Raw genomic sequence first — 72,089 nt, forward strand, 5'->3', positions numbered from 1 at the left:
TAGGAAATGTTTCTACCTTATTAAAGACTAAGGCATCCAACCACAAAACACAGATCCATAAAGAAGTAGAATTCATTAGCTCAGTCACTCACAGAACTGCCTGTATTTACCACCTTTTCTATTTTAATATTTTACTGTTGTTGGTTTAATGATTTCATTAAACTATATAAAGAAGCAGGCATAATTGTACCACTCTTAGAAAGGAACTGTGTCTTCAGTTCTCCAGTCCCTCACCAGGATGCTACATGATAGAAACGTCTTGTATTTGTGACTCATCTTCCAATGGCAAGTTTGATGACCCCTGGAGCAAGTGACTCCACATACATACACATACAAACACCCATACACACACATAGCACATATGTAATCTGGCACTGTCTTAGCACAGTAGTCTGCAAACCAAAACCCTGCAATACCTCACAAATGTGCTACGAATAGCTGCAATCTAAAGAGTTCTCAGTTCAGCAAGGCACAGCAGAAAGGAGGATCTCACAGCTCTCACACCTCTAATTCATAGTTGAACCAAAAGAAGTTGTATACCAGGACGTCATTTTCCATGCACACAGAAAAATGGAAGTGTTCTCACCTGCACATCACTACGATTGCTATGAGGCTTATATACCTGGTGTAATTTCAAGCATATGTAGACTACAATAATTTCATTCTGGCATGAAATGCTACATCTCCAAAACAAGAAGTTTCTTACGGCAGCAACAGTAGATCTACGGCTTTAATTATTCCCCACTCTTGCTTGCCTGACCTCCCTTCTCATCAGGACCATATAAGCAAGCCCTGTTTAATCCCTTCAAGCAAGTTCCACAAGTATATTTACCTTAGTAAGGACTGGAGAAAAGCTCTAACTGTTGTATGAAATATTTCAAAACTAAATCAAAAGTCACCTGCATTTCTTGTGGAGGACTAAATAAGATTCCCAGTAATCAAAAGAAATAAAGAGCTTAGTACATAAAAAAAAATCAATTTTATAGTGTTAAATAGTAACAGAGTTGCTACTGTTTTTCATGTCTGAGCCCTCATTCTCACTCACGAAAATGAATAAAGAAAAAACAAATTTAAAGAGGCACCACTGCATAAATATGCAGCTACCTCTGCTTTCTGTGAGAAGAGTTTCACTTCAGTATTTCCCCACAGTTAACAATGAAAGTGATTTTTGGATAATCAGCATGTCTTGTTCTCCTTGGAATTTCTAATCATGACTTCTGCAGAACTAAATCACAGGGACTGTCAGCAATGTGTCCAGAGCTCTGAATGAATAAAATTGTAATTCCAGGAGTGTATTAATGTTGCAAATTAACTTGACAGTCATTGTGGTATGTCTGATCAGGCAAACTACTTTGTTATCGTGCATATGTTCAGAGGTATTGCCTGTCACAATAGCTATTTAAAACAGAGTGTTAGAAATCTAATGAAGTCTACCAACCTCCCACTTTTAAATTTTAAACAACAGCAAATTATTCCCCTTTCATTTGGAAGCTTGGGTTGATAGCAGCACTAGATTCAGTTTTACCTGCTCAACTGAATCTCAAATTTTCTGTTTTTCTGGTATTAACTACAACTCATCTCTATCACTTTTACAGATGTACAGGTAAGTATACATCTTTTTAATATTGTCACAATATTTAAAGTTGTAGCAAGTCTGCTCTCCTTCTCCCAGTCTTCTAAACACATACAATGTTCAGCTAATCAGTAGAGCCAGAGAATCACATTTCCAAGACCTTATTTTCACACTGGGAACAGTTTCAAAGCTGTTTGTTCCTAGTGCCTGGCACACTAAGCAAAATAAATAAACACATAAATAAATTATTACTTCTAAACAAGCAATGTTTCCAAGAGGTCTCTAACAATCATTTCATGGAAATATAGTTACATAAACTAAAATTGTATGTCTTGGGGATAATTCCACAGGAAATGGTGCCAAATGTCAGTCGTTACTCAGTATACCAGAGATACCAGTATCTGGCCAGTAACTCAGGGACTCATTCTGCGTATCTTTATCAGGCAATCTTCATTTACATAAAATGTAATCCATAAAGATCATTTAAATTCATTAAAGCATGTAAACACCACAGATTTGTTTAATTGATTTAAATGCCTTGATCTTAGCCAAAGAGAATTCCATGTAACTTCATCAGGAGTTTGTCATATGGGCTATAAGACCACGTCCCCAATTAAAACAAGTGACATCTATTAAAGTCAAAATGTGAGAAGTATTTGCTTCTGGCAGCAAGACAGATGATGGTCCGTGCTATACACCATGCCAAATTACCATTTTTCTTGCTAAGGGGAGTCTCACACACTGTGGTAAAACATTGGTTTGACACTCAGTGATGTGAACGTGCCAATGGAGATGGCTGGTGACAACGCAGTCAGCTACACTGTCTTTCACTCTGTTTGAGTCTCTAATATAGCTCTTCAGCTGTGGCAGAATAAAATGCCTAACAATTCCTTTTCTGTGTGTGAATTAATCTCGGCAAAGGGGAGGAGATGCTGCAGAGTTCGTTATATTGAATACTATAATACGTTTGTCTCTTAAAACTACATTACATAAACTGAGAGTAGTGCAACTTTTATTCTTTCATACATATATTATCTTAATGATCCTTTAAAATGTCTAGTATTTAAAGCATACAATGAGATCTATAGTTTAAGCTTCAAAAATCATCCAAATATCTTAGAAGTGCTAACAGCACTCTCAATGATTTTTAAATTCCTCTTTCATTCTATCCATAACATGCATTTATTTACAAAGAAAGCAGGAGAAATCTGTAATACTGAATCAAGTAATCTAAGTTAGGAAAGGCAAAACGAGAACATATATATTGGATAATACCCTGCTCCTGATCAGGTGCCAGAAAATTCCACTAATTTTCTCTTATACTTTCTCTAGTTTATTAATCAGAAACTTTTTCCTTTTCCACTGCTCAGAGTTCCACAAGGAATCTGTCCCCTCAGAAGCAACAGTATCCACCCACAAAAGGGCCATATGCTTTTGTAGTGACCTCCAGACCTTCCAAACAGGCTCTCATACAGAAACGCTGGGTTTAGACCTCTCCATGGGAACTCCCTAGCACTCACATGGCCTGTGACTGTAGACAAGGGAGTCATTGGTTCAGCCTTGCCACTTCTGCGTGCAAAGCCCAAACCATTTGAAACCACAGCAGATGCATGCCCAGAGGATCAAGGGAAGACAGAACACAGTTGCAGAGCTGTAACTGTTTTCTGTTGCAGGCCAACCTCACCCATTGTGTTTTCTCCTCTCAGAAATTTACTGCATCTAATTGCTTCTGTATGATTGCTCAGGAAGAATATCCACAAATCTGTGAAGCGTCTATATGGTATTATCCTTGCATAATCTTGGCATACTCATAATTAAAATCCTTCACCAAATGAAAAGATACTGTGAGTAATTTCCAGATAGATGTGATTTTCCAAGATCTGTTATTTTTCGACAGTATTCTACCAGAAGTCTGGTCTGATCCTTTATTTCTATATATGATGAATAACCAGTAATATTCTTCTAACAGAACTTTCAAGGCTCTGTTACTTTGATTTTTTCCATCATTCTATATTGCATAACTATTACCATTGAACTAATTTAATAAGGTATATTACAGTAGAGCAGCATTTTAGCAGATTAAGTGTGAATCAAGAGTATTAAACCATCTCTTTCACTTTTGTTCCAAAGTATCTGCATGTAATACTATATAACCACTATTATAACTAAATGTGTGTTTCATGATTGTGAGGATTTTAATATATCTCATTCTAAAGTCTACTGGTTCAATCGATTTCACGGCTCAGCACTGCTAGTAAGATAAAAAAAAGAACCTATGCTATAACACTCAGGAGAAATTAGTGTTTGTGATTCAAGAAGCAGCTTTGTCATACAACACGCCTGAAAAGCTCAGCAGCTCTGAAAGTGTGTCTTTTAGGCAGAAAAAACAGCTAAAGGGATAAACTGGACTAACATCATAAAAACTTCTATAAGTGGAAGTGACCCTGGAGTTTTTACTGCACGACTTCTTTTTCCACCTCACTAGCTTCTCTGATAAATATTTTTTAATAGGATTCTTGATTCTGGTTGAGGTAAGATGAAAATATGTAAGACCAATTCATGCAGAGATCTAAATGGAAGGCCTTCAGAACACAGAAACCACCACATTTTTGCACTATTTGTGGAAAAAACAATGGAGAATGTTTTTCGGGGGAGGACTCTCAAACTGCTGAAGTGCTAGCATGTATTCCAAAACACTGCTTTTGGAGTAACAGTGCAAAACACTGATTAGTGAGGCAAATCATAGGAGGAAATGCCACTGGATATCAGTGCATTTTCCAAGGGGAAAAAAAACCCTACTTAATCTAACACTGTTGCAGTTTATAAACTTTCACCAATCTGTCACGTCAGCTCAAGAACCTCTGCATTCCAGCAGGGAATTCTGTCAGGCCCATTTAAAATAAAGTTCAAGTTCAGGCTACCCATGTCCTATATCCATATCCTTCCTTTCCCCATTTTTGTTTCCTTATAAAATCCAGAAAATAATTGTAGAAAATGCATTTATGTGACGTCAATGCTCCGTTTAAAAACATGCAAAGGATGTATTCCCAGTAGGCACACGCACACAGAGCACATGTATACGACATCTATACATACTTATATACACAGCCGGCCACACAGATCTCAGACACTCAGAGAACTCATACAAACACTGACAGCACCAATGGCCTCATCCTGCTTCCCTCTCTGGCTGAGCAGGACGGAGGCCCGTTGGGCTCACACACACAGACACACACACGAGAGCCCTCACCAAGGCAAGCGTTAGAAACTAATTTAATAAGCAGTTAGGACAGACTGCACTGATCCAGCACAGATGAGCATAGTGATCAGCCAACTATTTTCATGCAAACTTTTTACCCCTTGCCCCTCTATTTTCCCACACTTGTCCCTCCTCTGTATCACCTAAATCCCTCCGTTTTCCTGCCTTTGGTTCCTCCCATAGTAAGCCCTGTGCAACCCCAAAATGCTCTTCCCCTGCATCCCATCATGTGTCCCACCCCTCAGCATCACCCAAAAGGTGATACAAAAAGCTTCTGCCAATGACTGATGGTGATGGGTTTCACACCTGGACATGAGGTCGGCGGCCTAAGGCTCTCCTGGGTCAGCCCTGGGAAGGGCACAGATACTGTGTTCAATCCTGGGAGTCTGCAGTTTGGGTTCCTGCCTGCTGTGGCATCCTGTGTTCCTCTGGGTTTGTGGAGATGGGACTGTGGTGGGCCTGGGAGTATCCAGGGCATGGGATTATTTGGGCTCTCCCTCCCCTATCACTGTCTCTCGGGTCTCCTTTGTGGGCATGCAGACAAGCTGTTACACATAATTTAACACAGGGTACCTTAAAACAACAGAAGGGCACAGGTTGCAGGAAGGAGTTTGAAAATGAAATTAAACTTGTACTTTCCTAGCTGAAAAGTTAATTGCATTAGAAGCATCTTCACATATTATTTTCAGATTGATGCTGCTCACAACGCAGGCAGAAGTGTTGGCAGTACTGTTGTAAGGTACACAGTTATCTTGGACTTTCCAGGTCTTAGGGGTGGAGATAATTTAAATACAAATTTACCCATAAAGAAAGACAATAACTAAAGGAAAGTCAGACAGCACTCAAGTGTTTGTCACAGAATGTAGTGTAGAGACACTGCACTGGTTTTGGGGTATTTGCTGAGGCTTAACAGGTCAAAATGACTACTGTGGCTTCCCGAAGTACATTTTCAAGAAACTATCTTCTCTCCATTCGAACTGCTGCAGTCAGAATCCTCTGGAGGCAAAGAGGACCCAAACAGGATTAATGCCAAAAAAAATCAACAGTTTGCAGGTTTGTTGCTGCTGCTGTTTGATCACGGTTATTTTGAGCTTTGATATACCTTCCTGCCACAGTTTCTACTACAAAACCCCCAAAACACACGCTCAATTAAACATTAATGCATAATGATCTCATTTTTCATGTCTAACCGGTTCATGTAATCACTTACACTAACTCTAACACTTCCAGAATTTTGATTCCTGAGATTATCAGCAGCCTGATAAAGCTTGTCAGAGTTTCGTGCTTGCCGTTATCCTGAAGCACTATCAAGCAATACAGCAATGAACAGTAAATTCATCCACTCTGAAGAATTCATGTCCTTGAAGTTGTTATTGTAGATACAGGTGCAAACACACATCTGTAAGCTTACCACAACATAAGCTTACAACTATTGCCAAACATGATGTCTCTTTCAAAGTGCAAATTTAAATCTTATATTCTATTAATAAAGATGTCCAAATAGATGATTTAAGTTAAATTATGTATTTTCTTGACCTCAATTTATTTATGCCACAGCAAGACTGCTGCAGGTGCATTTAATGTGACCACAGGAGTCAAAGGCAGCAAAGGCCTACCAGTTCATTCATTCTGCTCTCTGATATCATACTATTCATCCCAGGAGTAAAGTAAAGCTCAAATTAAAGCCTTTCACCAGATCCACCAAAAGGCTATTACACCCTCTGTCAAGTCTCAGACAGGAAAACTGTTTTGCCTGTCAGCATTTGCCTTAAATTAATCTCATTGTAGACTACCGTCTTTCTCCTTAGGTTTAACGTTGGAAAACATACAAAGGATTGCCTTCTCAGATACATGCACTCCACACTCCAATTAATGCAGTCCCTTTTCACATTCCATCCTGGGCTTTGTTGCCAAGTCAACTTCCACTTGTCAGTTTCCAGGCTCTGACACACTGACGTCTTCTCCCTCCTTCCTCCAGCAGCATTCTCTCTCCAGAATCCATGTGAAAACGTGCTTCTTGTGGGAAGCCCTTCACCACACACATGCACAAACACCTGTGTTTTGCCCTTTTAGTCTCCCTGAAACTGCGGGACGTGGCAGCTCTCAGGGCCACCAGCTCCACGCAGGACACTCCTTTTACTTTTCAGCTTCTGACACCAAAAAACATCTGTATTCACATCGCTGCACCAAAGTCTCTCAGGACGCAGCAACAGCAGGGGAAAGCCCTCAAACCACCACCGGCAGCCGGAGCGCGGCCCAGACCCTCCAGAACATGTCAGGGGACAGGGCGCTGGCAGGCGCGTGCACCCGCGCGGGCCGCGTCACGCCGCTTACTCAGCCCGGGGTAAAGGGGACGCCCTGCCGCGGGGCGGGGGCTCCCACAGGCCGACGACGCGGTGCTGGACACGGCCCGGTGCAGGGCCCGCTGCCCCGGGGCCCGCACGCACGGAGGGGCCGCCACCGGCCCCGCCGCGCATGACGTCACGCCACGCCCATCTCGGGCTCCGCCTCTCCCCCGCCTCAGAGGGCCGACGGGCGCGGCCCCGCCCACCGGTGGACGTGACGGCGGGCGGGGCCGGGAGGAGGTGGCCGCGCTGAATGGCTGCCGCGCGGGAGGGGGCGGGGCCGGGGGACCGCGAGCAGGACCGTTGGCGGGGGCGGGGCCGGCGGCCGTTGGCGCGCGGGTTGAAGATGGCCGGGGCGGCCGGGAGCTTGCTGGCGGAGGCAGGCGGGGGAGGCCGGGGCTGCGGTTGCGGCTGCGCCTGTTCGCCCCCGCCGGCCGAGGTGGAAGCCGTGGCCGCGGACTGGATGCTGGAGTTCGCCTGCTACTGCGTGTGCCGGCACTTCGGGGAGCGGTGCGCGGCGGAGTTCCGGCGGTGGAGCGCCGTGGCGCAGGGTGAGGGGCCCTGAGGGTGCGGGCGCTTGTGGCTCCCGAGCAGCTGCGGCTGCACTGAAGGCAGCGAGTCCTGCAGGGTGAGGGGGCAGCTTTCTTAGCGCACTAAAGAGTGTGCTAACGCACTAAAAGTGCTTCTGCACTCACTTGGTCCGTGTAAGCACGCTTTGTGGACGTGCGTTTAGCAGGCTCGTGATCGTGGTCACTAGCGTTGAGGTTTTCAGGGCTTTTGGGGACTTCAGAAGATTCCTAGAATGATACAGGGTAGTCTCTTGAGGCGATTTAACAGTATGAGCAACATTTGCACATAGTACAAATAAAACAGTGCAGGCTGAATATTTTTTTAGTTTTTTGTTTGGTTTTTTTTTAATCCACTCGTGTTTGAGTTTAGCATGCTGTGGCAGCTCTGATGGAGTATTGTAAGATAGTTGCAGTTTTGGGGAATTTTGCTGTTTTAGTTAAATGAGACCATGGAGGGAAGCAAACTGAACTGTTAAAATAAAACAGTGGTTATTGAGGGGTTGGGGTGAGGTCTTTCAGATGATTGGTGTTCATCTATCGTCTTGATTCTGTGAAGCTTGAATGTATAATAGGGTTGCCTGTGTACCACCAGCAGTTACTGAAGCTGAGGCCTCAGATACTGAAAGTTCAAGGCTACTGACAACTTGAAGAGGATTTAGTGAAGAGATGCAAATGTGGGGAAAAAATTGTAGAATAACTTAAATACACTGAGTTTCTTCGGTTTATATTCAGGATTATGGTTGAATATGAGAAGTATTTCAAGGAGCTATAGAGTAGCAGACAAAGGTGGAATGAAGTCTAGTGGCTGGATTTTGAATGGAAAAACATGTATTTAAAATGAAAAATATTTAAGAGTGAGAGTGGTTAACAGCTGGAAGCAAATGCCTGTCTCAGGTAAATTTGATGGATTTCTGATGGTTTTTCTGCTAGAAATAACTTTCCTCAAGATACCAGGTTAGACCTTTGGGGGATATTTTTTTTTTTGTGTCTGTGTTCTTGACTCAAGTAAACGTGATAGTATGACTTGTTTAAACTTTTGCAAAGAAGCAAATACAGTGGCGTGCAGAATGATTAGTAAGGAGATTGATATGAGAAGTTGGAAGAGGTAAGAAATCTGAAGATAACATAATGAAGTACATTAAATGAGGGGCTGCTAGATTAAATTATTAATGGTGCTTCTCTGTGTTTGGCCTTGGGACTGTAGCTCAGTGGTAGAATCTTACTGAACTTTCATGAAGATGTAGATTGGAAGTAGAGACGCTGTCAACACAGAAGCAGATTGGAATATTTCCTGAGAAGAACAGGAAGACTTTTGAGGACCATATTAGTAGAAACAATTAAATTGTACAGAATGCAAGGTCATGTGGAACTGGGAACTAATAGCAAATTTGGGATTTGTTCCTGCTCTGTTCAGCCACAGAGAAAAGAGTTGGGCATATTGGTGCTATAAGATTACAAAGTCGGAAGTGTAAAAGTCTGTGGAAAAAGCTGAGCACAGGCATAAGATTGCATTAGAAAAGTGGGTGTGGGTTTTTTTCATAGAAATACAGAACTATTACTCTTGCATACATCAAAGTGAGACCCTACTGAAATAATGATTGCCTGTCAACAAGAAGATTAATTCAAACTGAAGCAAGTGCAGAAATGTAGAAAGGCTAAGGGAACAAGACGAGCTAGTTTATTAGGAGATAAATAATATTTTTGTACAGCTCAGTACAGCGCCAAGTAGAAATAGCTAGGTTACCTGGGATTAAGGATTTGAAGACAGCATGTCAAGGTTACATGACTTTCCTACCTTATATGGTCTATATACCCGAGATAGCTTGTGTAGGTATCTACATGGCAAGGAACTGGATTTCTAGAATTTCCAATGAAAGGCTAAGATGAGAAGTACATTTGACTGGCCACAGGGAGGAAGACAATTTATGATTGAGGGCACTATTAACAAAAGAATTAATAGAGAAACTGCTGTGGGGGTGAGGAAGGAGAACAGTGTAGCAAAGATTAGTAAGGCTCTGTCTCTTTCTGTTTGTCTGCATTACTTGTGAATAATTGCTGCTAAGGACCTGGTGTTCACACAGTAAACATTTCAAGGTTTCTTTTTCTTTGGAATAACTCTAAAGGAATTCAATAGGTGTACTCAAGACTGCTCGTTTTTATAAACCAAGCACAGAAGTTTGCTTTAAAAATGCACCCCTGCTCTGAATTAAAGCACTAATGTAGGTGCATCTTAAAAGAACAGAGAAAGCTGAAAGATCTAAAGTGACTTGCCAAGATGACCCCTTTTGTTCTGTGGAATCCTTCAGCTACTGTATTCTAACTACTTTCAAAATTTCCAAGCTCTGGCTCCATCTTCAGGGCATGATGATGGTGCTTATCTCTCTCACTGAACTCATCCAAACTCTTTCTGAAATTGAACTCTGTTGTCTCCTATGGAAGATGCATGAATTCGTTATTATAACGAGTGCACTTAACTACTGTTCTAAGCAATGTTCTTTTTTTACTTCCTATTTTGGCTATAGGAATTAAAAGCTCTTGTATCACCTGTCCTCACTGAAGCAGTTGTAAATGTGTTCTTCCAAGCCCAAGTGACAATATCCTGCTTGATGTTAGCTTAAGTAATAATTCGGGGCTGTTTAATTACTTTGTAATTTCATGCTTATCCATTGTTCGTAGGAGACAATCATACACTAATAAGCAAGTAGGCTGGGCACTTACAAGTAAAACTATGGTTATGTGCTCTAATTGTGTCATTGCAAAACTTGGGGGTCCCATGCTCCAGAATCCTGGCTTTTGCTAGGCTGACACTGGAATGGGTACATAAACACTTCCTGAACTGGGGTGTTCAGTCTGCAGCTTAGACAGGTCACTTGACACATTCTTCACTTTTCATTTGGAATGTTTTGGTATTATGCTGTGAAGACAAATTACTATATCCAGCACATTAAAATACAAAGTTCACAGTAACCAGCATGATGGACATAATCTCATGATAGCTCCCATTCCAAAATATATAATAATGCTTATGACCTTCCAGCCTTTCGAGGAGGATTTCCCTTGTAGATTTAAATTTCTGACCAAGCTTGTACCTTTTACTGCTTTTGGTCTGTCGGTTGCTATAGCAACATGTAAGTGTTGCTGGTCTGCATGTGGCTCATGTTTTGTGGGTGTTCCACAGAAATGTTCTCTGGAGCAGTCAGTTGTCTTTCTGTAGTAAGCTACTGAGCAAAACAAAACGTCATGTATCTATGTAAGATACTGTGGTCTTCTAATTTGATGAATATAAGCCTGTGATGCATCTTACCACTTTTAGGTTACTGTTGTGAACTGCAAAAGGGATAGGTTTTTCTGGTCAAATTCTTAAATATGATTTAAGTTCTTTTAACATGGAAGAATATTAACTAAATGTGCTTCATCAGTTTTTTTAATGAATTAGAAATTTAGTAGATTACTGAAGTCTGATAACGCAGTGTCTAGTATACTTCTAGCCACACTGTGGCAGTGCTGGAGCAAGACTGACTTAATTTTTCTCTTCTTTTCTAGCTCTTATTAATGGCCTCTCCAAAATACCTGCACATCAGAAAAAAACTGTGTATCTCTGTCAGCTTTTGATAAGAATTGCAAAAGGAAAAAATCTTGGTAAATACTTAGATTCTTTTTTTTCACTTGTTTGAATAGATTTGCGTGAAATTGGAGAGAGGTGTATTAGATATGCTTTCACATAGCCTTTACTGTACATATATATATATATATATAAAAAAAATAAAATGACTGAACTCTACGTTTTGAACTGTCTATATTCCACATGTGACTGAGCTGTATGCAGGACAGTGTTAATCTGTGCTGACCGATTTAGCTGCTTTGAGTTGGAATGACTATATGCTTCTTAAGTTATAGGTTTTTGTTTTTGTTTTTTTTTTTTGTCAGAGTAGCAGCAACAAAAGAAATACACTGGAAAAGATTGTCTAGCTCTTAGTGAGCAATATTTGCAATTTTAAAGCACAGAATGTGCATTTCTTTTTGCACATGTAATTCTAGATGTTGAAGTAGGACAGACAATAGGAATAAGAATATGGGTGAAAAGGATGACTGCCCTTGTTTCTTACAGAAGGCTGTAAGATTTTCAGCTGGCAGCAGGTCCATGGGGCTCTTATTCACTGCCATGTCTCCTGTTTGGCTGTATTCACAGCTTACTGGTTGTCCTGGTTTGGCCTAAACCAGGCCGATTTTCCTTTCAGTGATTTTTACTTTCAGCTAAGTCTCCTCTAAGTAACTGCACTTTCTGAAACTAACTACATGTTTTGCAGACAGTGTCTGCCTCCAGGACTGATAACGCTCGAAGTTTGTAGTTATCGCTGAGGCACCGGTAGGGATGTTGTGCAGTAAGGCTCTTGCTGTACTTAGTCTTAGAGGAAACCAAGGTCACTGCTGAATTCCTCATTGCTTACGAGTGAAGAGCTGAAGGGGGGTCGCAGCTGCAGGGGGGAGCAGACAGGGCAGGTGACCCAAAATTGACCAACGAGGTATTCCATCCCATACACGTCATTCTCGGTATAAAGCGGGGGGATCACGAGGGTCTCGCTCCCTTTCTGCTATGGCCGGTGTCCAGGGAGGACTCCGTCTGTTTTCCTGCTGCCCCCGATCCCGATCCGTGCATTCCTGAATCCAGCTCTCGACCGTCGCTAGGCCCAGGCTGGGCCTTCCCGGAGCCTGCCCTGCAGTGCCGGTGGTGACGTGGCTGACTTCAGGGGAGCTCAATCTTGGTTTTGTATATATATTTGTATATATTTGATTATTTCTATTATTGTTATTATACTCTTTTCCATTATTATAGTTTATTAAAACTGTTTTAATCTTCCAACGCAGAAGTCTCTCTCCCTTTTCCCTTTCCCTCTGGGGGGAGGGGGGGGGGGATAACAGAGAGCATCTGCCACAGGTTTAATAGCCGGCCCAGCTTTAAACCATGACACTGGTTTAGCCAAGCTGCTTTTGCTTCCACGCTCAAGTTTCTGCAAAACTTTTTTGCAGTCAGTTTTCACTTCTTGATAAAACTCATTGGAATTTAAGGACTTCAAAAGCAGTCTTGACAGCATGAGCATGGAAGAAAAAAGTGTTTTCTAGCCTAGCAGTGCCAGAAAGGCTTGTTTTTATAAAACGAAATTTCTTATGTTGCTTGTCAGGTAATAACACCTGATTTAGCTCAAATTGAGAATCAAATTCTGATATTTAAAATAGTTCATCATATACAAATTATGAAACTTTTCTGATAATGTTTAAAATGATATTATTGTATATAACACTTGGGAATATGACTTCAATGTGTGTTTTTATCTATCAGTGTAGAGAATGACCTGTGGTGAGGAGGATTGCATGCGCTTAGTAGGTATTACATCAGATGTAGTTGCGCAATGTATGTGGAAAGCTAATATATTGTATGGTAACTTTCCTAATTCTTTTTCAATTATTAAAATATTGAATCTGTACTGAGCCTTAAAGCACAGCAGGCTCTTTCAGATGCCAGCTCTTTAAGAGTTAAACACTTTGTTTTTACAGTATTAAAATAAACTTAATATGAAGTGTCATATTACATGATTGAAACAATAACTGGAGAAACACAGAAGTGTTATTTTTCTAATGTGTATGTATACATATAATACTTACATTTTCAGTGTTTGTCTTTTACTGTAGTGGGTATCAAATATTTTTTATTTTTTCAGTATTGCTTAAATTGTTTACCTTCTTTCCGAAAAATACTTACAGTAAGGAATAAGAAGATATTGAGAAAGATTCTCCTATGATGTCATATAACGTAATGAAGTGAGGCTGTAGTTCAGTGAACATCTTGAGCTAAGCTGGCAGTGCCATGGGGAAAAAAACAGTCTTGTACACCTTCCAGCTGCTGCTGCATCTGTTATGTTGGCACCTCACTTGTGCAGATGTGCAACTGTTTCTAGAGTGTTGATGGGATGGTTATTTGGCTGGGCTAGATTTCTGCCAGAACTGGTCCCTAATCCTGCTTGCTGGGAGTTTGCACAAACCTTGGTGTTGGCACAGCAGTACAGTGATGTGGGAGGCTGCTTCTGCTTTTTTAGTGTCACTCCTGTGTTAAGCTGTTTGAATTTCCCTCCATTTAATCCCTTCAAATGTAACAAAAAGATAAGACATGGAAATATAAAGACTCGGGACGGGGCGGGGGAAGGGACCAAAAACTTAGGATAGTGGTTATATTACAAAATTAACAGTATCAATACCAAATTTTTTGATATGATGCCAGGCTTAATGTAAGAACATTAATGCTAGCTCCAATATCTGATGCTAAACTTAGCACTATTGCAAGTGGCATTTTAAGTGAACAATAATTAGCAGACACATAATCTCCCTTAAAAATGCAACAGTAATGTTATTAGCAAGGGTAGGAAGAACCAGTCTCTCTGAAAAGAAGGCAGTTACTTGAGGTCTCTTAAACAAACCTGAAGAGAGAGACTAAAAAGCCTTTGAGGAAAAAGGAATTGAAATTATGTATAGTACATATTACTTTATTGTGTATAAATAAAAATTTAGCTTTAAGTTTTTCAAATACTTTTTTCCCTATTCCCCCTAAGAATGCCATTTTGAAAATGATCAAAGAATTTCACCTTTGGAATCTGCTCTGTCTTTCTGGACTTTACTTGAAAGGGAAGGAATTAAACTGGAAAAGCTTCAAGAAGATATTCGTCGCTTGATTCAGATTCAGGTCTGTGTGACTTATTCAAAATGCTTCAGGATGCTACTATTCACTCTGCTAAAACAGGGCTCCTTTTACAAAAAGCTTGGACTATTAGCAGCTGAGCTGAATTTTCAGTTTGTTGTATTTTCAAGTACAGAGTAAATAGATCTGTACAGGGGACTTTCTCCTATCTAAATTGGTTCCTGTTTGTCCCAGTTCAAAATCTTTTCAAAAGCTGCCAATCTGAAAAAAAAAAAAGTAGATATAAATTGAGAGATCAATTTCAAAACACTAGTAGCTTGAGCTTTAAAATGTGTTATGAACAGCTTTTTTTTCTGAAGAATAATTCTTTGTATTAGAAAACGTTGTATTTCAAGGAGAAACATGTAAAAACTTGTTGACAGCTACTGTGACCGAAAGTCTTTCGGAGAAAGATGAAAGCAATGTTTACTAGGTAAGTATGGGTCATTTTGCATCAATGAGAGTCCTTTTAAATGCCTGATGGAGAGGTTTTAGGCCTTTATACATGATGTTTAATCTTATTTCAGAACTGTTATAACTAGATAACTGCTGGTAACCCTTAAATATATAATCCCCTGGATTTTGTAAGTCTTACAAAACTGTAAAAGTGTGACTTCCATTGTTTTTTCTGAATCTCAGGTGAAATGTATTTCAGTGTGTCTTGTAATTATATTGGTTGTAGATTGTAGCAGTCCATATGGAAAATGGATATTTCAAGGAGGCTGCTGAAGTTCTTGAAAGGCTATTTACAGACTCGGAATCAGATAAGGTAGTAACTTGCTTAACTTGCATTAAGCTCTCTCATTTTCAGAGGAGAAGAGGGGAACGTGTTTCCAAAGCTAGGGAATGCTACCTGCGTAGCTTCATCCTAACTACTGCCTATGCAGTCACTTAAACACCTGTTGCACTTGTAAATACAAAGGGAAATTTGTGGCTAGGGGATTGATAGAAATAATGGGTGATTTGGGTGAGTAAAATGCTTCTAGCAGCAGTTATTCTTCACTGTGGGCAGCATTGGTCTGAACTTCATTCCCTTTCCCACTTCATATGAGGAGTGAGGTGTCACTACAGATTCTGGGAATTTGATATTGCTGTTTTTGAAGAGTAAAGACAGTATAAACGTGCTGGTGGAGACATAGTAACTCCCTAACAATCAGTCTGCTGACTTTTTCTGAAACCATTGAAGTGCAGTCTATTTGTCATCTCTGTTAACAGATTAGTGTTCTACAGACTGAAGCATCACAACAAAGGAAAGCTTGTCAGCATCTGTAGTATAGAGTGGATATTATTATACCTCTATCTGGAAAAGATAACATATGCGGGTCAGGTCACCTCCTGGTTTCATGTTGACTGCATCATTCAGAAAGATGCATGTTCAAGTGCCTATCTCTTTAAAATAATAGCTAGTACACGCAACAGAATTTGCTGGGATGGAGAAAAGAGCAAAAGGAGGACTGCAGGCAAAAAGGGGGAAAAAAAACCACCCCACAAAAATGCTGTCTATATCTTCCTCTAGTATACTAGGACATGTGTTCTATGTAATTAGTAGCATGTGTGTAACTTATTGTTCAGATACACTCTTCATTCAGAGGATTCAGATGTTCAGAAAGTATAGGCTGTGGTAATAGTATTCAGATTCATAAATAAGAATGCAACCTGTACACAGAAGTTAATTCTTGGCTATATTGGTCTCTACAAAATTCAGAGTGGTTGGTAGACAAAATGTGAAGTTGTGATTATCAGTATTGATGTGTCCTTAATGCTACTGTACTAAACAGTCCTTTTCCTGAACACTGTAATCCCTTTTCAATGTCAATCTTTTTGAGGCAGCAAATGAGAAAAGAGAACCCAGTAATGAGTGGCCTTTTCTGGGTGTTTTTGCTCCATTGACAACTGTGCTTTTGGTGTTATTCTTCAAGGGCATGAAAATGAGGATCTGTGAAAAGTTACACTTACCATTTACTGAACACGTAAAGGAAGCTCCTGGTATTATGCCTGGTTAACTTTAGAACCAGTTCAAACTGTAGCATGAAGTTGTATGGGCACATTCAGAAAGCTATAGAATCATTTTGTTTTAGCTTTGTGTATGTCCTTTTTAGCATAGGTGCCAAGTTTTACTGCAGCATATATTTTTGTTGTATAAAGCTGTGCTTTTCTTAGCCTTTAAGGGTGAAGCTGGCAACTGTAATTAAAAGCAAGGATCCATATGTTCCCCTTCTCCAAAGCTTCAGTTACAAGCTTTTGATAAGTAAAATGAAGTCTTACATTGAACTTTTCATGAAAGAAAATGAAACTAACTTCTTAATACAGGTATGTCAAAACTATTTTCAAAACTTATTTCAAAAGAGGTACCTGATAAGATTAAATAGATTTATACTTTCAAGGGAGTTGTTTAGACAACGTTCAGTTATTGTATTAGATTAAAAGGAGGCTTTATCTTCATTTGGATTGTCTTATTAATTAAAAAAAAAAAAAAAAAGAAATTGATTCTGTTTAGGAGAAAGTTAGTAGGAGTAAGACTCATTTAAAATATCTTTTGTGAATGTTTTTTCCACAACTGTTTTGATTAGAAAAATAGTTAGGAAAAAAGCATGATCAAAATGAATTCTGTCATTAGTGTATGTTTAAGAAAAGCAGTTCTGATCTGAGACTCCTTAAAAGATAACGTAACTATATATTTAATGTTTATTTTGTTTAAGTCTGTATGACTTCTCATACTAAAACATCAAGACCTGTTAATTTGGCTAAAAGCTTTAGGAATGTCAGAGGAGTTAGGAGGTAGAAGATTATTATTATTGCTGTTTTCCTGTAAATAAAAAAAATCTCCTTACAATCCATCTTGCTCAAAAGTGATTCAAAATTGGTAAGAACAACATTCCTCCTGCAGTTCTATCTTCAGGAGGATCGTAAAGAATTTCTCTTATGTTTACTTCCTGTAAAAGAATATTGAATTACTCGATTACAAAAGCACAAACATCTAAAGGTAATAAGAAGCAAATTTTAAATAAACAAACCTGAAGTTCCTCTGGGATTTTCATTTTCTTACCAGAAAGACAGACTAGAGAGCTTATTAAATGTATTCAAAGTATAATACAAGGAATACCTTTTAACAGTTTCACTCGGCTGTCAGTTTTCAAGTTTATTTTTCAAGGCTGTTTCTTTGAGTCTAAGAGGAGATGGAGGTTTGGAGGTGTTGAAGAAGGCCTGGAACTCCATACTAGCATACCTAGGCCCTCTGTGTTGCACTCCCACTGCCTGCATATCCATCCTACTGTCCGCAGCATTGTTTCAAATAATAATTCTGAAATCTTTTTACTTTTGACCAAGTTAGTTACTTTGGGATGTGGAGGAGACCGCTTTGTGAAGAGTTTCCATTTCTTATGTGCAGCACATGTAACTCTTTCCCAGCAGGGTACCCTGCATTCTCCACAGAAAAACACCCTATCTTTAACTGTTAATCTCTCTACTATTTCTTCTGGTGACATATGTAGAAGTACAAGGCAGTCTACATTGCTAGACTGTTTTATAGGCTGCTTTTTCTAGGTTATTGTCAAGCCTGGAATCTACAAGATTGCAGCTCCTACTGTTGATGAAGCTCTTGCACTTCAAGAAACTCTTATAGGTTAGCTGCCCTAAGAATCAGGGACAAGTACAATTTGAAAGCTACTGTTAACTTTTAAAATACAGTATAGTGGATTTAATTTTTTTTTAACTTAAACCTTTCTACCCATTGATCTGTATGGAAACATGTCCTCACTTTCACACATTTTGCTACCATCAATCCCTGTAAAAGAGACAGTATTTTGAAAACTGAAAGATGTGGTAGGTTGGGTAGCTATGAAATTTCTGACAGTGAAACATTTTCTTCTGTGATTGGAAGTATTCTGTGACCAAAACACCTCTCAGTGTTTTCATGGATGAATGAGTGAAATAGAGAATGTTTTTATATTATCTGACTCTTATAAATATTGAGAGATTCTGCAAGCTACTGTGAAGGACAGGTTAAGATTTCAAGACGACTGAAAATTGGATGGATGAGAGAAAATTAACAGGAGGCAAAAGCAAGCTCTGAAAGAAGAAATAGATGAAAACACTTACAAATACCTTAGGGGTATTATCAACACTTACAAATACCTTAGGGATGGGTGTCAAGAGGAGGGGGCCAGACTCTTCTCAGTGGTGCCCAGTGACAGGACAAGGGGCAATGGGCACAAACTGAAACATGGGAAGCTCTATCTGAATATGAGGAAAAACTTCCTTACTTTGAGGGTGACAGAGCACTGGAACAGGCTGCCCGGGGAGGTTGTGGAGTCTCCTTCTCTGGAGATATTTAAAACCCGCCCGGACACCACCCTGTGCAACATGCTCTAGGTGAACCTGCTTTAGCAGGGGGTTAGAACAGGTGATCTCTAGAGGTCCCTTCCAACCCTTAACGATTCTGTGATTCTGTGAAAAGCGGGACCAACTGGCTAAGCAGAAAAAGAATATTGGGCCAATAGTGAATTGTCAACTTTGAATCATTTTGATATTTGAGTGCTGCAAAACAGATCACCTTTTGGGATGTGTAGACAGTGTTGGATGGAAGATGGTTGGCTCTGGTTACTAATGATGGTGCTCAACCGGAATTTTTTTGTGGTTTGGGCAGTAAGTATACCTTAAGATGCTAGAGAAGAAAGTTGATAGCAAAGTAGGAAGAATGACCTCATGTGTCCTGAGTGGGGTTTTGTGGGGTTTTTTGTTTTGGTTTGGTTTTTTTTTTGGTGGTGTTTATTATAGCAAGTAGGTGGGAGGAATCTCAGGAAAAGTACAATTTTACAATCCTCTAACACTATAAAGAGTAATGAGCTATTCCTTCCTCCTCTTGGGCATGAAGGAGAAATAATCTTAGTTTGTGGCTAAAAGTTCAGGCAGGATGTTACAAAATTATTTTGCTAATACAGGAAAGATTACATTAGAAGCCTAAAGTCTGATTAGACATATGTCTTTTGAAAGTTACAGGTATTCTTGATCTTGCCATGCTACAGAACTAGATGAACTTGTGAGGCCTATCAGTTTTCAGTTTCTAATCTAGTTATAAAAAACAGACTTTGGAGTACTTTGGTAATATTTGCAGTCTTGATAGATTCAACTTAACACACTACAGTTGTTTTGAAGCTACTTATTTTAATGGTAGTACCTCTGAAGGGTCTGTGAAATAAGCACTGTTAGTCCTAGTAGAGAGTAGACCTGTTAATCTTAGTGTAAACTACTATCTAGGTATTGGCTGGCTTTAATTTTAAAGTATCAATTCCGTTTCTCACAGGCAGCCACAAAACAGGTGGAGTCTAAAGGATTGGGAGCAACAGCATTGCAAAACAAAACCGTGAATGTCAATGAAAATGATGAAAGTAATTTGGAAACAAAACAAAGGTTTGTATTCAGCATTATACTGCTGAGGGACATGCTTGGACGGTAACTTGAAACTTCTAGAACTAAGAGTAGGTAGAAGAAAGGATGTTAAATTCCAAACTGCTGTCCAATAGAAAATTAATTACAAGCACATACTCTATTTTTAAATTTTGGCTTTTCTGTGGTTGTTACTCTTGGCATTTACATCAAATAGCTTGGCATTAAGTTTAAGTACTTGCTGAAGATGCGCATTTTTCAGTTTAAACAGCTATCAGTCTTGTATAACAAAAACATAGAAATACACATTTTTTTCTCTATGCTTGATTGAGCTCCTTTTAGTCCTGCCCTCTGATTTTAGGCTATAGGTCATTTGGAGAAGAAAGAAGATAAAGAAAGGGAATTGGTCTATTACTTTTCCTTACAGCTAAAAGCAAGATTCCCTTACTTAGTGATACTAGTGTTATGGAGAATAGTTATGTTGCTTCATGACTCTGGCACTGTGAACCCTCAAAACAATTAGAGACTTTTCTAAGAAATGCTGGCAGAACCTGAAGCCCAGTTCCTTCCCCTCTCCTTTGACTTTATTTTGAAAAATACTGATATTCTAGGTTTATCACTACTTGTTTTTCATGGAGAATAAATTGTAGACTTTGGTCAGGATAGAGCTTGTATTTCTGCAGTTTTGTATTTGGAATACATGGCATCATTTAGTTAAGGAAATTGACTGATGCAGAGTATACAGGAAGACAAATGATAAGATTTTTTTAGAAGGACACCTCCTGACACAATTACATCTGAGAGAGCTGTGATGAGACATGATTGAAAAACCTATGGAAACAATTCCTAGATTGTGAAGAAGTAAGGTGTGAAAAAATAATGTTTGAAATGCCTCATGTCCTCAACTTAAATGTATAATGTCTTGTGTATTTCTCCTCCAGGTACAGGGAGGCAAGTTTAAGAGGGTTTTAGAAAGGAAGGAATTGCTTAGTGTGCAAGTTCCATGTGTTTCAAGGCCTTCAGCATTGGCTAATGGTAGAATTGTAAACAAATGGATTGAAGTAGTTAGTGTTTGTATGCCACTGTTTCTATAGAGAAATCTTGGGATTTTCTTTCATTTAAATATTGTTGATTCGTGTAAATGGCAAGTTGCTGCCTAAGAAATTAATTTTCTGGCTTTTTTTTTTTTTAAGATTAATGAAAAAGCAACAGAATATTACAAATCAGTCCCCTGGAGACATAAAAAAAACCACAGTAAGGTAAAAATTACTTTTTGTTGTTGTTGCTCTTGGTCATAGACACTTCATGAAGTTCTGTGTATTTTTACTTAAGTTCTGTGTTCCTTGCAGGCCTCATCCAGGACAGAAACACAGAGTGAGCAATGTTCTTCAGAGTGAGTATTAGCTTATTTTTATACTTTCAAAACAAAGTCATGTCAAACACTTCCCCCCTGCCCCCGATAAATGGGTTGGTGGTTTGATAACTGCTATTCAATGTGATTGGATCAATATATAAATGATTACGGTGAAAAAAAAACCTCCCAATTGTGTGTGGTTTCTGCACAAATGCAGATTTAGGGTTTGCCAGACTTAGGAAACTATGAAATGGCTTTAAGTTCCCTGGCAGCTGATTTTGCAAAATCATTCACTGTTTTCTGGTTCACTTGGGTTTTTGTTAGTTTTTTTTGCTTTACTGGGATTTATGGTATTCTGTGCAGAAGAAAGCTGCCAGAGGAGTACTGAAACTTGTCTCTTTCTGGCTTCAGACCTAGATAACCTTAGGAGAGAGAAACTAAAGAGGTTGGCTGATAGGAAAAGCAAATTGTTGTGTAAAGTGTGCGAAGTTAGGATGTTCATGCATCTTCCTGGTATTACTATTTTAAAACTTACAACATGGGTTATATAATATTTATAAGTAGGTTCTAAAAACCATTAGCACCTCTTACTCTTACTGCAAAGAGATGATGATACAGCCTCTGTATGTGGCCATGTTGTACTTGGAAGGACAAGATGCCTTGGATGGTCACCACAATTAGGACCTGACAGGTGTTCTGTGGAAATGATGGAACCTGTATACAAAGTATCATAGCTCTGATGGCTGGTTAGTTTCCATTCCCTCTATGTAAAATAAGAGCAGTATGTGTAGTAAAAATACGTTTACCAACATGAAATAACAATGTTTCATTATTATTATGTACCAATTTTTACTGAATTGTTTAAAATACAATTCTTCAGTGAGCTCCATCACATAGAAAATACAGTGACTTTTTTTTGAACAGACTATTCTTTGAGTCCTTGAACTAAGGTGAGATTCATATGTATACATATATAAAAGTATATTAATATATAAACAGACACTGAAATTTTCCCAGTCTGTCAAAGCATATCAAAATAGTGTACATTCTTGTCTCATGTACATAGTAGAAAGCAAAACTGCTGCCTTAATGTTGACTCCTCATTGGTCTGGATGTATATTAATTGTCTTCTAGGTCTGGACAGCTTGCAAAACGTGGAAAAGCATGGAGATTCTTGGGCTTGTGGCCGAAGAAGACAGGTTTGTACCCACTGTCTATTCTAAATGAAGGTAAAATAAGTCTGCACTGCATAGAATTTTTTTCCCAATTTCATTTGACTTTGCCTCCAAAATGCCTGGGTTTAAGATTCTCCTCATTACTCAAGCTGTGCTACAGCTTCTGAGACTGATTTTTAAATTCTAATTCCTGTCTCAAATATTGTTGCTAATGCTCACGAGCCTTTAATTTGTTGAAATAAACTGTTAATAAAGCTTAGCCTGAGTCTTTTTAAAACATTAAAAAAAATTCTTTCCACTGTTTGGATTAAAGAATTCAGGATGTCATTTGCCCATAAGAATTTTGGGCAAACATTGAAGACTCTTTGTTTTCCCACTTACAAGGTTAGAGATTTAGCAGTTTTATAATTCAATACTTTGTTCATATGAGGTGAAAACATACATTGCCTTGGGAAATTATTCTAGTTTTTATAAACCAAATAATAGGGTCTTTATATAATGCTACATTTCAAATACCCATGAAGAGAATGCAAAGGATTAAGTCTACTTCATTGTATTACTTCTACTACATTCACTAATGCTAGAATTCCCTATTGGTGGGAAGTACAGAAGTGTATGCCTTAATAGAAGGGAATTTGAAGTTGATTTGATGTCGGGGTGAACTGTTACAAACTGATTTTTGCACATAGCCAATTTTCTTCAGTTATGATAAAATGATAAACACTTCTGAATGAAATTAATATTAAATAAATGTATTCCCATTGTTGAATTCCTCTTAAGAATATCTATTATGAAGCAATATGGAGCCTTTCTGTTTAGGTAACAGTGCAAGTTATCAACATATGTCCATTTTGTTGTGAACGGTTTCATTTTTCTGATGTTCATTTTGACATTTCATTTTTCATGTAATGGGGAAGGGCAAACCTGCTTTTTTTTTTTTTTCAGGCTGTCATTGAGGAGAGTTTTACTTATTCCTATTTCTTTAAGCATTTTTACTAAAGTTGAAGTACTGGTTAAGTCTTCATTTAAATCAGTTGAGGTCCTGATGAGAGCTGTTGTTGAGGTATGATACCACCATCTATCCTTGGACGTCAAGCCCCCTGATATATATAAACAGTTTTCCACTTTCTCACAAATCTCAGGAATAGTTAAATCACTAAAGCCTCCTTAAAAGCTGCAAATACAACTAGTACCCTAAAAAAAAAAAAATCAGCACTTACTGGATTTGCTTGTTGCCTTCAAAAACATAGTAAATTACTTTATTCCAGCTTATACTTGGATAGGTACCTTGTCAGCCAGTTGTTGGTCAGCATGCACACTTCCATCAATCCTGTCTTCAACATCAAGAATTAAACTAATTGGACCACAACTGACACAGAGGGATAATGACAGCTTTATATTCCCCTATTCTTATGTTGAGGTAGTCTGTTATGGGGTCAGCTGCAAGCACTGTATCCAGGCCTAGGGCTTGTGCAGCCATCTCGCTAGAAAAAAATAGATGTCGTGCTTAATTCTGTTATTATATTTTAATTAAAGTTGAACTATAAAGACTAAATTTATAGAAAGCTACATCTGATATTAGCGAAGAACTCATTGAAAATTTTATAAAAACTTGAAAGAAATTAAAATTCAGAACTATGTTTCTTTAAACACTTAGAAAGGTAGACATTTGTTGTCTGTGTGATATTTATGCCATATTCCCTGCCAGTGAGTCCTCTCATAAATACTGTCTAGAAAGCAGTGATATTGGCCTTTGAAATAATAAATTGCTCTTCCGCTTAATAATCTGAGTTATAAAATTGTCTGCATGCATGAAAGAATGCAGTGAATGTCAGAGCTGTTGACTTCTAGAACTTCCTTTTCCATGTAGTCCCTCTTTCAATGTTGGCATTGTTTGCTCTTGTTTTGTAAATGGCATTTCATTGCAATGGTTCAGTGCCCGTTTTCAGCCTTTCATGCTGTGTTTTCAGTTAGCTGCATACAACAGTCTGCAGTGCTATTGAAAGAAAGTGTGCTTTCTTTTCTCATCCCTAAATTAGGGGATGCAAGTGTCACAGAATTTAGGGAACTCTTTGTTCTCATACATTGCATGTGTATGGCAAGTCCTGTGAGTTGTCCAAAATCTGACTGACAGTTTGCTTAAATTAAAGAATGTGTCTGAAAATCTGAGTTTTCAGAATTTAGTTAGATTTGTATGGAAAAAAAATCCATATAACTTGGAGGAAAAACTTGGAGGAAAAAAAAAAAAAACCAAAAAAAAACCAAAAAAAAAAACATCAGAGCAGAGTCCCAGAATGCACTATCAAAGGAAGACAGGTTACTAGAGCAGAACTGACTTTAAGGAATAACAAAATCTTGAGAGATGTGAGGGTATGTCTATGCAGTCTGCCTGGCAAACTCAAGCTTGCTCTGCTGGCATTCTGAGCTAGCCAAATGTCACATTGCTCTGGACTAAGCACTGTGATTATGTGAGCTCAAGCATAGTGCTGCATTATGTACAGTCTCTCAACCAGTCTTGCTAGCTTGTAACAGTGCAGTGCCAGAGTCTTACATACCTGCCATCGCAGAGGGCACAGGCAGTTTGGGGTGGTGGGGCAAGTTACTGCTGTATACAGTTCCTCAGTGAAAAGAAAATGAGTCAAGTCTCTGGTTTACCTGTAAGGTGGCCTCCTCATTACATGTTAAACTGAATCAATTTATTTTTAAAAAAAGCTCAATATAAGCAATTTAAAAGCAAAACAAGCAAAAAAACAACCCTTTTAACAGCAAATACAATTAATCTTTACAAGAAGTAACAACGGTTGTGATTGTCTCTGTTGCTGGAAGTATTTGAATTACCTGGTGCTGTAGGTCAAGCATAACTGCGTTACTTGAATAAAGATTTTATTTCGGAAAGTTTTCTGGCATGCTCTGAAATGAGATGAACTAGATGGTTCCAATGGAATCTCTGGCCTTTTAGTAATAATGAAAAAGCCACCATTCGCTGCTAATGTTGCAAAAGATCTGTGGAACAGGAAGTATTGGAAAAAGGAAGTATTTTTGATAAAGGGTAGACTACTTTAGAGAAGTGTTAGGTTTTCTAACCGTTTAGAAAGACAGCTGAACTACTACCACTTAAACCCCACTAAGCAGTGAAAGAATTATCAGTGATCATAGTTTCTTGAAGAGGCACTGATAGTTGCACTAATCTGGAATTAGTCCAACTTTCAGATGTGAAGTTTGATCTTCACATACCTCAGCTTGCACTTCATGTAGATGCCAAATTTTTGCTTCTTGCAGAATAACCAGAATACAATTTTGAACAGGCTGAATGTTATCTAAGATCCTTCCTCCCCAGAGACACCCTCCCGCCTTTCACCTCTGAGTGCTGCTGCCACTTTTAGCAGCTTAAATTCAAGGGAAGGAGGGAACCATGCAGAATGGCACTCAAAATCGTCACCTGGCCCATCCCTGGTGCCTGAATTGTTTTTTGCTTTTAAGGGCAGAATCTTTTAAGGATCCCCAGAAGGGTTCCGGGTCACTAGGAGAGGAGAAATTTTTTTTTTTTTTTAAAAAAAAAAAGGGATTTATCTGAGCATCCTTGAACACGTGGACGTCTTGTGCCACTGACAGTTGTACTGGCTGGCTCTGGATTGTCCTGCCCAGCCACCCCTTGTGCACAGGCAGGATGGTGTGTGGTTGTCTAATGACAGCAGCCATGAGATTACATTATTTGCAGAGTTAAGTGATGTTTGTTCCCCTGTAATTCACAGATTTCCTCTGTACTACTCAGTTTCAGTAGCTGGCTTTATCAAGTTTAAATTTCTGTAAGTTGAGGCAATTCCTTTGCAACTGCGTTTCCCTTTCTACCCAATTCTTCACAAATTTGAAAGTTCCAATTGTAAAGGTCAGCCATAGCCTGATGCTCTCGGGTTCCCTCCTGCTTTGCCAACACCACTTATCCATTTGGCAGTTGGGAGTGATCTGTTACTTACAAGAGGAAGTCTCGTACATACTCTGGTAAACCTCTCTTCATCCCACAAACTACAAATTATAGGCCTTCAGCTTCAGCCATTTACACCTCCTATTGCTCTTCTCATGTTCTATAAACATATCTTTTTTTTTTTTTTCTTCTTCCAATCCAGTTTTTCCAATTAACCTGAGGATTTATTAGCACAGGTCCCCTTTGGGAGCCCCCTTAAGCTTCTACAGGTTTCGTTACAAATTTATGGTAGGTGCATTAGCAAAGGATTGGTCTCCCATCACCTGAGGATTATATACACTTAATCTCAGGAATGCTGACAATTTAACCAGATCCTGATGGCTACAAAACTGTTAAGGGATGTTAGAAGTGGCAACCTCCTCCAGCAGGCCCAGCCCCAGACCCTTCTGCCTGGCTGCTGGAGCCTAGCCCAGCACCCAGTGACCCAAGGTCCCTGCTCAGGCTGGGGGGACACAGCTGCTGGCTTTCCTGTTTGCAGGTTTGCCCAGTAGGGAAGCTGAGCATAAACCCCAGAGACACCCAGACATGGGCCACACACACAGAGGTTGCTGACATGGCCAGTCCCACAGACTGCTATGGACAAGGTGCTGCCCTCAACAGCACCCACATGCAGGACCCATGTAAAACATAAACACAGGCAGCCAAGTCCTTCCCTCCTCTCTGACTGGTAGAGGTGCAGGTTCACTGGTGAAAGCACACACATGCCCCTCTAGGTTCACAGGGACATGGATGTTTGCAGATGCTGAAGTATGGCCACAGCCCCTCTGCCTGCCTGGTACCCCTGCCCATGTCCTGGCCCTTGCATCTGCTTCACGTGTCTCTTACTTGCCTGTTGGTGCAGCTGGATGCACCAAACATGAGCACTCACGCACTCGTCTCATGGGTACTCTTGTTTCGGTCGGACTCCCATGTATGCTTGCAAGACGTCTCCCTTTCAGGCAAAAGGTGAAATTTTCACTCATTCAAGGAAACGAAGGAAAGGCAGAGGGGGCCCATGCCGTCTGGGTGTCAGCTCACAGCCTCTGCGGCCAGGCTAACCCCTCTTCCTGGTCATGACATCTATCCTGAGCCCACTGTGCTGGTCCGGACTGTTAAAGTTGAGTCCCAAGGAAGCTTGTACTGGAGCTGGAGACAAGGAAGGGGAGGGGACAACTGGCAATCCAGGATCAAACCTCCAGCCCTCGCCCTTGTAGCCGAGTTAATGCTGATCCCCACTGGGGCAGCTGCATGTGGCTTCAGCCCTGACCTGAACCCACCTTGTTCATATCGTGTTAATAGCTGAAACCAACTAACACTTTCCTGACCAACTTCTCCTAAATTTTAGCAGATACGGGAAGTACCTGGTACTTCCTGGTAAATTACCTTTACAAGACCAGAATTACCTTGACCAGACTTACCTTGACCAGACCAGAATTACAATTACCTTTCCCCCTGTTAGCTGGCAGTGGGGCACTGGACTGACCTGTATTAAAAACTGGGATTCGGCAGCCCCCGCACACCATGGGAGCCTACAGACAGTCCTTGGCCGAAGCCCCAGCAGGGATTTCAAAAGGTCCTGTACCTTTCTGAGCAGCACCAGGGGTTCGGCAGGGAGCAGCCCATGGTCCTCCTGAGCAAAGCAGGACATGTGAATCCCAGTCAGGGCACCAGACGCTGTTGTGGAAATAACTCAAATTGCAATTTAGATCAGGTCAGAGAAGAAGCAGTTTATGGCTAAGGCTATAGAAGAGGGCAGGGAGCAGCAGAGTGACAGCCTCTCCTGATGTGAACTCTGCCCAGCTGAGGCTGCTACACAGTTCCTATAACTTTTACAACCTGTTTCTCACCAAAACGGTGTCAGATAAGCAGCATGTGGTACATAACAACAGTGAAAAAAATTCATCAAACAAGGAGGCTCTAGACAGTACATCCTTTTACAAATACTTCACTCCTTTGTCAATTAAATCATTCTGACCAGCAAGACCATTAGCTGCAAATGCAAATTAACTACTGAGGCCTGCAAAGGCCTATGAGACATTTAACTATTTTGCTTTCACACGCTGAACAGGAGTAATTAACTGTAGTGCTTTTGATCATATAGTGCTCTTATGAACAAAAGCACTGAAGTTTTGGCTATTTCTGAGCAACTTCAAAATAACTAAAGCACAGGCAATGGTTAAATGCAGAAATAAGAGAGTTTCTTGGTTAGATTTGCAGCAGTCATTTGCTCATGACATGCACGTAAACACATGCAGATTTTGTAAAAGTCCGGTAACTAATGATTTTTAATGTGGAATCTGCTGGTGCTTATAGAAATGCTATTATGGGACTAGTGAAAATTGACCGTTGGTCTCCTTTCGTAATTTACTGTGGTCCATGAGATCATCAGGAGCATCAGGACATCTCCGGTGCAAGAAGCAGAAATGAACACAAATAAATTAAATGGAACAGCTACACAATACAGTTCTCTGTACATCTCAATCTCATCAACATTTTGAAGTTTAAATTTTTTCTGTAAGCCAAGTCTTTACATTTCAGATTTTGGGGAATAAATTTAGAAGGAACATGCTATCAAACTGCAATTTGAAACAGAAATTGATACCGTTGATTGAAATTGATACAGAAATTTTAGAACCGTTTTCCTACACAGTTGTTTCAGCTGGGGGATCCTGCCCTGTATTTGCACAGACGATAAGCTGTTCAGTTTGCCTGAAGAGGTGTACTGATCGTACATTGGTATGATCAGTTGTGTATTAAGAAGCAAGGATTTGAAGACATTTGTGGAGGATCAGATTCTAGGAGAATAACTTGTTCTAAAATAATTTCTTATTAAAGTTGCTAATTGCTATTCCAGAGTGAAAAAGTGACCATATGTAATACACCTATATTAAAAATGCAGTGGTTAAAAATAGGCATGACAGGATATATAGGATCTGTAAACTTTTGTTTTATATATATATACATATTTCTATAAAGTTATAATAAAAGAAAGCTGATACTCAGTTCTCCCTCACACTTTACTGTAAAGGTAAGTTTTTAAAAATCAAGTATTTGATTTTTTTTAAAATTCAGTTTTCTTTCATTCAGTGTGCAGTCTTAAAATTGTTTGTATTGAGACATTTGTATTGAGAAGAAACTAAGGAAGAACTGGTACACTGGAGAACTTCATTAGAAGGGATTGCTTACAGATGTATAGCTGCGAGTAATTTTCTCTCCTTTTATGAGAAACGTCATCCCTTAAAGATTAAGAAGCTTGTAGGTCATGAAAGTGAAACTTAAGTAGTGGGCTCAACAAATGGCCAAAAACAAATGCATAGCTGTTACCTGAGGATATGGCTAATCTCACTTTCAAATGCAGCAGGTATCATTTTGCTTCTGTCAGCATTTTAAATATAGGGATTTGTTTTTCCTAAGCACACTGAAATTCCTTGGTTGTTGGTAAATGGTGTCTTGATTCTCAGTCCCTAGGTTAATGTGTCACAAAATGCTTTCTCTTTTGTGATTCATACTGGGATCAGTCAAGGTTAGTCCTGGCACAGTTAGCTAATAAAGTACAATTTTGGAAAGCATGTTTTGAATGAAGCCAAACTTTGTCCAATGTCTTTTTCCTTTTTTTTTCCTGCTGTAACTTGTGAAATTTGCAGCATATGGTTCTGGTTCCAGGTGATTTCTGCTACTGTGTGGTAGCACTTGAGCTGGTAACCTTTGTTGTTGTATTTAGTGTCAAGTTATGGTGCTCAAACGAAATAAAAATGACCCTACTGACTCTCAGACATCTGTGCTCTGTAATAACTGAAGCTGTATAAATACTTGTTTCTATATTTGCTGTAAGCTTAGCTCTTACATTAATATCTCTGTTCATATATCCCATATTTTCTCTGTTCTTCCCCTAGCGATGGACTTACAAAGAAGACATGGAACTGAAATCAGGAGTAAGGGAGTTTGGAGTGGGTAACTGGGCTAAAATTTTGGTCCATGGTGACTTCAACAACCGAACTAGTGTCATGTTAAAAGACCGGTGGAGAACACTGTGCAGGATCGAACAAGGCTAATTTGAACTACAGGAATCAACTCTTCTTGACCTTTCCCTACGTAAGGACCTAGTCTAGCTTTTCAGAATAATAACTGATTGTAGTCTCAGAGTGTCGAGCAGTGTTGCTGTCCTAAAACATGAAACAGAATAGTAATAAGTATAAAACGTTCATGTAAGCTCACTTGCTTGGGTAATGATGACTTAAATGTAAAGCCTGGCCTTTTATCTACATGCAATTGATGTTTCTAAATAAACAGAAATAGATAATTTCTAAAATGTGAAAATGCTTGCAGTGATTTAAGAAACGTCAGTTATGTACATAGGGGTATTAAATCACTGGCAACATGTTTAGCTTGATAGAGGCTAATACAGAGTTGAGTGTTCTGTATTTTTAAAGGGTTGTATCTCTAGTCAGATGGATCTTTTTATCATTTTACTTCCTGCCATATAACCCATTCTAATCTGAATTGCTTCACTTTGAAATTTGGGTCAGACTTGTTATCTCTGTCAGTAATTTATACCAAAAAATATGTATGTATTGCTAGTTTTACAAACTGATTCCTTTTTTTGCAGTTAAAAATGTGATACTCCATGTGATTTTATATTTGTAAGTATATTTGTTTGGTTTTCTTTTAAAGAATTAAGCTTAAGTTCTAGGTGGAAGATTATTCTGCACTTATGTATATTGGCATAACAGCACTTTTTATCCTGCAGAAGAGATGGAAAACATATAGAAAGTAACAGTATGATACTAACTCTTAACATCTCTTGCTTATCTTGTTCTACCTACCTTGTCTTGAGAAGTGGCTTCTTCTAGGCCAGCAGGAAAGCGAAAGCTCAAAAGTGAATGGCTGAAGTGGGGCTCAGTAATGAGTCTGTACCAACACTGATAGCACAGCTCATGTGAGATGTTTCATCTATGCTTTACACCGTCTCTGTCTGCAGTGACAGCAAGCAAAGATACGCTGTGATGGGGGTAACTAACTACCAAGGTGTCAGTCACTGTAAATGTCCTGCTCATGAGGGACTGTAACAGATGGATGATGGTACTACACTTTCTCTCTTGATTCAGACTGTGTGGAAAAGTTCAACAACCTCAGAAAACCCATACTTTCCACTATCATACTGCTGTGAATCTAGTGACTTGAACTAACATATCACAGCATTCTTTTAAAAGTGAAATCTCTTCAATTCAGGTGTTTTCTGTAGCTTTGTCCTTGGATAAGGTTTTTATTTTACAAGAACCTCACAAGGAAAAGCATCTGTCCAAACTTCTCATAATAAAATAAACCTCTCGGATTTTTCCTGGCTACAAAGGAAGAGAGATATTCTTGAAGGCTGAAATGTTCAGGAAGTATTAAGATAATCTCTCTGCTTTCTGTTTTGGAGGCCAGCTTCCATTAAGATAAAATAGTAAAGTACAGTTACAAAGGTTTGTTTGTTTCATACTCTTATTGTGGACAGGACCTCAGCCAGATCACCTTCCTCATTCTTGCCACCAGACACTAGAGTTTCTTCTTGCAGTTACTAGAAACAGTGGCAAGCAGTAGTCTTCAGGTTCCACAGAGATGCTGCATGCCTTAACAGTAAATTTTCTCAACCTTAAGGCATAATTTCTTTTTAGCAAACATTGTGAATTTCAGGATCTTGATAAAATACAGGCTTTGTCCTTCACCAAGGAATGCTAGAGCAGCTGTAAGCCAACAATTCAAAAAGTCACAGCAGGTATCTGACAAGTGAGAAAGTGCAGTATGCAGCCTCTTTAATGCTGTAATAATAATTCAAGGTAAGTAATAGGTAACAAAACAGGAATTTGAGCTACCTGCATAGCAGTCTTGCCAGTGCTCTAATATTGCAGATTTCTATGTTAATCATTGCACGAGCAGTTTTAACTAGTAATAAGTAATTATTTTTAATGTTAGCCAAGACTTTAGTCACGAAGTCTTGTTTAGGTTTGTCTACTATAAAGTTCACACTGTGTATTAGTGTCATGAATTTCTGAGCAAGGCTACTTCCTTAACAACGATGGCTAGTCATACATCTTTATGAAGGTGGCTGAACATGAAAACTGCAATGTAGAGGAAGTATATGTATCCACTTGCAGTATAAACAACTGTCTAGATGATATTGAGAAGGAACAAAGGATCTAAACTGAAATCCAGTCTTAGCTCTCAAACTTTCATTTTTATTCACCTTTACTATATAATGATGATAGTAACTATTCTCAGACTTAAGAATGGCTGGCTGGCTCACTACTGAGTAGGAGCAGTGCCTGTAGACAGGACTGTGGCCAGTAAAGAACGAGAACTTTAGGAAAAGCAGCTACTACGGTTAGAAACATTAGCTCTTTAATTACAAAAGAGAAACATGGAAACATGCTTCTAGTGTTCTAATACAAAGATCAGTCATAGCGTTTTGTATTAAGGCAGAGAGGGTTTCCCGAAATGCTTCTTCCAAAATTCTGACTCCTTTAAAGTTTGTTTAGGCTCCAGAAAATGCAGCAGAAAGATGTAGGTTTCTTGGCATTGGTGTTAATTTTCTTAATCTTTTTGTTGTTGCTGTTTTAAAGGTCTTTTAAACTTTTATGTAAAAATAAAGCTATGCACAAGGGGACATGAACAGTGCTCCAGCTGCCGAATCTTCTTCCAGGTTCCTTGGCACTGAGAGTTGCCAACTGCTTCCCAGTGTAAGATTTTACCTCTGAAATGTGACAATAAATGAGGAATTAAAACACTGTATATTTCATGTTACTAGATTGTGCTGTGTAACATGTCAGAAGATTAGATTTGCTTAATAATTTAAGACTTTAATTAGCTCATCTAGCTCTTAAAATGCTTTCAGGAGCAGGCACTGTATTCCTAAGTATAATATACAGGATGGTGGATTGAGTAGCTCCTTGTACAGGTATTAAGTAGTATGCATATTAATAAATGTATAGATCAAATAAAAATCTGTTCTGAATATTAAATGTCTACTTTCAAAACTACTGTTCTAGTGTTTTCTAGGTGTATAGGTTTGAGAGGAGTACTGATCCATCACTGTTAAACCTGAAATCGGATTTTGATTATGGCAGGAAATACCGTTTTTAAGTAAAAGTGCCCATAGCTGTAAAAAGACCTCTTGCACTACAGAAGTTGCATCATCCCTTCACAATAGTAAATAAAGCATTCAAAGCACTGAACCTCAATATTGAAACTATTTCCCAATTTTGTCTAGTTTTTAAAAACAACTTCTGGGAGAACTGAAAGGGTGAATCTTCTTAGCTCTACAAGTTACATGAGCTGTTTCATTTTTTAAGTATAATAAATGCAGCTTTTAATGAGACCTTGAGAAGTCTTAACTTCTGTACTGGGTTTTGCTACAGAAGAGACAGCAGAAAAATGGCTTTCTTTACCCATCTGCATTGTGGCCATCTCCAGAACAACGATGCGTGTCAGTGTTCATAGCTGGAGGCTGGCAAGCTACACACACAGTATGTCCTTCTCGTAGGTACTGCATCCATCGAGTGTACGGCCGATTCTCCGAAGCACAGTGGTGTGAAAGTGATTCTGTTTTAAATTCCACACAATATCTGCTCAGAAGGAAAAGTACTAAATTAGTTATGATAAAGCACAAGCTACATATAAATTTTAAATGTACTTACATATCATACAAGTGGTATTTGTGAAGCGCAAGTTAGACATCATCATTGCTAACAAGTCTGTTGCTGACCCTAACCTAATTAATGGATTCTTAGAAACATTGCATAAAGTATTTCTCATTCCATGCCCCAGTCCAGTGCTTTATGTATACTCTCACTTTCTGGTTGTGTTCTGTATTCTTAAATTATGTTGAAAACCAGATGTCTGTAACCCATATTTTTTCTTCTATGCTGCTAAAAGAGAAAATGGAAAAGAGGCTTTAAGAATACTGATGGGCTTTATTGTTCAGGAGAAGGTAGCATAAGGCAAAGCATTACGAGCAGTACAGACCCAGTAACAGCCTAATTTAAACTTCAGAACCATCTCTACTGGTAACCAAACAAAATTTTTTACTGCTTGTGTCAATTTTTTTAAAAAAAGGTCTCTTGACACCTCTTGGGGCCTGCTTGTGACCAGCCGCCAACTGGATTTAGCTCCATTCACGGTAACTCTTTGGGCCCGGCCATCCAGACGGTTTTTCATGCAGCAAAATGTACACCCATCCAAGCCATGAGCAGCCAGTTTATTCAGGAGATGCTGTGGGAAACAGCGTCCAAGGCTTTACTAATGTCTAGGTAAACAACATCCACAGCCTTTCCCTCATCCAGTAAGCGAGTCACCTTGTCATGGTCATAACCAGGTTAGGTTAGTCAAGCAGGACCTGCCTTTCATAAATGAAAGCGCTATTTACTGTTTGCTTTCAAAAGCAGCTATCCTCAGATTTGCCACGACCCCAATGTCTAATTCATGACAATTATCAAGTAATAAAAAACAACATCTAGAACATGCAAATGAACTGCAAGAGAGAAAAACAGTACAAGCTATAGCATATTGTTTAATTATTGCAAATTTAATTACATTTTTCTCTGTTGCCAGCTATTTTCTATTGAACAGAATGACCCACATGCATATAATAAATGAATCATAGAATGAATCATAGAATGGTTGGGGTTGGAAGGGACCTTAAAGACTAGTTCCAACCCCCCTGCCACAGGCAGGGACACCTTTCCACTAGACCAGGTTGCTCAAAGCCTCATCCAGCCTGGCCTTAAACACTGCCGGGGAGGGGGCATGTTTAAATAGATTACCCAGCTTCTTCTTTGTCTGAAGGCGAGAGAGAAGATGCTGCTCGTCGTCTTCTTTCTTTACCATATTCAGAGGTAGTTATGAAAGCAGGGACTGAGGAAGAAAAGTTACAGTAAGGCAGCAAGACATAGTTGAGTCACATTTCAATTACTGTAACAGTGGGTGAATGTATCAGGAGCTTGTGGATGGTGATGCTGACTGACTGTATTGAAAAGTGGTAAAATGTTGGCAACACCAGACCGCAAACCCATTCCCTACAGCTAAGCTCTCTCCTTATTCAGAAGAAATATACGTAGAAATGCATGTCATCTAGTCTGTGAGGAAACAGGATGTGCTGGGATCCTACAAGGAGCTCTGTTTCCTGTTTGGTACTGAATCAGTGTTCTAACTTTGCACAGAGATAATTTGATGCTTACTGAGGGGCTTAAATCAAGAAACTGAAGGCATGCAGGCAGCTTAGTTGTTTACTTAATAGAAATTAAGAACAGCCTGAGAAGGAAAAAAATATAAGAATAGAATAAAGAGCAATATGACAGTAGAAAGTAAGGTTTTAAACTGTATTTTTAAACAGATAGCTACAGATAGATGTGGGTTTTTTTCTGTTCATTGACATCAGTAAAATTTATGAAGGCCCTGATGGGCACAATGTACAGATAAATCAAAGAGAGAATACCATGTTCATGGCCGCAGTCCTCTCCCTGGTAAGTCAGGTATTCCAGGCAGCCAGCCTTCTCCTCTAGAGCAGGACACGGTTCCCCACCGTTTTTAGGTTCCTGTTGTACATAGCGCCTACGGATACGCAGATCAGGTTGACATTGTTCGGCACAGCCACTCCAGTGACTCCACTCCCCCACAACACATGGAAGAGCTGCAAAGCAGTATTAAAAGATTACTAGTAGTCAAGACTTCTGTTTTATCCTAATTGCTCTCAGAAGCTTGAGTAATAAGACTGTGACTGGTTTTTAAATTCTTATGTACTTTTATTTATAGGGTTTAAAATGCTCTTCTAGGAGTTTTCATCTTCAAATTTAACATTCAAACCTGCCTGCAGTGCTTGGTTCCCTATTTCATCCCTTGTCCAGAAAGAAACAGCTCCTTATGGAAACCTTTCACTACAGCTGTGGGGTTCTTCTGTACCCTCTTCTGAAGAATACAGCATTAGCCCCGAAGGAGACCAGCTCATGGATTATCTAGACCAGTGAGTGGTCTGACCTACCTCGGCAGTTCCTACACCACCAGATTTTGTTTAAAGGGTGGAACATAAAGTAGCAGAATTCAGGAAGCCTTTCAGCTCTCTTGATTCCCCTCAGATTGATTTCTAACCCCTTTTCCTCTACACTGAAGTAAGTTTCACTGCCACAGCTTTGTTGCCCCGTTTTAACACAGGGCATCCTGCTCCACGGTCCTTGCTGCAAAGACAATTTTTGGTGACAATTTTGGTTTTATTTAGTCTCAGAACAATGCAGGGACATGTGTAGAGTTGTGTTTCTGTGTCTGTATAGCTACTGATACAAACGGAGCGTTACAACAATGCAGATCTTTAAATGCGCTACACAAAATGTGTAAAAATGTAATTTTAAGGCTCCCTTGTGCTCGTTCCCAACTATAGAATAGTCCATTGGATATTTTAATTTTAGTTCTCATGGATCACACACTTCCTCTGAACTTGACCAAAACATTATGGGGGAAGTGCCATTATTTTGGAAGTAAAATTTGAATCATAAGAAACTGCATTTCCCTCAGGCAGAGCATCAATAGCACAGGTACCATAAGCTTGTACCTTTGGTCTCTCCTAACCCAGCCTAACCAGAGACACAAAGAATTTCTCTCTTCTTCTGTTAAATTCACATATATTAGGTGAGCTCATTGAAGGTCTCAGATAAAGAAAGAAAAATGCTTTGTTTTGTATTCTGTGGTATTTCTCTGGCAACTGTTGAAACCTTTAGACCAGTTATGGCCTTTGACACCTTCTGATGAAAGAACATGCAGGTTCTTTAGAAAAAAAACCCTAAATTATCACATCATGTAGAGGATAAGCCCTTATTTCATGTTTGTCACTTTTCGTAACCTTTCCAGGAGAGATGTAAATGACAGTCTACGCATCTGTTAGTTTTGGTATGGTCTTGAAAGTCAGAAGTGCTCAGATCTATCATATCTGTTACCTACTAGCCATTTCCTTCCTTATTTTATTCTCTGCAGTGCATCTAATAATGATGGCACGTTCCTTGTAGCTCTCATTTATATTAAGCATGATAAGCATATTTCCAATCTATACTTGTCCCTTCTCTTGCATTTCTCATTTATATTCTGGCAAAGCAGTAGCTCTGTAGCTCTGTCTCAACCTTGTCACTGTAAGCATGGACAATATACCAGATATCTTCCAGATGGATACAAATAATCTACTCTGAAAGAAAAGGTTTTGCAGCCTGGTTCCCAGAATACAGAAACAGGTGATAGACACATTATTCTTGAGTAAGAAGCTACATAACACACAAGTCTTCACTTTATTTGTCTATTACCACAGTACACAACAGTAAAAAACCCCACAGCCATTTCACATGTTTCCATGAAACTAAACTTTCCTTAGCCTCATCTACAGGAACACCAAGCCACAGGTTTTTAAAACTGTGTGACTTAACAATTTCATTTTTAGTAGTCAAAATGAATACTACAGCTCTTTAAAACTGCACTGAGTGCTGACCCCTGAGGAGCTGGATAAGGATGATCTCTGGAGGCTTACCAATGGAACAAACACAAGCCCTCCAACAAGGAACTTGAAGTTTACACAGCCTTGGCAAGCAGACCAGTGAAAGAACAGGTAAGAAAAATGGCTCACACATGGGCATCCATCAAGAGGAAGAATCCTCTGAGGATAAGCAGTCATTTCCCTACGCTAGTAGTCCTCAACCTGTGGCCTACGAGGACATTTAATTTGATGAGTGGTCCATTCCAGGTAGCCTCTTTTCCTGGAGGCCACCTGGTAGGTGCTCCAGGTTGGGCAGCTGCATTCCTCCGGGCCGCTTCCCCTCTTGTCAGTGTGTGTCCAGAGGGAATGTCCTCTGCCTGGACACCAGCGGCAGTACCAGCTTTCCCCTGTGTGCACGGTCTGCTGCTGGGCGAGCAGGGAATGGCCAAGTCTGCAGCTTTCCTTAACCATGAAATGAGACAAGCAGTCAAAATGCTGCAGCACTGTGTATGAGTCCATGCTGCTTTCTCTAATATTATTAGATGCTTTTTGTCCTTTGATGGGCTTGCTTTTTCGATAAAGTTATAATTAATGTCATGTAATTGAAATACTAGCACAAATAGCCTTATAAAAAACTAAAGGTGCCTATGTTAATATTAGATATTAATAATTGGTATTAACATCTATTACTAGCTATTAATATCCAATATTATAATAATTAATAATAATATTGATATGGAAATTCCCCAGTTCTTCACAGACTTGTTTTCATTGCACATTGCAAATAGGCTTAAAATTATTTTCCATGTAGTGTGAATCACATTTTACAGAATCACAGAATCACAGAATCACAGAATGTTAGGGATTGGAAGGGACCTCGAAAGATCATCTAGTCCAATCCCCCTGCCGGAGCAGGATTGCCTAGACCATATCACACAGGAACGCGTCCAGGCGGGTTTTGAATGTCTCCAGAGAAGGAGACTCCACAACCTTTCTGGGCAGCCTGTTCCAATGTTCAGTCACCCTCACCGTAAAGAAGTTTTTCCTCATATTTATGTGGAACCTCCTGTGTTCCAGCTTGCACCCATTGCCCCTTGTCCTGTCAATGGATGTCACTGAGAAAAGCCTGGCTCCATCCTCATGACACTTGCCCTTTCCATATTTATAAACATTAATGAGGTCACCCCTCAGTCTCCTCTTCTCTAAGCTAAAGAGACCCAGCTCCCTCAGCCTCTCCTCATAAGGGAGATGTTCCACCCCCTTAATCATCTTTGTGGCTCTGCGCTGGACTCTCTCTAGCACTTCCCTGTCCTTCTTGAACTGAGGGGCCCAGAACTGGACACAATATTCCAGATGTGGCCTCACCAGGCAGAGTAGAGGGGGAGGAGAACCTCTCTTGACCTGCTAGCCACACCCCTTCTAATACACCCCAGGATGCCATTGGCCTTCTTGGCCACAAGGGCACACTGCTGGCTCATGGTCATCCTGCTGTCCACTAGGACCCCCAGGTCCCTTTCCCCTACGCTGGTCTCCAACAGGTCTGCCCCCAACTTGTACTGGTACATGGGGTTGTTCTTGCCCAGATGCAGGACTCTACACTTGCCCTTGTTATATTTCATTAAATTTCTCCCCGCCCAACTCTCCAGCCTGTCTAGGTCTCTCTGAATGGCTGCGCAGCCTTCCGTTGCGTCAGCCACTCCTCCCAGTTTTGTGTCATCAGCGAACTTGCTGACAGTGCACTCTATTCCCTCATCCAAGTCATTAATGAATATATTGAATAGTACTGGTCCCAGTACCGACCCTTGAGGGACTCCACTAGATACAGACCTCCAACTGGACTCTGTCCCATTGACCACCACTCTCTGGCTTCTTTCCTTCAGCCAGTTCACAATCCACCTCACTACCCGATCATCCAGACCACACTTCCTCAGTTTAGCTGCGAGGATGCTGTGGGAGACAGTGTCAAACGCTTTACTGAAATCGAGATAGACCACATCCACAGCTTTACCATCATCTATCCACCAGGTTATGTCCTCATAAAAGGCTATCAAGTTGGTTAAGCATGACTTCCCCTTGGTGAAGCCATGCTGAGTGCCCCTAATGATCCCCCTATCCTTGATGTGCCTAGAGACAGCACCAAGAACAAGTTGTTCCATCACCTTTACGGGGATGGAGATGAGGCTGACCGGTCTATAGTTACCCGTGTCCTCCTTCTTGCCCTTTTTGAAGACTGGAGTGACATTCGCTTTCCTCCAGTCCTCAGGCACCTCTCCCGTTGCCCACGACTTAGTAAAGATGATGGAGAGTGGCCTAGCAATGACTTCCACCAGCTCCCTCAGCACCCGCGGGTGCATCCCATCAGGGCCCATGGATTTATGGACGTCCAGATTGCTTAATTGGTCCCTGACCCAGCCCTCATCTACCAAGACAGATTCCTCCTCTATCCTGACTTCTTCTGGGGCCGCAGGGGTCCGGGGCTCCTCAGGACAGCCTCCAGCAGTATAGACAGAGGCAAAGAAGGCATTCAGTAACTCCGCCTTCTTTTTATCCTCTGTCTCCAGGGCCCCCACCTCATTCATCAGTAGGCCTACATTGCCTCTAGTGTTGGCTTTACCTGCAATGTATTTGAAGAAGCCCTTTCTGTTGTCCTTGACCTCTCTTGCAAGGTTTAATTCCAAGGAGGCCTTAGCTTTCCTAGTTGCCTCCCTACATCCTCTGACAACAGACTTATATTCCTCCCAAGTGGCCAGCCCCTCCTTCCATGATCTGTACACCCTCTTCTTCCACTTGAGTTTGCCCAGCAGTTCCCTGTTTAACCATGCAGGTCTCCTGGTACCCTTCCTTGACTTCCTACCTGTTGGGATGCTCTGATCTTGAGCTCGGAAGAAGCAGTCCTTGAATGCTAACCAACTATCTTGGGCCCCCCTTACCTTCTAGTACCCTGTCCCATGGGATTTCCCCTAGCAATTGCTTGAAAAGGCCAAAGTTGGCCCTCCTGAAGTCCAGGGTTGTGATTCTGCTAGCTATTCTGTTCCTGCCACATGAGATCCTGAACTCTACCATCTCATGGTTGCTACAACCAAGGCTGCCCTCAACCTTCACCTCTTCAACCAGACCCTCCTTGTTAGTGAGGATAAGATCCAGCAGCGCTCCTCTCCTAGTTGGCTCATCCACCATTTGCATCAGAAAGTTATCATCAATGCACTGGAGGAACCTCCTGGACTGAGGATGGCTGGCTGAGTAGGCCTCCCAGCAAATATCAGGGTAGTTGAAATCCCCCACGACAACCAGGCCCTGTAATTGCGAGACTGCTCTCAGCTCCCTGTAGAAGGCCTCATCACCCTCCTCATCCTGATCCGGTGGCCTGTAATAGACACCCACAACAGTATCACCCCTGCCAGCCTGCCCCTTAATTCGTACCCACAAACTCTCAACTCGCTCCTGATCCGCCCCTGGACAGAACTCAATTGTTTTGGGTCATGCCTCTCATTATCTAGTTAAATGATGCTTTTTCCTTTCCCATGTATGCTGTTTCCCATTAGCTTGTAATGGAACATATCACATGTTTTCGATCTTTTTTTTTTATTTATTTCCTGATTACAATTTAAATTCCCAGGAAGATTTACAGCTTAACCACTAGTTACATACTTGTACCAGTGTTGCAGGAAAGTGATGGGAACAAACTAGTCTTTCAGGAAAATATTTTATGCCCTCTGGGATTCTGCTAGTACAAGACATTGAGAAGAAAGGGTAAAATGTAATAATCTCTTTGGTGTTTGTGACTCTCAGAATCACAGAATCACAGAATCAACCAGGTTGGAAGAGACCTCAGGGATCATCGAGTCCAACCGTTGCCCTGACACCACCCTGTCAACTAGACCATGGCACTAAGTGCCATATCCAGTCTTTTCTTAAACACATCCAGAGATGGTGACTCCACCACCTCCCTGGGCAGCCCATTCCAATGTCTAATAACCCCTTCTGTAAAGAAATTCTTCCTAATGTCCAACCTGAACCTCCCCTGGCGAAGCTTGAGGCTGTGTCCTCTTGTTCTGTCGCTAGTTGCCCGGGAGAAGATGCCAACTCCCACTTCACTACAACCTCCCTTCAGGTAGTTGTAGACTGCAATAAGGTCACCTCGGAGCCTCCTCTTCTCCAGGCTAAACAACCCCAGCTCCCTCAGCCGTTCCTCGTAGGTCAGACCCTCCAGACCCTTCACCAGCTTGGTCGCCCTCCTCTGGATTCGCTCCAAGACCTCAACATCCTTCTTGAAGTGCGGGGCCCAGAACTGGACACAGTATTTAAGGTGCGGCCTCACCAGTGCCGAGTACAGAGGGACGATCACTGCCCTAGACCAGCTGGCTACACTATTCTTAATAGAGGCCAGGATGCCATTGGCTTTCTTGGCCACCTGGGCACACTGCTGGCTCATGCTTAGCCGGCTGTCGATCAGCACCCCCAGGTCTCTTTCCCCTGGGCCGCTTTCTAACCACTCTTCCCCCAGCCTGTAGAGCTGCATGGGGTTGTTGTGGCCAAAGTGTAAGACCCGGCACTTGTTCTTGTTGAACCTCATGCCATTGGTCTCGGCCCATCTATCTAACCTGTCCAGATCCCTCTGTAGGGCCTTCCTACCCTCCAGCAGATCGACACTCCCACCCAGCTTGGTGTCATCTGTAAATTTGCTGAGGGTGCACTCAATCCCTACGTCTAGATCATCTATAAAGATATTGAACAGCACCGGCCCCAGAACTGAGCCCTGGGGGACACCGCTAGTGACCGGCCGCCAGTTGGACTTTGCCCCATTCACCACCACTCTCTGGGCTCGGCCATCCAGCCAGTTTTTAACCCATCGAAGAGTCCACCCATCCAAGCCCCGGGCAGCCAGTTTGTCTAGGAGGATGCTGTGGGAGGCAGCATCCTCATATGACTCTCTTCATAACACAGAAATTGCTGGGTTTGCTCTACCACTACACCTCTCATTTCTCAGAGCATTACAGACATCATAAAGCAGATAAAACACCTCACAAGGGCTACCTGGCAGTGTCCTTAGTGCACTGTTACAATTCCCCTCCTTGCCTCTCACTGTGCACCTGTTCCAACCAAACTTGCCCACTTTTGAGTGGCCCAACAGTGCCAGACGTACGAGTGGCCAAGGATGCTGCATCCCACGCCTAAGGAACTCCACTGAAACAGACCCCCAGAGCAGCCCTGGGCGATGGGCCACCAGTTGTCCATCCTGCTTAACCATTAGCATTTTCTGGCATTCTACTTATAAACACCTTCCCAGGCAGCTCCCGGGTATGATTTGTAGAACAGCATTGAAAAATGGAGTGGAAAAGACTGCAGCAGGCCTGGCTCCCTTTGCCATATGCAGGCAGGTGACACTGCCCTCAGACACCTCTAGGTACCCTCACCCTGTACCCCAAGGCACATGACACAGCCTCTCTGGCTGTGAAGGCACCATTCTAACTTGTTGCAGCACAACCCTCAGGCGTTTGTTTCAGGCATTTTGAACTAAAAAAAAAAAACTACAGTGATAATAACAATGGCTTAGACCGCACCATGGGATACCCAGGACAAGTCCTATATGTAGTATGGACATCACAGTCTTTGCCACCTGACCACAGGACCACTATAATTTAAAGACTTCGATGCTTCATCACACATCTTAATTCTACACAGAGTACCCAAAGGACAGTTAAGTGTCATCTAGCCCCGTTTCCTTATCTGTTGACTCTTCCAAGTTGGCTGTATGAATGACCTGCAGAAGTAAGAATTTCCACATAATTTTAATCCCATGTTAGCACCTTGATATGCAGATACATCAGGTCTAACACCACATTTTCCATGCAGAAAACTCCCCAAGGGACTGAGTAGCTGCATAACAAATAAAGCGATGACTTCACATCTTCCTGGAATTAAAACAAGCTGACAGTTAAATATTGGTTGTCTGCAGCAATACATGGCAATTTTATGGTCATCAAGATTTAGAACAAGAAGTATGAATTGCCTTAGTCATGCGGAATAATAAGAATATTGGGTTGCTAGAATGGAATTTAGCCAGTGGGATAATAACGTCGCTCTTGCACTCTGTACCCAGCAACTATTAAGGGACAGTACATCAGTTCTGTGCCTCATTGGAAAGATGTTAAATTGCCCAGCATGAGAGAGGATGGGTCTCGGAGCTAACATAAAAGGAATGGTGCCATCTCTTGAAATACAAAAACTAGTATCAGGGACTTGTAGCTACATCTTTATGGTCTCTGTCTTTGTTACTATTGGTCCAGCTTAGTTAACACAAAGGTAGATGCTGATTCATTGAAACAATGAGAAGGATGCAAGTCAAAGGAACCTGAAGCATAGGATTTGTGCTCAGGTACCTACCAAAATGTGGAAGCTAATGAGACACTTGGAAGTTCAAAAGTACACAGAAAAATTATATTGCTATCCTATGAAACACAGCTTGAGTGGTCAGGACTTCTTTTTTTTTTCCCATTTACAGCACTGTGAATCATAGATTTTTTTCTGAGTCACACTCAGAAAATTAAATAATTTTTTCTCATCTCTGGAAAAAAGAGCATTACAGTATCTTCACTGAATCACTGCCCAACGTATGTTGTAATGTGTAAGATATGCGGATTTTCTCAGAGTGACCACTTCCATTCCGATGACGAGGTCATTCCTTTTTCAGGCGTTCTCATTGTACAGTAGTTTCTATTTAAAATGCTCTCTATGTACAAAAATACTTTCTTCATTGTTAGAACTATAAGGAAATTTAGTTTGAAAGACCTGTAAGGAAATTTATTTTAAAACCCTTGGACCTAGGTTCAGCAGCCCAGGGGCTTCTGCTGAGCCATCTATTTGTAAAGCACCAGACCTACTACGATTTTTAGTCATGACAGAATTTAATCATAGCATTGGCAGCTTTAGGATGCCCCTCCTTTCAGTGGTTTCTATTATTTTGGAGTGTTGTTTTTGTATTGTTCCTAACACATCTTGATTACATATACTTGAGGATGTAAGCACTTTACACTTTCCCAAATACTTCATCCTGTTAAATATTTGCAGTACGACAAAATGTCATTTCAGCAGGTGCTGAAATCATGAGTGGCAAAGAGCCTGACAAACAAGTTGTAGCACAAAAACCATTAGTCACCTTTCTTCACATTTCTGTTTTAAATTTTTGAACTCTACATTCCAAACAGTATTTCAGAGTGAATTATGACAATAAACACCCTTGGTGTCATTAAACACATGGACAGAATTTAGAAACACTCAGTGGTGAGACCTCAACATCCAACAGGAACAAAAACAGCTTTAAAATTTCCAGCCATACTTGTCTAAGTTGATACAAACTCCGACTGGAACTATTTGGAATTTCTATTCATGCAAAACATAACTTACTGGCTGCTTGAAACAGAAACTATATAGGATCATTTGCCTTATTGTGATCAGTTTTGCAGTTTTGGGATGTATGAGTTACAGGACTACCTCGCCAGGCTGCCAAAGTCCTGTCCTCCCATGCTATACCCATGCAAAACGTCCTGCTCCCTTTGCTTGCACTAGCACTGGTGCCCGCACGACCGGGTGGTGAGGCAGTGCAGGGACCCAAACCAGCCAGAAATGGACAATACAGAAAACAGAAATAGGGTTTAGCTCCCTGAACTGGGCCACCAGAGACTGTCAAATTCCAGCTCTGGTACAGGAGAGAGAGAGACAAAGACTTCACTGAGACTCCATCTTCCTGCCTGGGTCTAGAGCACCCATGCTCCATGCAGGGTACAGGACAGAGACAGCACAAACATATCATGCCTTTCAAGGCAACCACCACTGAGCTTGAGACAAAAAATACCACCTCAATAACAATAAGGCATCATCAGGTACCCAAATTCATGCCAGAACTCATGGTAAGAAAAGTGTCTAAACTAGAAATTTTCAAGCACAAATTTGAGCTTCTTTTTGAAGAGCACAGAAATTTTTATCAGATTACAGCTCTGTTTTAATGCTAACACAACGCACCTTTATTAGCTCTCTCCTGTTCTACTTGAGTATTAAAAATAATTTGATTTACTGACAAGACGCAATATGCTCTGACTATATGACCAGCAAGCATCTTGTCAGTTCTCCCCCTACTGATTTTCCTGAACAAAAGATCAGTATATTAAAAAATGCTAATTTGAAAGATGCTACCTTCTGGCAGACCTAGTGGTGCACGTTTTTTTCTCTTCTGTTATTCTGGAGAGATTATTTAGCAGTCGGAGAACTGACCATGTTTCATCTGGAGACCTGGGGTCAGAGTGCTGCTCTGCTGAGTCTTTCTGTGCAGCTTTACATCACCTGGGACAGGTCTACACCGTCTGACAGTTGTACTCCCCCTTCCCAAACCAGGCAGGCGCAAGCCAACTTGGGTCCCAAAGCTATGTGGCTATGTCAGCACGGCGCCGAGCCTGCTAAATATGCCCTAATTAGAGGCACTGTGCAGTGGAGACTCATGACTTTTTGGCTGGAGGCTGGCGTGCATCCAGCCAGCTGGAAAGAGACGTTAGGCTGTCTGAGCACTAGTGCTTCACCTGTAAAACAAGGGCAGTGTCCCACATCGCAGACAGAGGAAGGGAGGACAAATTGTGAAGACCGTGAAGGGTAGAAACACCACGGAAAGAGGGGGTGTAAATACCTACAAGGCTGCTGGGTCCAGTTTGGTAGAACTGGGCCACTTTCCGCTCCTCTGGAAGCCAGGCCTTCCCCTGCAGCCTGGCAGAGAACCCTCTCACTCATTCCCCTACACTCATTTTGAAGTCCTTGCCTTCACAGTGGATCCTTGCTGATTCCTGCCACTATAAATGAGGACAAAACCTCACCCGGGGGATTTCCCCAATTATTTCATTGATACTTGTTTGGCAAGACAGGAGGAATCAGTGCAGACACAGACGGTGCTAAATGAATCTTCCTGTTGTCCCTGTAATCCTGCATCCCCACTGCAACTGATGTGTATTTGGGATGAACATCTAAGTAACATCACATTTTAGAGGGAAAATAACTGCAGACAGACAAACTCCAGGCACTGTACTACAGCTGATCCAGAAACCTAGCAATATCTAGTGTGGGAAAAGCCTCTCTTCCCACTCCTGTGCCTGCTGCTGCTCTCACACAGCCCCAACCTGGTCCCTGCTCATGCCCCCGCCCCGAGGCTGGTGATACCGGGGGGGTGGGGGGGGGAGCAAATTTGGCCTTGCTGAGACCCTTACCGTACACCCCATCTCCAAACCCCAATAAAACTTACAGCCCGCAAAGCACCGGCAACCAACCAGATAACTATACCTGGAGAATGGGACTGGGGTACCCGGGGGATCCCAGCTCAGCCTGCCCCGCAGGCGGGGGGGGGGGACGGGTCACGACGGGCCGGGGGGCGGACGCACCTACCCGGGCACGCCTGGCCGTGGTCGTGGCAGCAGTCCCCGGCTCGCCGGCAGCCTCCGTCGCAGTAGCAGGTCCCGTAGCCCCCTCCCTCCCTCCATCCTTCGCCGATACAAGCAGCGTCTCGGCCCTCGCAGCACTTCCCCGAGCAGCTCCCTCCGGCCCCGCTCCCGGCCCACAGTAGCCCCAGCCACAGAGCTCCCGACAGCGCCGCACCGCCCATCACCGTGCCGCCCCGACGTAAAGATCCCGCCACCGCTACGCGCTCCGGCCTCCACCGGCACACGGCGGAGCGGGGCGGGCTCGGCGGGCAGGCAGCGGGGGCGGGTGGGGGGAGCGGCCGGCGGGGTCATGCCCGGCCCGCCCTGGGCAGGAAGGGCCGGGCAGGGCCGGGCAACACCCCGCCAGCCGCCGAGCGGGAGGTGAGGAGGGGGGGTGGGTGCCCCGAGGGGTGTCCTGCAAGGCGGTGTCCCGCACTGGGGTGTTCCCCACAGGATCCATAGGGCAGTGATCCGCTCAGTGATGTCCCACACAGCAATGTGCTGTACAGGGATGTCCTGCACAGAAGTGACCCACAAAGCCGTGTCCAACACAGAGATGTCCCGCACAGCCATGACCCACGCAGAAATGTCCTGTACAGGGATGTCCCTCACATCAGTGACCCACACAGCCACGCCTCACACAGTGATGTCCCACACAGTGATGTCCTGTACAGGGATGTCCTGCACTGCCGTGTCCAATGCAGCCATGCACCATGCAATGTTGTCCCACACAGCAGTGACCCACACATCCATGTCCCACACATCCATGTCCCACACATCCATAGCCCACACAGCAGTGTCTCACACTGGAGGGACCCACGCAGTAGTGACCCGTGATGTCCCCAACAGCAGTGTCTCCCACAGTGACATCCTTCACAGCAACATCCCACATGGCGATGACCCTCACAGCAATGTCCCACAGCAGTGTCCCACACTCCAATGACCCCCACGGCAATGTTCCACACAGTGATGTCCCTCCCACACAACGATGTCCAGCACAGCAGTGTCCCACACAGTGGTGAGCCACAGAACAATGACCTGCACAGCAGTGTCACACAGCCATGCCCTGCACAGCAGTGGCCCTCACAGGACTGATCTGCATGGCAACGTCCCATCCAGCAGAGTCCTGCACAACAGTGAGCCACACAGCTGTGAACTGCACAGCTGTACCCTGTACAGCAGTGACTCACATAGCAGTGACCCTCACAGCTGTCCCAGAGTGTCCCCATCCACCTCCACACAGTCCAGCAGGTGGAAACAGCCTGGGGCCACCGGACGTGGTTTATTGGTACAAGTGCTTTCTCATTTTAGGGCACATCCCACACAGCCAGGAGCATTTGCTTGTGTTATGTTTTTTCATTTTTGTTCTTTTTTTTTTTTTAAAGCACTGTTTCCAGAACAAACAAAAGAAGCTGTACTTGCAGGTGCACAAGGAAAGCAGGATGGATCCCTGAGTAACTTCCTAAAACACGAAGATTTGGTTTCTGGTTTTCAGTTATCTCCAGCCCTAAGAGGTTTTCAGGATTAATGGGACCTGATCATTTTAGCCAAAAATCAAATCCCAAAAGTAAGTAGTGAGGTGACTGCAAAAATATGTCAGCTTTGCACACTTCAATTTGCAGATAGTTAGCTACTAAGGCAAGAGACATCTGGTCTCCCAAAGCTGCCTACAGATGGGAGGTAGCAGTCTATTATATTATCTGCTGCATGTGGGTACTTGGACACCCTGAGACAGCTCGGGCCAGCCAGAGTTTAATTTCTTCTAGCCATCACAACATTGCTGTTAAAATGTTGTTTAAATCCTGGAGGACTGGGTCTGCGCTGTTATCCAGTGTGCCACTAATGAACTCACTGGCATGTTGCCAGCCTAAAGCTTGAACCGATGAATAGCGAACGTCGGGGGAGCTCCTGCGGTGGGTGAGAAGAGAACAAAACTTGTAGCCTGCCTTGGTAAAAGGCGGTGTGAGAGCAGGAATGCCTCTTTATGTTTTCCTTTCCTTTATTGGATTCCTGTGGTTCACCTGAAAGGCAAAAAATTAGCAAATCAATGTAGAAACTGCCTTTATAAGTAGGTAAATTGTGTGCCAATGACTTATGCTAAAGGAGTAAGTCAGTAAAACTGGGATGAGTTTGGAACAGATTAAAGAGTGGCTTTCTCTTAGTGGGTATGTTTACAGAAAAACAAGAAACTATGTCTGCAATGGTCTAGTAAAAGAAAACAGAATACAAATGCTAAATGTTAAAGTTTCTACTAGATGAAGCAAAGTAGATTCTTCAGAGCAACTAGAAAAAATTATCTTAATTAAAGGAGAGAACAAGCTCACCCAGTTTGTTCCAGGAAATACTTTGTTTTTTCCCTCTTAGTTTAGTTCCTCACTAGTAGGAGCAGCACTAGGTAACTTGTGAGTAAGAAGGACAAAGCAGCACAGCAATGTGTTCTCAGACAATGAAGCAGCATTGAAACCCTTACAGGCAATTCCAGCAAAATAGGCAGAGATTTCTTTCTAGTTTGACATGAGATCATCCACAGAGAGTAGGTGTTGTTCATGCCCTGCTATTGGTTATCATTTTGTCATGCAGACAACTTTACACGGAAAAGCCGTTTTGAGCAAGGCTGATATAGAAGTCATGTGTAGGTAAGCTCAGGGAATGGGCAGAGCCCTTCCTCTGTCTTCCTTGTAAGTCACAGAGGAGCATTGCATGGAACAGAGGTCATCAGTCATCTGTTCCACATGTGCCCTTGGTGCTGAAATACTTCTCAATCCCAGAGGTGAGGAGAAATACTCTCGAAAGCAAGTGTTGCTGCTGGCTTTGAGATTTTGAAAACTGCAGTCTAGCTCAAGTTGCCAGCCATTTTTGTACTTTTCTGCCGTTTGTGCCCTATTTTAGCTTTGGGTACTCAAAACCTGAATTCCCAAACTAAAACATAGCTGCAGTATTATATGGTAAGAGAGGACAAGAAACCAAGACTGTGAAGCACGTTTTTTAACTAATTTCTCCAACATGTAAGTGGTTCCAATGAGTCTTGTTCCATTGTTTTCTTATTTCCAACCAAACATCTCCATTGCCTTACATGGAGTTCTCCTTGGTTTTTAATACTGCAAAGGCAAAACTGAGCCAAATGAGCTCCAACAGTAAATTAGAAAGGGAACTATTCTCTGTTATTTACCATGCATACCAACTCTATTATTTACCGTGGTTATTTATGCTGTCTATAAAGCATGTAAAGTAGAGCCGAACTCTTATTCTCTGTCCCAATACTACAGTGCACGTCTACCCATAATATCAGGCAGAAGATGGAAAACACCTGCAACTGGGAAGAGCTTCAGACTGGGAACAAAATATATGTTTGATAGTAAAAGACCTCTCTCTTATTTTTCCAGTTTAACTTACAGCTGCAGTGACTTTGAGGACCTGATACAAGGACTATTCAGCTCAACTTCAAAGCCTTTTTCACATACATTATCTGTCAGCCCGTGGCATTCCATATGCCCATATCTCCTCACGAGCAAACTCTCTGGAAGGTCCTAACTTGCACAAATGGAGTTCATTTTTGTTTGCTGCTAGGAGGTTAATCCAATGGCAACAAAATGAGACAACTTCAAAGATCCTGCAAGGCATTTCTTTTTCTTTTAGACCCGTGTTTGCATATAGCTCTATTTATTTTACAGAAATACCCTTCCGAAAGCAACCTGCTTACATTCTGTATTGAGACAACACAGTGACTGACATGACTACAAAGGCTACAGGCTGTCTCCACCCTGCTACGCAGGATCACGCTTCCTGGGAGAACCACAGCCAGCTACAACTTGAGTTTGTCGTAAGAGGCCCTTGTTCCCCTTGTTCTGAAAAAGTAGACTTTCTCCTGATAAGAAATAATCCCTACTAAGGTGAATAACCAAATCATGGTGTTTGCTAGTGTAGCTGACAGCTTAAAGCAACAGCAACATTTTGTATGCAAGAAAAATTAGGAGTAATTTGTCTTCACTAATGATCAGCCTGTATAAGAACACAGTAGATGATACATAAAAGAACGTTTCTATAGTTTCGTAGCCCATGCTGTTATACAGAAAGCACAATGCTGTTTCAATGACTAGCTTGAGCTGTTCTACATCAAATCACTCATAGGAAAGCATGCTGAGTACCTGGCTATACTTGAGAGAGGCCGTTTGCTGTGCAAACAGCCTTCCCCTTCCACCCGCTTTGCCCTGGCAGTCCTGTCGGGTGCAACCCTGCCGTGGGAGACACATTGCCTTGCTGTGTCTCAATTACTACCATTGATTTTGGTTGGGGTTGGTAATGATGCATGAAATTGCTTGAATTCTAGAGGTTAGTGGAAATATAGCAGAGCTATCTATCAGGATATTTTTAGTTGATTTTTAAAGGCAGTCACCCTCCCTCCAAGTTACTGAAGAAATGTCCAAGTACCGAGATGAATACAGAGCTGCTGTCGAGCTTCCCTGCAGAAAAAGTCAGGCAAACCTGTATGCCCAACCTAAGCAGATAAGGGCTGGAAAACATCCTTTTTCTGTTTTTTAATCCTGTGTTTCTCTTTTTACAGGTTCAGGGAGCTGAACTGAAATGAAGTACCTGAGCCAGCATGAGGAAAGGGAGGCAGTCCAGGGCAGGGCGGGCAGAGGGCAGCAGGACTGCGTCCACCAGCAGGAATTAATGATGAGATTGGCTCAGCTAGTGCATGTCGTGGAACATCCGTCTTAGTCTATCAGGCTACAACAAGATTTTTTGTCTGAATATGAGTACCTGTCTGTGTTTGATGAGGTGTATTCGCAGCATAACCAGAGACGCATGAAGTGATGAGTTTTCTAACTCCTGGTCCTGAAAAGTCAGCCTGTTATTCAGACAACCTGTCCTGGTTCTTCAGGTCAAATAGGACACTTGTGCTTTTCTAAGAACAAAGGCTTTTCTAAGATGTGAAGGCATCTATTCACGATGTGTGAGAAGCACAAGCCACTTGACTCCTGTTTGTTAGCTATCTTCCTGCAGGGTTTACCAGGTAGTTTTACTTTTCAAATGCACATGATCAACCAGAGTAAAAGAAGGTGGCAGTTTAACAGAACCACTTTCCAAAACAGTACTGCCTCTTATAAAATAAGCATCCCAGGATATTATTCCACATATTTCCCCATTACTCCTGATTTTGGGTTATTTTGCTTGGTAGTTACAGACTGTAATTGTGACAAAACTAGTTACTTTCCTTCTTGATGGAGATATCACTATTATGACTTTATAGATAGGAGAAAACGATACTGAGGGATTAGGGCCCCTATCCAGCAAAACACTTAAGCACTTGCATAACCCGAGGTACATAATAACCTCACTGTAGGACTGTTGGCTTGCTCCAAGTTATGCAATCTTGGAGGATTTACTGAACCGGGGCCTCCTGGTGTGCCCGAGGGCCCCCTGAGATGCAACTCCCTCACTCTCAGCCGCACGCTGCAGCCACCAGCCTTTCCTCCTCGCACAGCCTCAGAGCATCCACACTGTTCTGCCAGATCTAGAGCAGACATTAGCCCTGATTTAGGTCCAGTCAGCTCCTTTTTTCATCAGGATATAAAGCTGAAGGGATGAATAGCTTATCCTCAAATTTGTTATTTAAATTCATGCAAAAAGTGGCTAAGACTGTTTATTTCTCATTAAGTCCAGATCAGATTTGCCCTGCTGTTTTAACCTATAACCACTATTAGTGCGGTCCAAAACTCAACCTGTTCATTACTTTCTCAATTACCACCTCCAGTAGCAAAGATCCAGCATCTTGGAGTTAGTGGATGATTTTGATGATGGTGCATTTTGCAGACAAGAATGCAGCTCCCCCTCCTGCAGCTGATGAGCACGCTGCGCTAGCAGGAACAAACACACTTTTTTTGTCAATGAAGAAAGCATGAATAACAATGAGTTTATGAAATTAGGACACTGAACTGTTGAGAAAGAGGGTAATTTTTCTGGTCGTAATCCCACTTTTAAAAACCTCTGCCAGTCTTTCCACTGGTCTGATGAAAAGGTGGATTTTGCTGACTTGAATAATTTGAAAGTAAATGATGATTCTGGTGTACAGTGGCTGGCAAAGGAAACTGTTTATATAATTCTGGGCTTGCTAATAACCCTCTTCATAGCTAGAAATGGTGCCAGGGAAGCTGCTGGCTATGTAAAAATGCTTTCCCATTTCCTTGTCTTTATTGTTTTCTGTCACAGCTTAATTAGTACATGAACTATTTTTAGCGTGTGTAGACAAAAATATATTGTTCTGGCTAAAATGAGGCCAGGTACCATGGAAATGTACTCAGGGAAAAACATTTGGAGCCAGAGTTTGTCTTTGGCTATGTGCAGTGAAAGTTTGCATGCTTAGTCCAATTAGTTACAGCCATGTCACTTCATGTAAGTGAGTGTAACTGTGTCAGTGTACAGGGCAGATTTTGGCTCTCAGGCTGCAGAGAAGTATTGAGAACCACAAACAGCTAGCATCTGCAGCATCTGGAATATTCTGAATTATTTTGTCCACCCAAATTCCACACATATCTTGCTGTTTAAGAGCAGAACAGTGAACAAAGATTTTTCAGTCAGATAATGGACTTAGGCAAATGTGATTTTTGATAAGGCACCTCTTTGTAACTCATCTGATCAACTCAGCGAGTCCCTGCATTGGAAGCAGACCATATGCTACCCTAAGTTCTACCCATGTGTGTACACACACTTGCGTGCACCATGCAGGGAGAGGTGCAGTGAGATTCTGTGAGCCCTTATTCAGCCTGAAGGAAATAGAAGAAGCTTTTCTATATGTAACAGCCTCAGCTGAGAGGCAAGACGTGGAGTCCTGTCATATCAGTTTCCTGCAGAATTTCAAATCAAGTTCAGAGTCTTGATCCTTTTCTTCACAGTTGCCCAAAGCCCAGTTCCACACTATGCCTCTCCTCTGGTCAAGCATTAAATTCCTCTAACACAATAAGGGCTTCATTACCAGAGAAGAGCTTATCTGTGTGGAAGTAGTACCCATAATGGAAACCCATGGAGGTATCTGCCAGAAATGAAGAGCTCTCCCAAAGAACCAAGTGCCTTCTGTATGCTGTGTAGTACCTCATTCTTTGTTCTTGCCTAAATAAAAGAAGCATATATGTTTACCAAAAAAGACCCCCAAAATCTACCAAAACAAGTCACTCCAATGTGCACGCTTTCCCTGATTAAAAAAGACAAATATTACTCACGTTGTTAAACACACCTGTGTTTAACATATCCAATACTATGGTGACAAGAAAAGCAAGGCATTTCAAGTTTAGGATCAGTCCTAGCTGCATATATTAAATGGGTCACGGTACTCTTTTAAGTAAAAGAAACCAAGTATTTCAGAAAGAGAGAAAAAAATATTATCTCCAGTCATCTGTCATCTGCTCAATGCAGCCTTTTAACACTTCACCAGATAATTCCCATGAAGAGACTTAGAGTTAAAGTAGCTCTACTTTAAAGGAGCAGGCATTTTCAACTTTTTTCAAGTTATGGGTCCCTAAAATATTTCATCAGATGCACAGACCTCTGCAGAAAACTCACAATATCTAGCATACAAGAATTTACTTTTCTTAATCATCTTAGAAGCAGCCCATAGAAGAGCCACAGAGGTCACAAGCTGACAACCACCAAAGCAGAGAATCGCTTTCATGAAGAAATCAGGCATTGGTTTAGAGACTGGAAATAATTGAGAAGTTACTGGATCCTACAGTAATACAAACAACCATGTTTTCATATGTGTTCAGCCATGTTTTCAGCCTCCCACCCCTGGATCCTGCCAGCAGCATAACTACGAAGCCTTCTGTAATCTACTAGTGACATTCAGCCAGAGTGGGACAGGGCTGGATGTGAAAGAGAAGAGAGGGTGAGGGGGGGAAGCCCTGGTGCTTGGCTTGGTTGGAGGCTCTGCTTTAGACCCACCATGGCCCACTCTGGTCTTTCAACACCATGATATTTGAGTACTTCTGCAAGTACCAGGGTCAGGACCTGACAGTCCTCAGGGGATGTATAGGTACCTCTGCAGGGAAGGGAAGCTCAGAAGTATGCAGTTAGTCCAGTTGTTACCACTTCCTTCTTGTGTTCCAATCTGACTTGATAGCAATATGCTTTGACTAATTTACTACAGAACCACAATACGTGCATGTGGTAGAAAATGAGCCTCATTATATAAAGCAGAGAAACCAACTAACTGTGCAGACTTACATCAAATGGAAGATCTAGTCTAGGAATATCCCTCCATTGCCACCATGACCTTCAAGGCCTCTCTCAGGAGATTCTCTTCAGGTGTCCTCAGGAAAGCATCATCCACAAAACATGACTTGCTTCTCCCTCCTACCACCTTCTCTACTTTGCTCCTTCTGCCTACAGCACAGCCAGGTACTGCCCAATGTTCTTTGTGCTCACTGCACTTGCAGCACATGAAAGGTTTGTGATACGTGGGTGGAGACAGACAACTGGAAGGGGGGAAATTTTTCACAGAGACCCTGAATGACTTATTGCCTGGTATACCCCCATCTCCAGCTTTGAAGGCTTTCCTTGAACAGGTAAGTGGCCTCTCTTGAACTCTCAGAGGGGTGCAGATGAGAGGCCTAGGAGAGCATTGATGTTTTCTTAGCACTTATCCTGCTGGGAGGACTGTTATGGGCTTTCTTTTTTGGGCTACCAGAAATGGATACTTTCTTATTTATAGAAACACTAACTAGAAGTGTAGGCAGGAGGGGTGATCACAAAATCAAAAGTCCCTCTTGCTGCAATGTAAATATTTTGAGTGCTTTGCAGTTCCACTTACAAAACCTGTGTATTATTTTAAAGATAAATAATATAAACTTTAAAGAAGAGGTCAATCCCCAGTCTCAGCTGGCGTCACTCCACGTGACTTACATGGAAATATGCAACTTTACATGGAGATCTACCCTTCCATGTTTTGCCTAGTTCGTGTACTCAGAAATTCTCGAAGTGCTCCGCACTCCATAAAATGGCCCTGAATTAATCTAGATTTCTTCCTGGTGTCCTTCCTGATGTTTAATACCTGCATTTCCTCTCCCTTTTTCAAAAGGCATTTTCAAATATTATTAAAGAGGTTTGGAGGAGCCTTCTTCCCAGATGGTGCAGCTGCAAGCATTGTACAAATGAGGGCAATGACCAGGGACAAGCAGTGAGAAATAATGGTTTTGACTGAGATGTTGAGTTTGCCTCCAGTCCAGACACCGGACACAGGATGGATGCATCTCTTTTTACTGCTACTTCAGTAGTAACAGCACCCAACCTGGCCTGGCGTACGTGGAGCCTGGGCACATCTTTGTCACCCTTGTCATACCTTGCTAAAATGGAGACTAGCCAGAGGGTACAGCAGGTTCATAAAGTATTGAACAGTGTTAAAGAGCACAAATAGCTTATGCAGCCCAAGACAAATTCTCCCCAACACAAATTTACTACTGTGCCATTTTTAAAACTTTTGTTCTTAATATCACACAACTGCAGATTGTAATTTGGATGCGAATGGGTGACACTTCATTTCCTTCAAGGGTACTTCAGATGGGATCTAAGATGGTAATAACTGACTCCTAGACTCTCCCAGTACATTTGCTTTCTGTTCCCAATCAGTTTTCCATGAGGCTTTGGGTAGACCAGATAATGTCCCTGAATAACTACAAGTTATTTAGGGGCCATTTTAATGAGCTAAATCTTTATATTACCCTTAAGAATTAACTAACTATTTACTATCACTGCATGGGTGGAAGAAGAAAGAGGCAACATCTACAGAAGCAATAAATGTGTCTAGGCTTGACATTCTGTTGGGGTGGACGGATGGCAAAGGCAGATATAGTATTGAACTCAACAGGAGCCAGCTCAGCTTTGTCTGTGGCAGATAAAGCAGAACAAACATCTCATCAGTCAGTGCCAACAAGTGCGAGGGCTTTTCCCACACAAGAAACCCACTTATCCATGGGTCTGAATTTATCTCAATATCTCTTTGTTTGCCTCAATATCTCTTTGTTTACATCATAGAATCATAGAATGGTTTGGGTTGGAAGGGACCTTAAAGATCATCTAGTTCCAACCCCCCTGCCACAGGCAGGGACACCTTTCCTCTAGACCAGGTTGCTCAAAGCCTCATCCAATCTGGCCTTAAACACTGCCAGGGAGGGGGCAGCCACAGCTTCTCTGGGCAACCTGTTGCAGCGTCTCACTACCCTCACAGGAAAGAATTTCTTTCTAATATCTAATCTAAATCTACCCTCTTGCAGTTTAAAACTGTTCCCCCTCATCCTGTCACTACTTGCCCTTGTAAAAAGCCCCTCTCCCGCTTTCTTGTAGGGCCCCTTCAGGTACTGGAAGGGTGCTATGAGGTCTCCCCGTAGCCTTCTCTTCTCCAGGCTGAACAGCCCCAACTCTCTCAGCCTCTCTTCATAGGAGAGGTGCTCCAGCCCTCTGATCATCTTCGTGGCCCTCCTCTGGACTTGCCCCAACAGCTCCATGTCCTTCTTATGTTGGGGGCCCTAAAGCTGAATGCAGTACTCCAGGTGGGGTCTCATGAGAGCGGAGTAGAGGGGCAGAATCACCTCCCTCGACCTGCTGGCCACGCTGCTTTTGATGCAGCCAAGGATGCGGTTGGCCTTCTGGGCTGCAAGCACACATTGCTGGCTCACGTTGAGCTTCTCATCAACCACCACCCCCAAGTCCTTCTCCTCAGGGCTGCTCTCAATCCATTCTCCACCCAGCCTGTATTTGTACATGTATGAACTATATGTGCAAATGCATAATATTAAAGAGAGGGTTGATTTTAGGGCTACATTGTGTCTTGATTTGTTTATATCTTTCTCTTAAATGCCTTGTTTTGCTATCTAGCTTGAAGATGTGAGTACTTCAGCTGTATTTCTGTCTCTCTCTGGATTCCCATATTGGCTTAGTTACAAAGCAGAGGTCTCCAGGGCAGAGGATACCCAGAGCTAGGCGTCCCTGTCTGAAACATGTTTATCAGTTCCTTGTACAATTATCTGCACATTAATTTGATTGCAGACCAGAACAGCATGTCTACAAGTTTGATGTTGAAATTCTTTACATCAGTTTTGTGTTCCGCTAGAGATATAACACATCCATGAAGAGCGAAACTAGATATACTGCACTTAGTGCATGTAGAAGCTTGTATTTCAGAAAGGAGAGCAATTACTTTTCTCATGGGATCACATTCTGGTTTTATCCACAACTCATGAAACTCACAGAACCATCCTCCTGCTGCACTGAATGTATATCAATGCAGAATGGGCTGCCAGCAATTTGACAGTGGATTTAAATTACATTGAAGAATTAAAATTTTTAAGTTTTTATACACTTTAACTACATTAGGTCCAACAAGAATATACTGTAGAGACTCTTTGGTGTGACTTTCAAAGATCCTGAGCACCTACACTAACCAGGCCACCCATTCATAGCTATGCTTTCTGGCAGACAGCATCAGTCTTGGAGAGATCTTTTTGTTCATCCAAAGCAGTCAAAAATACTGCAATCACTCATATGGGGAAAAAAAAAATCCCTACACCCCCTTTGAATGCCTTCAGATTTACAACATTAGGACAAGGTTTGACAGCACCAAGTGTTTAATCTGCAAAGGGATTATAGTAATCTTCACAGCATGCACACATCATTAATGTTAATGGGAACTGCACCTCCAAGACTCGCCCTAAAATGCTGGCTGTAAATAGCATCCCAGTAGGATAATTAAAAGTCTGGTAGAAATACAGCAAGTTCCAGCAAACATATTCTCCCAGGGTAAGTGATCAGAGAATTCGTAATTGAAAAAAATAATCAGCAGTTTGCCTGAGATGGGTAGTGCATCAGCTTTACAAGCAAGCTCATACACAAAGGCTTTTTCCAACATAGGTATAATTTCAGTTGGTATATTTTGTTCTATGTTTCTTAGCCTACTCGTTTTTTCCTTCATTTCTGTAATTCTACTTGACCTGAAGTTCAATGCTGGCTGTGTTTGCAATCATTATTGTGTCAAGATTGCCCATTCCCATTTCTATTTCTCCCATGTTCCAAACTACTGGGACAAAAATATCAAAACTGTTAAAAGAATTACATATTTTTTCTCTCTTATTGATTTCTGCTCAGGCTCAACAGAAATCCATGTTTCATTGCTGGAGTGCAATTCCTGGAAAAGAGTATGTCTCCTGCCAAAATTAACTCTATCTTCTAGAATTATTGGGGCACCAACAGATAAGTACAAGAAAACTGATCCACCTCATTTTCTTATTTTGCAAGACTGATGATGAGGGTGAAGCTAGGTATGAAATCAAAATAACCATCTAATACCCCATGAGGACCAAACTGCACTGTCAGAAGGAAATAGCCTAGAGCCTCTAGATTTGTAATGTCCCATAAGTTATCCCATGTTGAGATGACAATGTTTGCCCAAAGAGCCTCTATCCTCTTTTCCGCAAACATGTAAGGGAAAAAAATACTGTTTCTTTGTTGTGTTACTTGATTTCTTGACCTTCCTACAAATCAACTCCCATCCGCTCTGGAAGTGTCTTGGTAAGATGGTGAACACTTCCCTTTAACAGGTTTTCATTTGCCTACAGAACAGGACTTACTGTACACAAAAAGCAGATTAATCACTTGTATGACTCCACTGAAATCGATAGGCCCTCTCAGTTAGGAGCTGGATCAAAACAAATGACAAAAATGAGGTTCTACTTGTCTATACATCATCAGATTTAAAAGTATAAGAACAGTACTGCCCTGCACATCTGAGTTAAAGCAGCAGGACTAAAACTGATCCCCTGAATGAGTAGCATATGGCTCTGCGGTGCACACAGAGAAAATGTAGCACAAGGCAGTCCCAACATCTTGTTGTGCCCTAAGGCCACAATGTAGTACAGATAGCATGTTTTTTAATGGGACTGAGTTATTATTGGCGGTGAAATACAAGCAGCCAACAAGTGGAGAGCCTCAGGCCTGTAATGCTGCCGCTGCAACACAGTGTCAGGATTGAAAGTCTGCAACAACTGGTGCTGTGTTGCAGAGCCTGAAGTCTGACCATAAGCAAGCGATACAGCTCCCCAGAGCAATGTGGCAAGTCACATCATGCTTTGGGTGGCTCTGCAGGATCACTAATTCCCAGTAATCTCTCAATCTCTCCCAGGCTAGGGAAGATACTGTAAATGGCCATTTTCTGTCAGTCAACCCAAGTTTACAAGGGGTTTTACGAAGGCTGCAACTGGCTACGCAAACTCATTACACAGCCCTCATCCCAGTGTGAGCTACAGAAGTGCTTGAATACCATCTTGACCTCAAGATGGAGTGGCCCCAAACAGAAGATCTTCACCTTCAAAAGAATAGAAGCAAAACCTACCAGCTCTGCATAACTCTACTAATCATGGACCCAGACATCATCCTCCAGCCCTGCACAGCACCAGTCCTCCCACTGCTACCACCCAGCACATGACCTAAGTGACCTCACAGCTCTGGGAGCCATCTTCTCCACCCTCCTGGTGCAGAGTGCCCCTCCAGCATCTGCCCAGAACACGTGCTGCCCTTCTTCTTCAGCTCTATTGCTTGGTGTAATCCCCTATTTTCCTGAACTGAATCTCTGGGAAAGAACAGATCCATTCTTCACAGTGAGGGTGATCAAGCACTGGAAGCAGTTGCCCAACGAGGCTGGGCTGTGGCATCACCACTGTCTTTGGAGATACTCAAAATTAGACTGGACAAGACCTCAAGCAACCTGATGTAACTTCAAAGTTGGCCCTGCTTTGGGCTAGATGACCTCTGGAGGTCCTGTTAGGCTAGTATTACTTCATGATTTTAAATACAGTTCTCCTCTTATTCAAACTAATGCAATATGTCTGCAGTGATAGGAATTGAGGAGTATCCCTTTCACTGCTTGCGAAATGCCTGGTGACCTTGACTGTGTCCTCTGTTTCAGAGCCACCAGAACTCACTCAAAGCAATGGTATTTATCTGTTGCTTGGCCTTGCACACTACGCACTGAGTATTTACAGAGAGTAAATGGAGAAATTTGGACCTCACCCACATTGTTCCTTTGGACTGCATACTGTATGAAGAGAAAGAGGCAAAACAGAGAGACAGGATCCTGCTATACAGTGAAAAAGGACAGAAACTACAGATGCCTAATGAACATGGAAAGGAAATATGGTCCAAGTATTAGCTTAGTGAAGGCTTTGTCTTAGAAGGGATTTTAATTGCTCAATTAGTTATCAAATATATAATTGCTTTCTGATGAGAAAAAAATAGCTGTTTTCCCAACAACAGCGAGTCAAGTAATTCTGAGCTGCTGTGTATTCGACTGCTCACATCAAACAGCTAGTTGTGTATCTGGACTTGACAAGTCACTTACACACAATAAACAGCTAATTTTGACTTTGCTGCCCACATTTTGTTCCTTTACAGTGGCAAAGTAAAAGACACAGCACTACTCTTTAGCCGTTTGCCCACACTAATAGATCAATGCCCTTTCTGTTCCACAAGAGTTCATGTTATATTTTAGAAAATCTTTATTTTCTTCTTCCTTAATTTTTCAAGCCAAGATTTTTTTCTTACTGTCAAGGAAGGTAGTGGGGAATTTGCTTTGTGACATAGAAACTCATAAAGCAACGGCTTAAGATTTTTAGTGAAGCATATAAAACTCCCCACTACAGTAAGTAACAAAACCTTGTGTTGGTAGCTATTTCAGCCTGTTAATTTGATTCCTAATGAAAAACTTGTCTTTAATATAAAATTCATTTGATTTAGGCAGGTGGAAATAAAACAACGCAAAAACTAAATGAACACCTTAAATATCTGTAGATATAAATGAAAATTTAAAGTTCTGCACTCTGGTAACATCAAGAACCTAATGCTGAGCTAGATACTGTCATGACTTGCAAACAGTTCTTTACTATGATTGCATTCATTTTTACTACAGTAGTACAAAGCAGTCTTAAGGAAGAAAAATGCATCCAGCCATTGGACTTTCTGCTTGGCACCTGGTGAGTGATTTACACCTGCGGGAAACAGATAAAAGGCACTGCCAACAGAGAACTGTCAGTTCATCTGCTCTGGTTTTAAGCCCAGTTTGCACAGGTTGGAAGGGTTTCCTAAAGTGCAAGGTGGTGGAAAGGCAGCACAGTTAGAACCAGACAGACCTTGTTACCCCAGACAAGCTTGTAATGTCAAGGTCCAGTTATAAATAGCTTAAGCTTTTCTTAAGACCACACTTCTGCGGAAAGGGTAGCCCTACCTTTCCACTGCCACTGTATGCATATTTCTGCTACCACCCATGTCTGATATTTGGGACAAACAGAGAGCCAGGTCAGCTTACTGATTCAGCTAAATGTTAAACTTTTTTCTCTCTTTTTTTTCTCTCTCTTTTTTTTTTTTTTTTTTTAGGGTTGATTTTCAGGCAGCTGTGCAAGCAGATCCAGCAGCTCTGAGACTGCATAATTGCCAGTGCTAATGAGAAAGATGCAGTGGGCACACACAACTGGAGTACAGGGGTTTTTGATGCCAACATGACCTTGCATTGGATTAAGACATAACCTGTAGAAGGCACATTGTGATGCTGAATATGACTTGGCACTAGCATTGCCATCATGTTTTAAAGATAATGAGTATACAGCTTTATATGCTCTTCGTCATGGTGCCATATTTACCCTTAAACCTACACTATTTTGACTTATCTCATCCTATTAGGTCTGTATTGCCTTACCCAATAAACTCACTTTCTTGAACAAATTGCAAAAATCTAATTTAGATTGCTAACTTCAACTTCTATTAAACATTTAATTTAGCTTGATAAATTCAGCTTCTCTTAAACATAAATAGAAACACAATACTCAGAATAACTTTTGAATATTTCACAGCAAAGCCAGTAGCAAAAGCTCATCTTGGTAAGGAGGCAATAAGAAAAATATTTGTCTATGTTAGCCTGCTTCTAAAGAGCTACAGGCTTACCAAGTCCAAGAATATCCAAATTTCAGTTTGGTAGCAGAGTAGCATCTCTTCCCTTGAACAACCCCTTAAGTAAGGACACTGTTTTAACGCTGGAGTCAGTGAGAGCCGATTCTGCAATTTGACTTCATTGGAACTCTGAGCAGACCTTTCACAAGACAGTTCTCTTTCATTTCAGGGAAAAAGCTGACTGGGCAAGACTGTTTCCTGCTGGTTTATCGCTTTTTGCACCAGAAGTATGGTTTTGGCATTTTTCCTTTCAACTTCAACATAAATGAAGAACAAGCTTGACTGAGGTGTTGCCAGCTCTCACAATTTCATTACAAGTCTCACTACTTATGTTTTCATTTAAAGCCTCAAGATTCTGGCTGAGAGAAAGATAAAACTTTTCTATTTCATAAGAATCTCCCTTTGCATTAAAAGCAAAGCTTCTGTCTTTTTTTACTTGCAGACAAAGTATGAAGAATGTGAGACAATTATAGTTTCAGAGCTTAAAACTCCCAAGTCAGATGTGAATAACCCACCTTTCTTTTTCTTCTTCATTACTTTTGCACCATTTAAAGGCTATGGGGATTATATTCTTGTTTTCTTTAAGTTTGCGGTTGGCAGCACTGCAAATGTAGCAGGAAAAAACATAAGCATCTTTTATCAGTTTTCGGTGTGACCTATCAAATTGAAAAAAGTAGGACTGGGATTTACAGAGCTGCCTCCAAGATTTGGACAGCTAATAAAAACGAAAGGAAATGGTGCAGATGAATGAAATTGCTTTTGTGTCAGGGGAAGTATGATGTTTAAGTAATACCCAAGTTGTTATTTTTAGTTTATTTCAGCTTAATATTATTTTAACCCTAGGTCATCGATGTTGGCAATCTGCAAGTACTACAAAGGACTATTTGGCAACTACCAGCTTTCCAAAAGTTAAATGTTGCTGTTTGTTCTGTCAAAGATACTTCATCTGATAACAAAATTTCTGTATTCAGTGAATCATCTGGGAATATAAAATGTAACAACGTAGATGAATAAAAGAAAATCCTATCCTACTTGTGGATAATATAGCTATTAGAATGTCAATAAAGAAAAAAAATCCTCAGAATTATTTTATTGTGTTATCATGTTAGCAGAGACAATGTACTGTTCACATTCTCTTTAGCATTCGGGTTTTAAAAACTGGATCAGGCACACAACAGGCATGAGCACAAGCCACAAGTGAAAAACTAGTGTTTTGAACATTTTTCACTGTTATTTCCCCCATCAATTTGACCCGTTTATGGATGGACATACAGCCTGGCAAATAATAAAAGCTTATTTCCTATTTTTAGGTAGTCTCCATAAACTATGAAGCACAAAAATCTAAAGAGCAATTTGCTTATCCAGCAACAGGAGAAACTCCATTGTTGGAGTAATTTACATGGCTGTCCTGAGATGTACTTTTGCCCTGCCATTTAATTAAAACTAAATGAACACCAAGAAAAGTTAACGACACGGTTATGCAACCAAGCTAAAACTTATTAATCAAATGCAAATATTTATTCTTATATTTCTACAAAGTAAAAATTGATACAAAAGGAGAACATGTTCATGGTTCTGTATTATTTTTTTAATTCAGGGCTTGTAACTCAGTCATAAATATGAAACCTGACACACGTACCATCAGCCCAAAAGCAAACTAGTTTATGCAACTGAACGTTCATTTAAATTAAAACATGACAAATGTGATTCTATTAGCATTTCCGATTTTTAGCCTTTAAAAATCAAGAATTGAAAATGTGGGTCGCTCACGTTTGACTCTGCCTGCTTTGTCATGCCATGGTTTGAATCTATAAAAAAGTGATTTTTCAGGTGAATCAAATGGCCTAGTTCTCTCAGACAGAAAATGGCATAAGCTGCCCCTGAGGGGGGAAGTTCTGCCCTCTCCATGGCCCCAGAATCTGCTTTTGCTTTCCGAATTGTCCCCACCTCTATGCCACCTCAAAATGTCTTGAAATTACAGTATCAACACGTGACACCACTGCCCAAGCCCATCGATAGCAACCCACAACTTGCATTGGTGATACACCATGTTGAAAGGATCATTTCCACTTGAAAGTCAGGGGCTATGGAATCTTTGGTCCAGAGCCTACGAGGAATTTGTTCATTTTTAAATAAAACACAGTGGGACTTCCAGCCACCATAAATGAAGTCTGGAGCAGTAGGGGTGGAGGAGTGCAATGATAGGAAACCTGGCTTCAGCCCTTCTGAAGGGGCCATTCATCCCGCTGGCCTGAGCTGAAGTCCCTGGAGAGACTCTCAAGCAGCGAGGCTGGCTGTGGCTCCCTGCTTGCAGAGGCACTGCCACCCCAACCCCCAGTCAGCCCACCGCAGGCTGGCGACAAGCCTCCTCCTCTGCCTCTCCCTCCTCCAGCTGTTTTTTTTTCCTCTGTATAGGTCCACCAGCACAGGGAGAGCAGCGAGCACATCCCCCTGAGACTCTCCTGCTGGCTCTTGAGGCCAGCTGCATTTCTGTCCCTCCATTGATGAGGGGAAATGGTCCTCGACCCTACCCTTTTCCTTCCTCCATCGTCTTCCTTTGGCCACATGTGCCGCACAAGTGGGGGGGTACAGGAGGGAGGCTGGGCATTTTGTGAGAGGGAGAGAGGTCTTGGGAAGATGGGAGATGAAGAAAGAAACATTGTCTTGTAGTTTCTCAAGAAATATTTTCCCACTTGCAGTGCCTGAAACTTCTTCTTGTCCCTATGCCCACCTAAAACTTCGTTAGGTCCACAACTCCAGAAACATCATGGACCAACTTCAGAGTCCCAGTGCCACTTTCCCCCCATCTCACTAAACCTCCTCTGCTCTTGCTTCCAAACCAGGCTGTGCTTAACCCAAGGCAAGCATTAGGTCTGCAAAGCAAAAAGCAATGTCCTGCTGGGCCAGGATCAGGGAACCCTCTCCCTGCTGACCAAGGGGCCTTTTTTGGCCTCGTGTGTGGACACAGCATTTCAGAACATGTTCCCCTCCTTTTGTTTTTTTATAGCTTTCCTAAAGGGAATAAACTGAATTGAATTCTCTCCTACTGTAGGATCAATAGAACCTGCATTTTTAAGCACTCTGAAGGCTTCAAAACTGGAGCATGCATAGAACAAAATTTTGCTTGCTTTCCTAGGAGGACAATATCTCCTGTTTCCACAGGCTGGGCATATCTCTAAGATGAATAGGATTTGTGCCCTGTCCTACTGGTGCGCAATACCATCCTGTCCAACACAGCCTGTACTTTATTTTTATTGAAGATCAAAATGGGATTCATGTAAATAAAATATATCTCATTTAGGCTTCTTGGAACAGGTTCTCATGAAAGGAGTAGAGGTTTTCATAACATTTACTTGGAATATTTATTTAAACTTTGGAGGCCTTCAGCACATCCAGTTTTACTGTTAACGTTTCCCAGATATTATCTGCAGATCACCTACGCTAATTTTATCAGTTCACACCATATGTGGTATGATATTGGGGCTTTTACAGGCTGTTGCCCATTTTTATGTATTTTTCTCACTGGTAAAGTAAAGCCATTTTAGTTGTATGGTTGCCTCCACTGTAAGGTTTGGTTTTTTATTAATTGTTTTGTCCGTACAAGGAAATGTTGAAGTCTTTAACTTTGAGACCAAAAATAGAGGGAAGGAATAAGGGTTGCCAAAGTTGTGACCCACTTTTTCCTTTACTTCATTTATATTGCAGTCCTTTTAAATACATGAGAAGAGTTATGCAGCTCTTTTGATTAAGCTCTATAAAGCAGATTCAGAAGGCTGTGGAGTTAACTCTAGACTTCCATTGACATAAAGAGCTGCAAGTTCATGTTGTATTTAAAATATGCCTTTCATATGAAGAAAAAATCCAACATGATCCCTGCTCACAAAGAAAGAAATGGCATTCATAGAATCATAGAATCGTTTGGTTGGAAAACACCTTTAAGATCAAGTCCAACCATTAACCTAGCACTGCCTAGTCCACCACTAAACCATGTCCCTAAGCGCCACATCTACATGTCTTTTAAATACCTCCAGGGATGGTGACTCCACCACTTCCCTGGGCAGCCGGTTCCTATGCTTGACAACCTTTTCGGTGAAGAAATTTTTCCTAATATCCCATCTAAACCTCCTCTCGTGCAACTTGAGGTTGTTTCCTCTCGTCCTATCATTTGTTCCCTTGGAGAAGAGATCGACACCCACCTTGCTACAACGTCCTTTCAGGTAGTTCTAGAAAGAGATAAGGTCTCCCCTCAGCCTCCTTTTCTCAAGATTAAACAAAGCCAGTTCCCTCAGCCGCTCCTCATAAGACATGCTCCAGACCCTTCACCAGGTTTGTTACCTTTCTTTGGACTTGCTCTGGCACCTCAATGTCTTTCTTGTAGTGAAGGGCCCAAAACTGGACATGGTACTCGAGGTGCAGCCTCACCAGTGCCGAGTACAGGGGGACTCGGTGAATGGTGGCAAAGTCCAACTGGCAGCCGGTCACTAGCGGTGTTCCCCAGGGCTCAGTTCTGGGGCCGGTGCTGTTTAATATCTTTATAGATGATCTAGATGTAGGGATTGAATGCACCGTCAGTAAATTTGCAGATGACACCAAGCTGGGTGGGAGTGTCGATCTGCTGGAGGGTAGGAAGGCCCTACAGAGGGATCTGGACAGGTTAGATAGATAGGCTGAGACCAACTGCATGAGGTTCAACAAGAACAAGTGCCGGGTCTTACACTTTGGACACAACAACCCCATGCAGCACTACAGGCTGGAGGAAGAGTGGTTAGAAAGCGGCCCGGTGGAAAGAGACCTGGGGGTGCTGATAGACAGCCGGCTAAACATGAGCCAGCAGTGTGCCCAGGTGGCCAAGAAAGCCAATGGCATCCTGGCCTCTATTAAGAATAGTGTAGCCAGCTGGTCTAGGGCAGTGATCGTCCCTCTGTACTCGGCACTGGTGAAGCCGCACCTTAAATACTGTGTCCAGTTCTGGGCCCCGCACTTCAAGAAGGATGTTGAGGTGCTGGAGTGAGTCCAGAGGAGGACGACCAAGCTGGTGAAGGGTCTGGAGGGTCTGACCTATGAGGAACGGCTGAGGGAGCTGGGGTTGTTTAGCCTGGAGAAGAGGAGGCTCCGAGGTGACCTTATTGCAGTCTACAGCTACCTGAAGGGAGGTTGTAGTGGAGTGGGAGTCAACCTCTTCTCCCAGGCAACTAGCGATAAGACAAGAGGACACAGCCTCAAGCTTCGCCAGGGGAGGTTCAGGTTGGACATTAGGAAGCATTTCTTCTCGGCAAAGGTCATTAGACATTGGAATGGGCTGCCCAGGGAGGTGGTGGAGTCACCATCTCTGGATGTGTTTAAGAAAAGACTGGATATGGCACTTAGTGCCATGATCTAGTTGACAGGGTGGTGTCAGGGCACCGGTTGGACTCGATGATCCCAGAGGTCTCTTCCAACCTGATTGATTCTGTGATTCTGTGACAATCGCTTCCGTAGTCCTGCTGGCCACACTATTCCTGATACAAGTCAGGATGCTGTTGGCCAGGATGCTGGCCCAGCTGCCAGCCTGGGCACACTGCTGGCTCATATTCAGCTGGCCATCGATCAACACCCCCAGGTCCTTTTTCACCAGGCAGCTTTCCAGCCACTCTTGCCCAAGCCTGTAGTGGTGCATGGGGTTGTTGTGACCCAAGTGCAGCACCTGACACTTGGCCTTGTTGAACCTCATTCAGTTGGCCTCGGCCCATTGATCCAGCCTGTCCAGATCCCTCTGCAGAGCCTTCCTACCCTCCAGCAGATCAACACTCCCGCCCAACTTGATGTTGTCTGCGAACTTACTGAGGGTGCACTTGATCCCCTTGTCCAGATTGTTGATAAAGATATTGAACAGAACTGGCACCAGTACTGAGCCCTGGGGAGCACCACTTGTGACCAGCCACCAAGTCGATTTAACTCCATTCACCACAACTCTTTGGGCCCGGCCATCCAGCCAATTTTTTTACCCAGCGAAGAGTACGCCCTTCCAAGCCATGAGCAGTCAGTTTCTCCAGGAGAATGCTGTGGGAAACATTATCAAAGGCTTTACTAAAGTCTAGGTAAACAACATCCACGGCCTTTCCCTCATCCAGTAAGTGGGTCATCTTGTCATAGGAGGAGATCAGGTTAGTCAAGCAGGACCTGCCTTTCATAAACCCATGTTGACTGGGCCTGATCGCCTGGTTGTCCTGTACATGCTGCATGATGACACTCAAGATGATCTGCTCCATAACCTTCCATGGCACCGAGGTCAGACTGACAGGCCTGTAGCTCCCCAGATCCCCTTTCTGGCCCTTCTTCTAGATGGGCATCAAATAGGCTGCAAATGAGATGCCAGACTACCTCTTGAAATATGCTTTCCTGTGCCAATAATGTAGCTTTTTCTCTGCTGGATAGCAATTAACATCTTTTCTTCAACCTTATTCTGGCATATTTTCTGTGCCAAAGTGTCCTGGACCCAGCTGATATGCATGAATGCTCTTAGCCCAGAGGCAAATACCTTCCAGCAACAACGAATGGTTCCTGTAAGGATTAGAAATGCGTAAAACTTTCCCACTGTGTTTGATTCTAGTGGTACAGCAGCCCTTGGGAAAGAAGTGCTCAGTCCAGCTAAGAGTGGACTTAGCAATAGCCCATTTTTTCTCAGCATGTTCCTGGCAGGTTTTCCATAGCCCTACTCGTTCCCAGAGCAGCATAGGGGACCAATGCCTTCTTTCTCTTCAAAATATGTCCATTTCTGTATTGCTCTGCCAGCAGCAGAAGCTCCCCCTAATATCTGGAAAATCAGTTTGGGGAGTTAACTAGAAAACTGGCAGAACAAACTTCTAATTTAGTGTTTGAAAATGACAAGGAATCACTGAGTGCTTTCCAGCTGCAGTTCTGAACTAACTTTTATGGGGCAGTCCTGCAGGACTTTGGCCAGGCTGAAGCTGACATAATCACAAGACTATGGCCAAAGATGTTAGCAAATTTTATTGTCATAAACTCCTGAACATCTTGCATTGACACTGCATTTAATTTTAATTACCTTTTTTACATTGAACGGTAGGAATATATTTGTGCTAGTTTCGATTTGGAAATAAAAAGTGGGCAGAAGTCTCACAAATGATTCAGACAGAGGTGTTAAATGTTGAAATGTGTTTGCCCAGCATTGCACAGTAACACAAAGAACTGAGGAGGACATTTCTGACAACTCCAAGGTATATTTTGGTAAGACAGTTTAAACATGTGGCATGAGAACTTAGGAGAAATATTCATGCAGTCTCCTGTAAGAGTGGGTATTTTTTGCCAGGCTTTGCCAGGAAGAAGAGTTACACACCCTGCCTGTCTGTCCCTTTTTTTTTTTTTTCATTGGTTTGACAAACAGGTGGAGATTTTACATATATTTGAAAAAAAGGATAGAGACCTCAAGTATGTCTGACAGAGAGACAGAAACCTTCAATATATTTAGCCCCTGTAAACTTTAGAAAAATCAGGTGTATAGAAAGACCAAAGTAGTTCTCCTACCAAGGAAAGGCCTTTTTAACATAACTGTGTTTCTACTCTGTGGTGCAGCATCCATTTGACCAATGCACCCTGCTACTTCTTGTTCAGCCAAATAGAAGGCAGATAGCAAAGGAGCTGATTATACTGCAGTGAAGAGAGGGGACTGAGTAAACAAAGGCATGTAACACACAAATGCATAGGGAACTAGACTTCATTTGTTCAGCTATCCATGAAATAATTTTTGTTTGCAATATATTAGGGTAATTAATTGCACAAGTATGTTTAATGAATTCTTTCTCATTTACTTATTGAAGTGTGTTGAGGGATTCATTCAATGCTAATAAAAATACTGCAATCCAACATTAACTGACAAAATTCTGATCTGAAAAGGACCTCCCAGTTGTTTTCAGGTAGAGTATGGGTCAGCAAAGATAAAGGTTTAGCTATTATCCAGTAAAATGGTGCTTGAAAGTTATCCTGAAATACGAAGTTTATTTAATGTCCAAGAAGAGCAGACAACTAACTGATAGACCAGAAAGACAATTACTGAGAGATGGCTGAGACGAAGCAGTCTGAATTGAGAGGGAAGAGAAAAAAAGCTGTTAGATACAACAGGTGTGGAAACACGTTTGGATTTTTAATTATGTTGTTATTGCTCAAATAAACATTTTTGAATGCATTCAAACAGATATATATTTATGTCTTGTATTCAAAATTGCTTACAATTAAGCAAAACTCTTATTGACTTTGTGTAGAGCAGGACTTGATCTAGTTCACTGATGGACTTACACCTCTGTGTACGGAACACTGCAAGCAATGAAAGATCAGAGCTAGAGGAAGGAGTAGGAGGCCACAATGGTGTGTTGAGAGGAGGTTAAATGCTGCTGAAATGGGGCACCTTCATTCCATTGTATCTCACTTTTATTAAATAGGAGTTCCCTGCTGTCCAAACATACAGCCATTTGGTTCACATTACATGAAGAATGCAGATAAAGGGTGGAGAGGAAACATTATTTGACAAAGTCACATAAGCTGAACAAGCTATGAGAATAGCATGCTTTGTAAACAGATGTGGCCTTAAAAAGGATTTGGTTCAGAACCAGAGGTATCAGGAGGGATGAGATTAGCCCCTAAGATCTCATAGTTTGTTCATATGGTAAATGATGGTCATCATTCAACATTTTTTTCTCAGTCTTACAGAAATGCAACAGAAAGCATGTCTGTACAATCATTTGAGGACAGGCATGAGTCCACACTGCCTACTGACCAAGAATTACATGGCTATGCTAAAGGCATGCCTAAGCCAACATTAAAATACCC

At 41.8% G+C, this 72,089-nt stretch overlaps 2 protein-coding genes across 2 annotated transcripts; one reads left to right on the top strand and one right to left on the bottom strand.

Moving 5' to 3' along the window:
- The first annotated feature begins 7,430 nt into the window (after window positions 1-7,430).
- Window positions 7,431-30,400, top strand: TERF1 (telomeric repeat binding factor 1). Its single transcript, XM_068396973.1, has 10 exons — window positions 7,431-7,728; window positions 11,290-11,385; window positions 14,349-14,479; window positions 15,156-15,242; window positions 16,634-16,783; window positions 19,776-19,882; window positions 21,052-21,117; window positions 21,208-21,251; window positions 22,347-22,411; window positions 30,242-30,400. Exons 1-10 carry the CDS (start codon window positions 7,431-7,433, stop codon window positions 30,398-30,400), a joined length of 1,203 nt encoding a protein of 400 aa, XP_068253074.1.
- A 2,472-nt stretch (window positions 30,401-32,872) lies between these two features.
- Window positions 32,873-47,485, bottom strand: SBSPON (somatomedin B and thrombospondin type 1 domain containing). Its single transcript, XM_068397036.1, has 5 exons — window positions 47,254-47,485; window positions 35,821-36,015; window positions 35,150-35,240; window positions 33,776-33,952; window positions 32,873-33,081 (listed from the first exon to the last, which is right to left on the bottom strand). Exons 1-5 carry the CDS (start codon window positions 47,468-47,470, stop codon window positions 32,964-32,966), a joined length of 798 nt encoding a protein of 265 aa, XP_068253137.1. The 5' UTR covers window positions 47,471-47,485; the 3' UTR covers window positions 32,873-32,963.
- Between the last annotated feature and the right edge of the window lie 24,604 nt (window positions 47,486-72,089).

This window comes from Nyctibius grandis, chromosome 3 (genome assembly GCF_013368605.1).
Source record: "Nyctibius grandis isolate bNycGra1 chromosome 3, bNycGra1.pri, whole genome shotgun sequence".
NCBI lineage: Eukaryota > Metazoa > Chordata > Aves > Nyctibiiformes > Nyctibiidae > Nyctibius > Nyctibius grandis.

Bases quoted from the DNA above. Each gene is read 5' to 3' on its own strand.
- TERF1 (XM_068396973.1), top strand. From the start codon at position 7,431: ATGGCTGCCGCGCGGGAGGGGGCGGGGCCGGGGGACCGCGAGCAGGAC. The intron at 11,386-14,348 runs GTAAATACTTAG...ATTCCCCCTAAG, and splicing joins TGCAAAAGGAAAAAATCTTG to AATGCCATTTTGAAAATGAT. The intron at 21,118-21,207 runs GTAAAAATTACT...TGTTCCTTGCAG, and splicing joins ATAAAAAAAACCACAGTAAG to GCCTCATCCAGGACAGAAAC.
- SBSPON (XM_068397036.1), bottom strand. From the start codon at position 47,470: ATGGGCGGTGCGGCGCTGTCGGGAGCTCTGTGGCTGGGGCTACTGTGG. The intron at 35,241-35,820 runs GTATTCTCTCTT...TTTCTTCCTCAG, and splicing joins GGACTGCGGCCATGAACATG to TCCCTGCTTTCATAACTACC. The intron at 33,082-33,775 runs GTAAAGAAAGCC...GTCACATTTCAG, and splicing joins GATGGCCACAATGCAGATGG to AGGTAAAATCTTACACTGGG.